General features: G+C 43.6%; 2 protein-coding genes and 1 long non-coding RNA gene across 3 annotated transcripts; all 3 read left to right on the top strand.

Annotated features, from left to right (window-relative positions):
• The first annotated feature begins 22,671 nt into the window (after window positions 1–22,671).
• On the top strand, window positions 22,672–24,632 carry LOC127395770 (uncharacterized). Its single transcript, XR_007891852.1, has 2 exons — window positions 22,672–22,748; window positions 24,119–24,632. It is a non-coding gene; the product is annotated as an uncharacterized LOC127395770 (long non-coding RNA).
• Window positions 24,633–30,423: 5,791 nt separating this feature from the next.
• LOC127395866 (urea transporter 2-like) lies at window positions 30,424–42,244 on the top strand. The gene is made up of 8 exons (XM_051643330.1): window positions 30,424–30,589; window positions 32,915–33,104; window positions 33,982–34,110; window positions 36,492–36,684; window positions 37,517–37,664; window positions 39,145–39,279; window positions 40,479–40,528; window positions 41,612–42,244. The coding sequence occupies exons 1-8, from the start codon at window positions 30,424–30,426 to the stop codon at window positions 41,879–41,881; spliced, it is 1,281 nt and encodes a 426-aa protein (XP_051499290.1). The 3' UTR covers window positions 41,882–42,244.
• Window positions 42,245–55,123: 12,879 nt separating this feature from the next.
• On the top strand, window positions 55,124–71,318 carry LOC127395867 (urea transporter 2-like). Its single transcript, XM_051643332.1, has 9 exons — window positions 55,124–55,175; window positions 61,453–61,615; window positions 62,337–62,526; window positions 63,152–63,280; window positions 64,386–64,578; window positions 66,081–66,228; window positions 66,825–66,959; window positions 67,871–67,920; window positions 68,544–71,318. Exons 2-9 carry the CDS (start codon window positions 61,468–61,470, stop codon window positions 68,718–68,720), a joined length of 1,170 nt encoding a protein of 389 aa, XP_051499292.1. The 5' UTR covers window positions 55,124–55,175; window positions 61,453–61,467; the 3' UTR covers window positions 68,721–71,318.
• Window positions 71,319–71,521: the final 203 nt, after the last annotated feature.

Raw genomic sequence — 71,521 nt, 5'->3', positions numbered from 1 at the left:
TTTCTCCAAAAAGCATTTTGAGCTAGCTTGAAATTTCCAGTCTCAGTAATAACTTTAATAATTATTCATGCTACTGCCTGAACAATTTTGGGTCTTTTTAAGAACACCTCATAAGAAATAAATGTTTTGGTAGATATTTTCAGTCCATTTTCAAACTCTTAGGGGAAATGTCCACAATGAAATTTTAATTTGGAAGGTCACCTTGGGACTTGAACTTCACAGCTGTTGAAGATGTCCTACTTTTTTCTCTTCATTACTTCCAGCGTAGCAGTACAGAGGCAATGCCTACAATATTTTTTAATAATTCTTAATTGCCCTGAAAATAATTTGATCAAAGGTCCTGATTTTTGTAATATGCTAGATACCTTTCTCCTGAAATTCATTTGAAAATTAGAAGTCCAGACTCTGAGGTGCATAAAAACGCCCAGTGTCTTTTGTATCACTGGTGGTTTTGAAGGGCAAAATCCACTAACTCTAGTGATAAAGCAGAGACAACCAAAGCAGGTGAATGCAGGTCTGCATGAGAATGCAGACTCACTCCCTCTGGAGAGAGAAGCAGCTTTTCCATTTCACTTCCCAGTAAGTATGAGAGCACTGCAGAGCTCTGTGGGCTTTTTTACAGATTCCACGCCATGTGCACTTATTAATTAAAACATATTCTTTACTGTTTTCAATACATTAAATTGAATGGTTCTAATGAATATCCAGCTGCACTATTCCTTCTTCATACATAATAATTTAGAATCATAAATTGCACTCATTCCAACCCAGGAACATTTTGCCCATTATATGGCTGCTGGTGATAATATATCAGACAGCAATAATGCTTGATTTTCATAAGCTGCACTAAATGGGAAGTGCTCAGAGCTACATGTTTTGATTAGCAGACTAAGAAAACCCTGACATAAGAATCCTTATTTACATGAAATACTAAGGCTTCTTTCACAAAGTGATTTATTTAGCCAGTGGGGCAGTTTAAATGTAGCTGACCTGCCTTAACTGAGCTCTAGATCATCTCAAGATGGACATCTCTGACACACAAAGCACTTGAATGATTGTCTAGTCTAGGCTAGATATAAAAATCATATGTTAAAATTAATTCTGCAGGTGATTTAACAAGAAAAGTGAAGTATTTTTTAACGTTGTATGTGTAGAAGTTGAATCAAATGCAGAATGTACTGTCAACAGGCCTATAAAAAGACAAAAGATATTTTGTCCTAAATTAAAATGTCTGTGCTAATCATTCCTTTTCTAACTCCCCTCTGTTTTTCTCTGCAGCAGTCTAGTGTCCTTCATGCCCTCCCTTCACTATACATCTGCACTTCTGTCCTTTCACAAGCACAATCCCCTTCATGATCTACCCAAAAAAAGCAAACAAGCCCCCACATTCACTTGTGTGCTCTGCATTGTTCCTTCAGCTCCACCTATTGACGGCCTAAAAAACGAGAGCTTTGGGGCAGCAAGTCTCTTCCATCTGTCTTGAGCACATTGTGTGGCCTTGAACATGCACACAGGTGACCCATTCCCCTGGCTCAGCTGCAGTTTAGCTGGTTGAGAGACATGACTAGTATCTGTGGTTTCTGGACTGCTGATCAGACAAATCTCTACTCTACCAGGTTTAAATGAGAATTTTTCTTCAGTTAGGGGCAGAAACCTGAGTTTAGCTAAGGAAAGTTGAATACATGCCTACCCAAAGAGAGAATGACCACTACTAACACCAGTACCAGAAGGCCTGGATTCAAGTCTGACATGAAGCCTACTGTGCTAATGAAGGGAATCAGGATAAACTATAGAGAAGTGAAGAAACTAAAATGAAATCAGAAGTAGCCAGTTATTTGTGTGGCTGGTGCGCAACGCTTCCGATTGACTATATGAGACTAAGTGAATGAAGAGTTCTAGGAAAACCTGACACAGTGAGCCATGAAAAAAGGATAGTAACAAGCAAGATGAGCAAAGCTAGGAAGGTGAGCAATGGACTCAATTTGTTTCTATCTCCTGGTATTTGAGGTTATGTTTTTCCCCCTCTCTTCATTGTGAAAGACCTCTGCAGGCCGAGGGACACTAAAATGTCCCCAGACAATGTCAAATTATGAAGTACTTTTTTTGTCACCCTTGCAAAGGTTTCAGTGGAGGTTCATTCACCTGTGGAAACACAGAGGTAAATAATGAGGGAGCTGCTGGCAGGTATCTAACAACCTGCCACAAGGTTCTCATCACCTCTGAGCCTGATCCTCATTCAAAGTGCAACTGTATTTCCACACTCTTCCCTAGGAAGGGTATGTTCATCACAACACACCTGATAGGTCCCACAGACCTTATGCGTCTGTGGTTGCCACTTCTAGAAGGTCAGGATTTCTGGCTCTGGAAGAGCTGGTCTAGGACACGAGATGGGAAGAAGTGCAGCCTGATGCAGGGCAGTCAGCATTGGGCCAGGCCACATGAAATCTGAGCTTTCTTTTGTCTCACACTCACTGCTAGTGTTGACCTGGGCTGAAAAGGCACTTTTTTGCTTGATATCTTTCCTACCATCTTTCACGTGTAGCTTCTCTAAGTTTCCATTTAAGGCCATATGTCAGACAGTGCCCATCCTACCTGGAGCTGCACTCACTCAAATAATTGCTAGCAAATAGAGATTCAACTTCCAGTGGTGTAACGTCACACCAGTCCATCCAGGGGAAGTCACCTAGGGCTCAGAGGTCAGCCAGAGGTGGGGTGGCAGCGGTGACTTCAGAGGGCTGTTCTGAAACACTGAAATTACTCATATTTTTAAAAAACTTCTTGATCTCTGGTTGGAAGGAACTTACAAAGTGTTAAAGATCATTATGAAACAAGGACTTGGAAACTTTTCTCCAGCAATGTTTTCAGTGTAAGGGTTAGTCAGTAAGTGGCCCAAACTACTGGATGTGCCTCTGTCAGTGTTACTGGAAATTACTTTGAGTGCTGATTACATTCAGAAATGCACTCACAGCTCTGCAGGTCTCCAGGCATTGTGTGAACCCTCCCAGCCTACAAATTTATCTTGACAGTCACAGAGAAATGGGCATTTCCATCAACTCTGGTAGAAATAAATATCTTGACAACAACCTCTCCATATCCTGGCGCTTCTGGTTCCAGAAACTAGAGATGGAAGTGCAGGGGGAGCATAGAGGTACTTTATTTCCATGACTTTAATGGAAGGCTTGGTTGGAGACAGCCAATACAGTCAGAGACTGAGCAACATATCCATCATGGGAACAGATGGGCAACATTACGGCTTTTATCTTCTCTCCTATGTAGCTGAGGTTCATAAAGTAACTTGGCAAACCTTCTTGGAGACAGCCTGTCATCTGGAAGCTTTACAGCCTTGCTTCTGCTCTGCAGCACCTGAAGAGGGAAAGGAGGTGTCCAAATCATCTACTTGTAAGTCAGCTGGGCTGAGAGGAGTTAGCAAAGGAGGTGAACCTGGCTTGCAGTTTGCTATAGGTGAAACAGGATGTGTGATCTGATAGGATGTGATGCAGCTGAAGGCTTTGCAGTAGCATAGACAAAAATTGCATATAGGCAGACCTGAGACAGAAAGTCTTGTGGGAAAACCCCTGGAGAACTGGATTTGCAGCTCCTCCTACTGCCCCAAGAACTGTCTGCTGTTCCTATAGGGGCTTGACATCTCCTGGGAGGACATACCACCCCAGATGCCCTGGTCTCACCCCAGCAGCAGTGGCAGCAGCCAGAGAGTCTGGCAAAAGCTAAACAGACAGGGACCAATGTCACACTCCCATCTGACCACATAGTGCCCTGGCCACAAACCATGCTGTTCCCAACCATCCCTTTGCTTTATATCTGGCCTTGTGGTGCAGCTTGAAACCGTTTTGCCTGTGCTCCCTGCTTCCCTGTTTTGAATTGTTCCATCAGCATGTAGCTGCAGGAGCCACGTTCTATATTGAGGCGCTGCAGCCAATATAGGAGACGAGTCCACACTCTAGGCTCTTTGAAGAAGATTTTTTGCTCATCCTTGCAGTGGTTTGGTTTGGGGTTGGTTTTTTATCAAGTATAAAAACAGTTCCAGCCAGAAGGCTTGTTTGAGTGGGAGAGGATGCTCAGGCTGCTGGAGGAAGTGTGGGCTGAGGACAGGCAACCTCTTCTGTCTAGGAAAGAAACCCCAGCAGAGAGAAGCACCCCTGCACCTTGAGCTCAGGCTAAGAGATGTGTCTGCATCTGCATGGAAAGCCTGCCTCTGAAGTCAAAAACACCAGATATGGCTTGTCACATTAAACAGGTAACAGGAGGGGTACCCAGGGCACTCTGCACAAAAAAAGCCATGCAGCCTGCACAGCTGGTTGAAGTCCAAAACCACACTGGCTTTTTACACAAGTCATGAGTCTGTGGCCTGGTTCCATGGCCCCACACTATTTCTGTATCATTTTGCACACATTTAGGAAACCAGTGCATAATCCTTACAGCTGTATATTTGCACTGTAAATTTACTGGCTGGCTCATTACCCCCCTCCTTAGACATACACACACATATGTATATTCATATATGGTTTATGACAAGGCTGCAAAAGCAATCCTCAAACAGTGCCTAAAATTAACATATAAAATCTTGTCTTCTGCCTTTAACTATCTGCAGCATGATAGACAGCTACCCCTTGGATCAGGTACAACACAGGGGCAGAAAGGGATTAGATATTAATGTAGAAAAGAGCTGTGATGTTTTTTCTGGGGGGAAGAGCACTGGACATATTTCAGAAATCTGCTATCAGAAACGATTTTCAGAATAACAGTCCTCCTACTAACCTCCAGTCCTTATTAATCCCCTTCCCCCATAGTTTCCAAGTTATTATCTGTTTACCACATTTTTAAAATATTACAAAGAAAACAGAATAAAATCAGTAGCCCTCTATGCAGCTAGGAGGTCAAAAATGTTGAGCTCCCCGGTGGGAAAATTGGTTTTTCTTTTCTTCCTTCCTTCCTTCCTTCCTTCCTTCCTTCCTTCCTTCCTTCCTTCCTTCCTTCCTTCCTTCCTTTCTTTCTTCCTTTCTTTCTTCCTTTCTTTCTTTCCTTTCTTTCTTCCTTTCTTTCTTTCTTTCTTTCTTTCTTTCTTTCTTTCTTTCTTTCTTTCTTTCTTTCTTTCTTTCTTTCTTTCTTTCTTTCTTTCTTTCTTTCTTTCTTTCTTTCTTTCTTTCTTTCTTTCTTTCTTTCTTTCTTTCTTTCTTTCTTTCTTTCTTTCTTTCTTTCTTTCTTTCTTATTTTAAACTTCACTTAAGGTTCAGTGATTGAACAAAAGCAGAAAAAAAAAATATTGCAGTTATCTGATGTACAGAAGTGTAACACAAAGTCTGCTCATTATAGATAATATTTATGGCAGATCATAACATTAAATTACAACTCAGCCGCCTCAGCCAGAAATTTGTAACACCACACATGTGCTTCTAATTAAGGGCTTTTGAAGTTGCCCTGGATATTTATTTTCAAGGGATTTAGTGCACAGAACGATTAAAGTTTGCTCTTGTTAGGAGATCTGCAGTACAGAAAAAAAAAAAAAAAAAAAAAAAAAAAAGGAGTTTGCAAATGGACCTCAAACTAATATATACATTCATTTTTGCATGAGTGTATACGTGCATGTGTGTTTATATATAACTATAAAAAAATAAAAATGTGTGTGTTAACATAGATAAAATAATATATTAAAAAGAGGGAGACAAAGGGCCCTTTGTTTCAAATGTGGTCCATGTCCAAAATTTGTGACCGTAATTTTGTTTATAGGAAATCCTTTATAATGCTAGTTTAGTGTTTCCATATGGAATTCTCATAGGACTTCCCCCCACCCCACCCCCCCCTCCCTTTTTTATTTGGATAAGGCAAGAGAAAAGTGAATATGCATTCCAAAGATGCATAGTCATTCCGGATCAAATTCAACAGATTCTGGCAAGAGTTGAAAAACACAGATGCAGTGTTTTAGGTCTCCTGCTGTGCAGCCTCCAGCCGTGAGTGTCTGGCTGAAGCACTTTGTAAAATCATGAAAACCCTATTAAATTCGTGAAATACGATACACTGCATTTTCAAGCTAGCTTTCCATTGAACTGTCCATGAAGATGGAATTTGGCTGGCTTGCTTACACAGGGAGTGTGCACACATATGCACCCCGGTGTGCACACCAACAGCTACAACCAGGAGCTGCTGCAATTGTTCAGAGGGGTGTTTTCCCTTCACTTCTACAGCTGAATCTTCCTCTCCAAACAACCAGAACCTGATCAAAGCTCAGCAGACAGTTCCAATCAATCCTGCTCTACCTTTTTCACTGCCCAGCTCACCAAGGACCTCCGCACTATTAAAGTGTTGAAGAGCTCCTGATGTTTAGGCAAAGGGAAGCTAGTCTCCAACACAGCTGCCCCTCTTCCCACTTAAAACAAAATCCCTTGCTAGGAAACGACCCAACTGAAAGCAGTCTGATATTCTTACTTCATTTCCTATTGGGTTTCACATAATAAAACCATCATATGTTTAGGCTTGGGTTTCTTTTCTCCTTTTTATAAATGAAAAAGTAAGAGCAGTCCCCTGAGGAGAATGGTCTTGCTGTTAAAATTGTCCTGGAGACACAAGCAATTGCAGCCCCTTGCATGCCTTTCAGCGTGAGAGAATTATGTATTTTAGTAAAACTAGTTGGCCCTTGCTTATTTATGTCTAGTCACACATATGGCTGAAAGTTGTATTAAATTTAATGAAATGTGCATGTACCTGAGCTCACTATACAACTGTGAGAGGTTTTCTTTACATCTGCATAAGGCAAATGGAGATGTCCCATAAAATATGTTGTACTTCCAAGTGTGTCTTTTATTCAAGGATCTACAGGTACTTTAGAAACACTGAAATCCATAAATGTTCAGACCAGAAGGGACATTTCAGCATTCAGCCCATGTAATACAGACTATAAATTTCATCCCTTAGCTGCTGTTTTGAGCACAGTAATGATGACTTTCAGTTTTGAGATGAAGACTTCAAGAGAAGAGGAATCCTCTGCTTTCCTGGTAGTTTGCTCTAACACCTAATCAGCCCTTCTGTTAGAAACATTACCAGCAATAAATAACCCACAAGTTTTAAGATAATGTTGCTAACAGGAAGATTTAAGTTGTATGTCTGTGATTAAAACTGTCCACAGAGTCTTAACTCGAACCTTTTTGAGCAAAAATTATGATAATATGCTTCCTTTTCACTCCATGATCTCTAACAAGTTCTGCTCCACCACATCCACAGATAATGTTTAAGTTTTCTGTAGGAATGCATGACAGTTGTACTTAAAAATTTCTTCATACTTTTGGTAAAATCTTTCCCATTTCTGTTGTGTAAGTTTTCTAACAGTGAAGGTTTGGTGCTTATTAAGTGGGTTCACATATTTGATGAAAGGTATTATTGCAAGCACTAAAGTAATTCAAAACTGGAAACTGCTTTGCAAGAGAAGTATCTAGAATTTTGTTCATTTACTTAAAAAATCCCAGATCCCTTTGGAATGGAAAGAAAGGCTTAAATTTTAGGGCCACAGTGCATTTTTGACAAATTCACTGGCCTCAAATATGCCAAAACAGAGACAATAGGCAGTCTGCTATTTCCCATTCAAAATAAGAAGGGCAAAGGAATGCCACAAGCCGCTTAAGTACTGACTTTTTTTGTATAAATAGAGTTTTGGACTTCAGTGTGTTGCAACGTTGTTTGCATAATGGTTGGATGTGAATTCTCTTAGGTTGTCATCAGATTAATTACCTTCTGGAGCTGCCTATCTATCTCTATTGACTGAAAAGAAAGATTAGTGTCTCTCATTCAGACCTCCATGTCTCTTTAGACATCTATTTTGGTTGAGAATCCCATTATTTTTTTCCTTAAGAAAACACATTGAAATGAAGGCAATTGCCCAAGTGTTACTACAGCTGTGATTGTCTGAGAACATAAGCCAACACGTAGATAGCAGAGACAAGACTTTATTTATGTTCATTAGAGGTGAAACCGAGAGATATATTCCTGTATCATGTGCCATGGTCTCAAGGAGTCAGCTAAGTAAATTTACATGTCTTTAAATGTTGTCAGTATTAAAATTAATAACATAATACTTTGTGCTCTTCAGTTTTCCTTTAAAACACTGAATTGTGTATTCCCAGATGCTAAAAGAAAGTCAATTAATGAGGTTTATGTTAACAAACACCTTGAGAGGATTGATGTGCAAAAATTAGATAACTAAGTGCCATTTAGGCTTAAAGACCAACTCCTGCTGTGTTCTGTGAAAATTTTATGCAGAAAAGCACCTGTATTCTCCACAGACCAACAAAATAATGGGGGACTTACTAGACTTTGATATACAAAGTGGCAGCTACAGGACATGTGCAACTACTGCTCTTTGTATCTTGGCAAGGAAGATTCAAAAGGAAAAAAAAATAAACACAAAATTGATCTGGGAATATTCTGCTGGATATGTAGTGAGCAAGATGAGAGAAATAAAATTAGGGATACCCTTGGCATTCCCCTAACCTTCCCATTCCCATCCTGGCCCTAGCTGGTTACACCCATCAATTCAGGGTGGATAATGATTTTGCCAGGGACACACCAGGGGTCACATCTTTTTCAGGGCTCCCTTTGATGATAGTGACCAACATGAATGCTTTTGGGTCCTTGTTCTTTCCAAGGCCTTCTGAGACAGGAGGGAACATGTCAAGCTTCTAATAATATTCATCACCACTTCTGACCGCGATGTCACATCCTTCTATAGTTTAATTGATCTCAAAATCCTCAGTCATGTGAGCATCCTCTGTCTCAGACCAGAGACTCATGAGAATGGATTTAGAGGTTTCTTCCAGAGACACCACAGAGGTCAGAAACACAATCTGTAGACCTTGCAAATGTCTCTAGCCCTAGTGCTCTTCACTTACACAACAAAATGTATACAACCTACCTGGACATGTTCCTGTGTGATGCGCTCTAGGTCATCCTGCTCTGGCAGGGGGGTTGGACTGGATGATCTTTCCAGGTCCCTTCCAACCCCTAAGATCCTGCGATTCTGTGATTCTGTGAAAATAAAAATAAAGCCCAGTTGTCACCAGCCGATGCCGACACGGAGGCTAGAGGCTACTGGCTGTCAGAATGCTTCTTCAAATTCTCCCCCAAAATGTGGAGGGCTTTTTGAATGAGACCAAGGGCTCACATGTGGTGTTTGACTCTCACAGAGGAATGGCAGCTGCAGGACCGTATTTTAGGGTGGATGTTAGAATACCCCTCCTCACCACGCTCACAAATTGCTACTGAGACCAATGTTTAGTTTAAGAATCAACCAGTTTATTAAGGGTCAACACAAACTGAGGGATGAGGTTTAGGTAAAAAATGTTTAAAAATGGCAAATGGCTACCAGGGATATATCAGGGAAGTAGTGCAAAAGTACGGTGCCCTTAAGATGTTCTCTCTGAGAGGGTTGTGGATCAAAGGAGAGGGAGGGAGGACACAGTCCTCCTTATAGAGTCGTGATGTGTGTGCAAGAACAAGGAGGGGGTTGTATGGAATCGTGACCCTCCCATGCTAAGGCAGTTCCCCTCCGGCACTGGCTTGTGTGGGGGTGCAGCCCCCTGTGCAGTCCCTGGCAGCAGCAGCTGTGGGTGCCCCCCCCTCTCAGCAGGCAGCCCCGGCAGGGTCCCCAAGTCCGTGGTTTCGGGGGGCAGTGGCAGCGGTTTGGCTTCCCCAGCAACCGGCAGCACAAGGGGGGGCTCCAGCCCCGAGGGCTGCGGGAAGAACTTGGCAGAGCAGGGTCAGAACCCCTGAGAGGGCTCTGGCTGGATCCCGGGGCAGGCAGGTCTGCAGGCCCAGCACAGTCCTGCCGCCAGGCTCCACAGCAGGGCAAAACTAGAATCCTATTCAGCTCTGAAAAGATGGCTGTTAGTTTCTTCTTCCCATCTCTGAAGTGGTTGGTGAGAGTTTTCCCTTCTATAGTCTCTTCCTTTCTGTTCAGTTACCCTCTGGTCAGGCCTATCAGATGATCACATTTCTCCTCAGTTACTCACCAATCCAGGATATTTCTTCTTGAGAAGATCTTACCTTTACTTGACTAGTATTTCCAAGTAGAGGATAACAAAGCTTTAACACGTGATACAATCTTCCCTGTGCTGCTTTTTCTTTTAATTTCAGAAGACTACAAAGGCAAAAAAACGGAGGAATGAACCACTCCCACATTCAGGACAGAGCTGAAAATTATATAATACACGCAGTTAGTAATTAAAAAAAATAAATTACAAAACCACTTTTCTTGGTTGAACTCCTCACTTATTTCACATGGACCACTGGGATGTCAACAGACCCTCCTTTTTTTTTTTGCCCCATTCTAGTTTTACATAGCCACATATAGTAACTGGCCTTATACTTTATCTATAAACTCTGTGGTGAAGGAAGGATGCTTTATTCTGCAGTTGTGCAGCATCTTCCAGTGCAGCCAGCTCCATGACCAGCACACAAAATTCTACCACTGTGCAAATAACAATACCTGGTAAAACACTTATCATTAGGATTGGCAGCAATACTCAATGGATCCATAAATCATCACTTGCAATAACCACAGTTATTCACTACTTCAAGTCACATTTAAGGGGTTTTGGGATCACAATGTCTCTTCTGCCTCTGCAGTAACAATAGGACTGTTAAAAAGGGAACATTGTGCTCATTGCTTAAATGTAATTAAATGCTTTGTCCCCCACAAAAGGAGCTACGTCTTAAAGCCCTCCCTCCTTCCTCAGGCAAAACTCCAGCAAGACAATTCAAAATGACCACATTGTTACTGGCATCCTGCTTAATGTGCATTGTAGGGGTTCACTACAGAGTAGCAGGGATAGGCATAGTTCAACAGTTATTTCCTAAAAATCTTTTTTAAAAAATGTGTAAGTGGAAATGCTAGTTTGTTGAAATACATTTACCCATCCAGTTGAAAATCCCAGTGATGAAGAAAAGATGATCAATCCATATTTTAAATTAATTTGAACTTCCCTCGTGCTTGTGGTGTTTTATTTTTAGATAGAGGATTTCTGTTATATTTTCTATGTCAAACTTGACTGTATTTTCTAGTGTTATTCATATTATTCTTATTGTGTTCCTTACGGAAGCCTTAATCATAAACCTCACCAGGCTAGATGTTGTACATACTCAGCCCAAAAAGATAGCCTTGACCCAAAACAATTTTGGATTGGTACATAAAAGATTGATAGAGACAAACAGATGGGAAAACTCGAGCACAATTCAAGGGAATACCGGTCAGCTAAGGAGGCAAGAGCTCAGCACACCAGAAGCCTCATCATTACTAAATGGTACATTCTCACTGTTCAAGCCACTGGGATAATTTCTTTCAGTTCACTTAATTCTGACATGGAAATTAATCTCACCACCACTATAACCCCATTTTCCCAGTGACCCTGGATTAAAGATTTCAAAACATTTAGATTAAAAATAATAGCTATTTTAATTTTTTTCTTGTTAGAGATATTTTTAAAGGAAGATGAGTTTTCTGCAGATCCTTGCAAAATCATAGAACCAGAGAGGGTTTGAGCTGGAAGGGACCTTAAAGGTCATCTGGTTCCACCATCCTGCATGAGCAGGGACACCTCCCACCAGACCAGGTTGCTCCAAGCCCCATCCAACCTGCCCTTCAACACTGCCAGGGATGGGGCTTCCACAGCTTCTCTGGGCAACCTCGGCCAGGGTCTCACCTCCCTCACAGCCAAGAATTTCTTCCTAATGTCTAACCTAAATCTCCCCACTTCAGGTTTTAATCCATTCCCACTTGTCCCCCGCTATAAGCCCTTGTAAAAGTCCCTCCCCAGCTTTCCTGTAGTCCCTTCAGGTACTGGAAGGCTGCTATGACTTCTCCTCAGAGCCTTTTCTTCTCCAGACTGAACAGCCCCACACTTGTAGATCTGCAAGTTAAATTTCTATTTCTGCAAATAGACACACCCTGAAACAAAAAGCTATCATATCCTCTTCCATCTCCCAGAAGGGTAACTTAACCTTTCCAGAATTCTGTAGTGTTGCAGATACAATTCTGTCCAAAGAGATTGCTCCTATGCTTAAAGTGAGAGCTTCAGATAAGGATGTCATATGCTGAACATACTGTAAGATTATATTGATTGTATTTTCTGTTCAGAACTTACTCTCTTACAAATAATATTTATACTGCTTAAAAAGTACCTAAGATTGGTGTTCCATACGGAAATGGAGCCTGCTCTAGAACCAAAACAAGACAGGAGATAGGCAGAACCCCTGCCCTTGCCCGGTAGGCATTCATTAATAGAGTCACAGAATCACAGAATCATTTTGATTGGCAAAGACCTTTAAGGTCATCAAGTCCAACCATTAACCCAGCACTGCCAAGACCACCACTAAACCATGGCCCTCAATACCACATCTACACAGCTTTTAAATCCTTCCAGGGATGGTCACTCCACCACTGCCCTGGGCAGCCTGGTCCTGGGCCTCACAACCCTTTCAGTGAAAAAATTGTTCCTAATGTCCAATCTAAATGTCCCCTGGCACAACTGGAGTCCCTTGCCTCTTGTCCCATCCCTTGTTCCTGGGGAGAAGAGTCCGACCCCCCTGGCTCCAACCTCCTCTCAGGCAGCTGCAGAGCCAGCAGGTCTCCCCTCAGCCTCCTTTGCTCCAGGCTGGACACCCCCAGCTCCCTCAGCTGCTCCTCCTCACACTTGTGCTCCAGCCCCTTCCCCAGCTCCCTTGCCCTTCTCTGGACACACTCCAGCCCCTCCATCTCCTTCTTGTCCTGAGGGGCCCAGACCTGAACACAGGATTCGAGGTGCCAGCTATCCAGGCCTTCACATGGAAAGGGAACTCAGATTTGAGTGTCTCTTAAGGACTCCAGAAAAGTCACCTGTTGCTGGTGAGACATCTCACAATTCCCAAAGCATTCAGCAGACTCCATAAATAAATAAAAATAATAGAATTAATATACCTGTGTTCTCAGACCTCACTGGCATTTATGAAACCATAAGGGAAAGAAAGTAATGTAGCCCAAATTCATATCTCCTGGGAAGGAGGTATTTGACTATCTTATTTTTGGTAATTATTCAAAACAGAAGAAATTTAATCCAATATTTGGCTGGGGAAGGAACCATAGGTCTTCATGAGTAAAAAGTGGAGGGACTGGAGATAAATTAAGAAAGTCAGTGACTGTCCCTCAGAGCTGAGTCACTCCTGTGTTCATTGCAGGCTGAGCTCCCACAGACCTTGTTTTGTGCCCTTCTTGTCCCAGTCTAGTCCCATTTGGATGTAGTGGTTGTCCAGGATCATGTAGACTCTGTATCATCATAAATCCTGAGGTTTAGATCAATTTTTTGCCTAGGGCAACATTTCAGCTCAGACAGAGTTTTAGGGCTTTTCCTACTCTGACTAACTCAAGCCCATTTCAGCTAGACATTGACAAGACTTTCTCTGCCAGTTAAAAAAATATAAACTCCTTCTTTAACTGTGGTACAACAGCTACCCAATCATGGAGTTGTTCGTAAGCATGTTTTCCTTACCCCATGTGTCCCTCTAGCCAGAGAATCTCATTGTGATAGGAGCAGTAAAAAGTGCCCATAGCTGTTTGACCAGGCACAACATTTTCCTAATCCTGGCACACCTGTGTTTGGACACGTGTTTGGACATGTTAGCCAAGGCATCTTTGCTTTTCTGTAGGTTGTGGCCCTCAGGTTGCCCAGTGACTCTGTTTTATCCTCACATCATTTCACCTTGCTCATTTTTATGAGGAGATTTCTCTTCCTCTGTGACAACACCTTCCACCCACAGGTCTCACAGCATGTTTGGGAACATGCATCAGTTGAGGTTCACTGTGGCAACCATTGGCTGAAAACTGCAAAGCTCCTGGAAAGGATCTGTGTTCCACTGTGACAAAGGCCTTCATCCAACACTCACTCAAGTCAAGAGAAAGACCTATACTTTAGTTGGGGTTACACCTAGCTTATGAAGTTTTGATTTCTAAGGCTGTTGATCTCTTGTGTTTTATGAGCACTGATTTTCCTAATGTGTTGTGTTTTTTTTCAAAGCTGTTCAGCTACTTCTTGGATAATTTCAAATCTGCCAAGGCAGATGGATGTGTTGCACACCGTGGTCCATAAAAACGAAAGGTCAGCTATTCATTAGCTTCAGTTTAAGCTTAGTGACTTCGGAAAAGCTCCTTTCACAGCCACAACGTTTAATTTATGAGTAGATATATTTGGATCTATTTATTTCAATAACAAAATTATCTGGTTTTCAGTCATTGATTTTATAAAAGAGATAATAAAAATGTAATTAGTATGGAGATGCATAAGTGGAAATGACAAGGAGAAAGTAATAATCATTAAAATAAAAATATAAACAAATCTATAAACCAAACCCTCAAGACATTTGCCATGTGTAATCTAACTTTTATAACTCTTACTTCATAATGCATGTCTTTCAAAGAAAATTAGTTTAATTCTTTTACTAACCCGATTGAACTCAAGTAATAGGTAGCAAGAAAGATAATTATATGCACACACAGTAAGCTTTCATTTAGTTCAAGTAGTGATTTAAGTATTTTGATAGCATAATAAAGACCTGAAACCCGTTTTACCAATAGCAACAGTGAAGTCCCAGAAACTCTGAATTTTACATGAGGCTGCTTAGATACTTAGGCCCACTTAAGCTTCTACAACAGTGCTTTTGTGGGCACTTACCTGTGCCAGCCTCTCCAAATTTCATCAGGTACTTTAGACATAATTCAGAAATAGACCATAAATAGGTGAGCAGTCCCACAGGAGGGACAGGACTTATGGCCAAAGAACACTGCCAGAGAGAAGGGCCTCTGGGTCCCAGTCTGAGCAGGCAGGGAGGAAAGAACTGACCCCCACCAGCCCACCCCAGGTAGGACCACTGGTGGCAGAGGGTTTAGCTGACTCTGACTATACAGCTCAATGTGACAATGCTCATCCCCTGGTTGGGATGCCCAACAGGCACCTCAACATCCACGTGATGCTAGGAAGGAGAAACCTCCCAGGGAGCTACAAGGGGCTTGCCAGTACAAAGGCAAAGGGTTGAAAAGCCCTTTAATTCCCTCACCCCATCCCTGATTGCTGCATGATTGCTGCTTCAGTGCAGAGAAGAGGGCTGAATTGTGGAGATACTGAAGTGAGAAAGTTGGAATTGAGGTGTTTGGTCCTTACATCTACCCAGAACTGTATGGCTTGATTTTTCCTGTTGTGAAGCCTTCCTGCCTCCTGCTGCCTTCAACAAACCTCAGACTGCACACACAGAGATCAGAAAATCACACTGATTGTTGGGATGTGTGATTACAAGTATTTCCATAATTACAAGCAAATATGTCAGCCTTAAATGGTCCTACTCTCAGATTCCTCACCTGTGAAGCGGAAAACAAGCCACTTTACACACCTTTCCAAGGGTAGGACTGGGGCTATTTCTGGAGTCAACTCAAGTTTTAAGCTATGGAAGGAGAACTGTGATCAAGAATTCCAGAGATAAAAGAATGTATAAGCTGCAGAAAATATTATTAAGAGATTTTCAGAAGCAGGGAAAGTTGCTCTGTACTAATAAATCCCTGATGGTTTTGCTGCCCTTGAGTTCAGTGCCATGGCTGAGATATCTGTAGTAACATCAAAACTGCAGTTCTGTAAACAGCTTTGTTGATTGCCAAAGGCAAGATCTACAAACCAATCATTATCAGGATTCATATCAATTAGCTTTTAAAACTGATGAAAAGCCAAAAGCTTCAGCTCAGTAGGTGGCCTGCTCCAGTGGCTGAGCCACAGAGCACCACAGAGCAATCCATATGTCCTCAGACTTCACCAAGTCTTCAACAGGGACTTAATGTCTTTGAGTCACAAGCAAACCCTGGGGTTTTGGACAGGTCCTGAGCTCCAACAAGCTCCAGAGTCCTCTGGCACCCACATTCCTGCAGGAAATCATGAATTGAATGCAGGTGTGATAACATCATTCTTTCCTTCCTTCTTCCACATTTTCAGCTCATCTAAAAAACAAGTTCTTCCACCTTTGGTTGGAAAGCCATACAGAAGTATTTTCTGACTAGGTCTCAACCCAGAACAACATCAGCGAGGAGCCAGTTGACAGCAGAGCTGGAGCAGCTCATCCAGCTGCAGCTCGTTGCCTGTGCCCCAGGACAGGAGCTGGGGAGAGGCAGCTGCCAGGTTGGATAAGCATTTTGGCAGGGTGGATGCAACCCACAGGACAAACCTTTCTGGCTGGGCTGGACTCTCACTTGCCCTCTGCCTTGTGCACATCCATTCTTTGGCAAGTCAAAGGTCTCTTACCCCAAGTCATGACCTGGGTGCATGTCTCAGAGCAGTAAGACAGAGTGTGAGACAAGGTACTTACAAGGCGGGAACAGCAGTTCCCAAGGTCCCCTCACACCATCCCATCTGTCTGGCTAAAAATGACTGCTAAACTTCAAATCTAATTCCCCTTTCCAGATTCTCAGCTTCTTAAGCATTCACAACTTAAAATACTTATCTCTCCCATTACCTCAACCAACTTGTTGATATGTCAAATGAGGAACATGTTGGCAAATTGGCTGCAAATGTTTCTTCTACTTCCCCTACCATGTCCAAAATATACAGATTACGCCATCCTGAACTCACATAAACTCCCAACTGTGTTTATTTCAGAGCTGTAAAGCTGATTTGAGTGTTCAAATTGATACAAGGAAATAGAAACAAATCACTTTACAGCCTCCAAGTTGGCTTCTGCTGCCCAAACATCTTTCTTTGTGCCTCAGGCTTCAACAATTCTCCACCAAATGGCTCTGAGCACAAGCCATGCAGTTGAGTTAGTTCTCACACATGTCTTTTAGAGCTTTTTCACACTCAGATTATTTTTTTTTTCTCCTTTTAATTTCCAAATATCTTTTTTATTTAATCATTCACATGTTTATTAAGGACCTTGCCAATGTCCATTTAAAGTGAATGATGTCTTCTTGAATGGTACTGGGTCAGGCCATACAGAAAGCTACCTTACAACTTTTTTCTCCACTATAATCTATAATGAGAATTGTGTGAATAGCTGATTTTTTGTTTGGTTTGGTTTTTTTTTAAAGCTTGAACTGAAAAACTCAGAGAAAAAAAAGTATTGGATGAGTCTTAAACTGTTTATTTTTTCTCAAAGGAATGAAAACAAGCACGAAAACACAATAAATGTTTTATTGCGATATTTTTCTGCTTTGAAAAATTATCGCTGAATTTAGCTAAACTAGGTTTTAAAACATGCAGACCGTAACTCTTTGATTTTTCCCCCCTGCATTTGATCTTTTTTATTTTCTTCTGACAAAGTACTCCGCTAAATACAGCTGTTATTGCTAGATGTGGAGTGACCTAACACTGCTTTTTCTCAATAAAATGCATCTTTCTCTCAAAAAACTTTTCTTCTGGATCCAGAGAGAGACAGAGAGAGATAGAGATCTAACATTTTTTTCTCTTATAGCAAAAAACTAAGAGATATGTTACTCTTTGATTTTTATTTTTTTATTATTTTTTCTGCTAGGGTGCTCTAAAATGATGACTAAAAGCTGTCTGGTATCCTCCAAGTTAGCTTCTGCTTCATTATCCCTAATGGCAAAAGAGGAAGTGATGAGGATAGAAGCTCAGAGCATCCTGTCTAGAAAGCAGCATTTACTCATGTTGGTGCATGGGGAGATGCCATGGGATTTTGCTCAAAATGTAGACATGGAAAACAAAAACCATGGCCCAGACATGACAGATCTGATGTCAAGGGGAACATTATTTATGGTGTGTTTCTTTCATTGGCTGTGTCACTATAGCATCTCAGCTCTTCCTAGAAACACAGGAAATCCCAAAGCAGCCTCGTGCAGAGGTATTTTGGTCCATAACAAGGACTCCTGTGTACATCTTGACACCAAGTTTAACCCTGACTTTGGCTCCAGATGAGGTGTTCAGACTAAGGGATTCAAACAAAGTGGAAGCAGTTCTCTGCTCAGCTCTTTTCCTTGCAGCTGGTAAACTTGAGCCGAACCCCGGGCTTTCCAATTCAACTTTTCATGACCCTCCAAACTAATCCCAGTCCTCACACTGGACTCAGTACAACTGGCAAATTTATATTATAAGCCTTGTTATGCATCCTTTAGTCTCATAAACCCTATATTACCCAAGCACTGGCCATGGACAAGGCACTTAAGGCCATATAAGCCTAAGAGTATGAGGTTTAAATAAGCTGACACTAGTTAGATGTTTCCTCCACATAACTGGAAGCCTTCATTGAAAAAAAAAGTTACATTTTGAGCACAGCAAGAGAATCTAGCACTGTACCTAACCTTGGCTACAGATAAGGTATGTTCTGTGTGAAAATTCACCATGAGTAAAACAAGCTGATGTAAACTCTGTATTTTCCTTTACTGTTGTGCCAAAGTTCAGCTGTAAGCTTAGGTCTACAAAGTGTCTTTCAAATCCTGTACAAGTAACTTGAGCAATAATACATGGAATGAGAAAGGCATAAAGCACCACAAGAAATTTCAGCTTAAGGTATTCCAATAAAGTGATATCAATAATCTCCATCTCAGAACTTGCAAATTTGAAAATAAGTGTAGCTCTGTAGTCACCAGTTTCATAGAGACTATCCCTAGTCTAAGCCCAGCCTGCGCCAGGAACACATATTGAGCAAAAATTCAGACTAAGGCAACATAATCAAGTGAGAGCAACACTCAGCACAGGACAAACATTCATGATGGTGTCCAGGGCAGGTCACTTGGTTTTCCATTTTGAAGCCACACTCTGTTTTATCTGTAACTTGATATTGCAGATATAAAATATTGTATTTTTTTAAGATTAAAGCAAAATTAAATATTTCAAAACATTTCGATTAAAAATAATAGCTATTTTAAATTTTTCTTGTTAGGGATATTTTTAAAGGAAGGTGAGTCTTCTGCAAATCCTTTCAAAATCATAGAACCATAGATGGTTTGAGTTGGAAGGGACCTTAAAGATCATCCAGTTCTACCATCCTGCATGGGCAGGGACACCTCCCACCAGACCAGGTTGCTCCAAGCCCCATCCAACCTGCCCTTCAACAGTTCCAGGGGTGGGGCTTCCACAGCTTCTCTGGGCAACCTAGGCCAGTGTCTCTCTACCCTCACACTAAGGAATTTCTTCCTCATGTCTAACCTACATCTCCTCACTTCAAGTTTTAATCCATTACCCCTTGTCTTCTCACTGCAAGCCCTTGTAAAAGCCCCTTCCCAGCTTTTCTGGAGCCCTTTCAGGCACTGGAAGGTGCTCTAAGGTCTCCCTGGAGCCTTCTCTTCTCCAGGCTGAACACGCCAACTGTCTCAGCCTGTCTTCATAGCAAGGGTGCTCCAGCCCTCTGATCATCTTCGTGGCCCTCCTCTGGACTCACTGCAGGACTTCCATGTCCTCAAGCTCTCAGGCTTTAAATTGATATAGTTTATAAAACAGATATAAAGTACTGATATACTCACCAGTGGAAGATGGGGCAGAGGTGCCCTCAGATACACCCCAGTACCATAGCACACAAAAACCACTTGCAAAGAGTGCCAGAAACAGCTTTTTTGTACAACAGCATGCACCCAGATGAGCCCCACTGAGGCTGGTGGGTATCTCTTGCTCATATTACTGTTACTCTATTACCTACAGAGGAATAAAACCTGTGATGAAAACCAGACTCCATCAAGTAAACTCTGGGCTTGAGCTGGTGCAAGAAAAGGAAGTCTAGGGCTGTGGAGTGGTGCCAGTGTCTGCCAGGAGCCTTGGCAGCAGCCACAAAGTTATCCGCCACTCCTCTTCACATCTTCCTTATCAGGGTCTGATGAAAAGGTCATCAACCTTGAGGGAATCCTTCTGTGGCATTTCCAAAAGGCCTAAGGCCACTTCTGCAGTGTGCAAGTGCCATTCACCTGGCACACAACCAACGAGATTGCTACCTGGGAGTGGGTACAAAAACCTACATCCTGCAATCTGCATTAGTTTTTCATTTTATTCTAGTCCCTGGTAAGTCCCAGGGATATCAACAGCTTTGGAAATTTGGCCTGTTGTCTGAAACCTTTGAAGTGCAAACTTCAGGCTCATGCAGAACAGCAAGAAGAAATGATGTCTGTGTTTTCAGGTGAGCAAAGCTGCAGACTTCAAAGGTTCGATATTAGTCTGTGAAGCTTCTTAAAGATTGTCACCTGAGTTTCTCAGAAGCTGGCTGAAAATGCAGCCATACATCTAGATAAATGTGTTCTTTGATCTGGGTGTTATAAACAACTGTTTTTCTACATGTAAACTCCTTTTTTGTAAATGTTTATGAACTGTGGGAAATTATGTCTCTGCCGGAATTTAAAATAAAATTATTCAGTGGGTTTCCTTTACATTTACCATTTATTATACTCAGTAACATTGTAAGAATCCCAACAGTTTTCAAGGAAGGTTCACGGTGTTGTAGTTACCAGGGAAACACACGATGAATTACTGTTATCTAAAAAAGAAAATCCCCATTAACTTTCTATTAAAGAGCAAGTAATGTGAACTAAATGAAAAAATGCCTTTATGGTTACCCTATTAAAATTCTGTATGTTTTTTTTTTTCAAGATTCAACCAAATATCAGCCATGTTCTGATTTTTTTATTCATTGCAAACAGCTCCTAGCACTTTACAGTGCATGGCTTGCCATGCATTGTTAAAGACAGTATTCAACTGGGTCAGCCCAGGAATATCAGACATCATGTGGTTGTTGATGCAGTTTTAAAACACTTAAAGGCAAAGCTTTGCTGGAGAGACGTTTGATTCTTTCATGCTAAGCTAGTAAAACTGGCAGCATATTTCACACTAAAATGAAGGGGTTTTTGCCAGTGCCCCATGGCTTGTACAAGGTATTCAATCCCAGAAGAAGAGCTTACAGGTTAAGCAACCAAATAAGTCTGCATACTGTAGGCAAAATTTCTTGGTGTATGTCTAAATTAGTTTTTCAGACTTGGAGCATAATCATGTGCACACGAGTTGCAGGTGACAGATCATCTTGGCCCTACATATCAGGGTGGATACATGGATGCTCCAGCCCTACCTTATCCTTGGTGCTCCAGGGAGGAACAACCAACCCCACATGGCATCACCTAACAGCCTTTTGCAGATAAGATGGGCAGTTTAAAAAGTAATCATCACCTTCAATTTCTCAGAAGAAGTGGAAGTCCCCACTGTCTTTTGGTCAGTCCCCAGCCTTTGGGACTGACCACAAGAGCCACTCCAACCTGACTGCAATACAAATACTCTGCCTGAAAGCACTTTCAGCAGAAGCTAAATTAAAACTGGCTTCTTCCAATCTAAAACATCCTAAAAGCACATTTCCTTCCCCATCCTCTCTTTCACACCCATCAGTTACAGTATCTGAGCCAGACAGAAGGTGGCTTCCAACAACGAACAGTATTTTCTCTAGCTGCTCCATCCTGATTCACATTTGGCTGCGAATGTCTGTCATGCCCAAGTCTTACAAAGTGAGTCCCTGAATCACTATAGTGAGTAAAAAGGATTATTTTCATTTAAGAAGTCACCTCTCAAATGATGAGAGACATTTGGTAGCTGACTTGCCCAAGTTTCCTCTGTGAGTTAACAAGAAAACAGAGATATCTTCCGGTTTCTTGCTGTATTATTCCTACCTTGCTGCTCTCTGAATTAAAGAAGGAATTAATTTCATTGGAGCTTCTATTATGACACTTAAGATTTGTACCACAGGAGAGGATCTTGAGAAATATTTGTGACAAATAGAGGCAGCATTATGGGTCAGGTGAGTGTAGATATTAATTTTTAACTCATGATGAGACAGAGCAATGACTGGCTCTGAAACTATGACACGCAGCTCATGGTAAATGTGAAGGAGAAAGACAGAGGATCACATCAAAGTGAAAGTAGGGCAGAATGCAGGAATGATTGTCCAGACCAGAAATGTGCTATAGGATGCTGTGATATAGGAGAAGTGGTAAGACAAGAGCTTAGGTGAGAGCTTCAGCTTTTTGGATGAACAAGAAAATCAGCTTTCAAACAACAGCACGCAGAAATAATCTGCAAGATTTAGACACGTCCTGGACTGAGGCTCTAGGCTGAACTCAAAGAGCAGTGAGAGATGCAAGCAGGGTGAGGTAATGACAGCAGCAGGAAAGAAGGTGGGAAAGGGAAGACATAGTGAGCCCAAGAGCACTGGTGACAGGGGTTTTTGGCACCCAAGAACCTATTCCTGCTGCAGGTGAGACAGGGTGGCCGTCTGAAGAAGTCTCACCCTGCCCCTGTCCCTTCTTTTGCAAGAAAAAGCTGGTCCTGCTGATGGTCACATCTCTAAGACCATAACACTTTAGGGAAGGCAAGGCACAGGTCCCACCTCCCTTCTTGGCTCATAGGTCATCTTGCTGGTTCCTCTGAACACCCAACACCCAGTGCATTTTAGTGCAGATGAGGCACCACTTCAGTTAACTGTTTGATATCATACAGTTTCACACTGTGTATTTAGCCTTAGCTTTAAGTCAGTGTCACCAAGATGTAAAATGATGGAACAGAACTCTCATTTTAGTCAGCTGGACTATGAAGTTGACCTGTTTTCTTTTTCCTCTCCTGGTATATTTCTTAAAACCATGCCTAAAACAAGCAAACCTTTTTTGTTTCCATTTGCAAAGGATTTAAAAAAAAAAGAAAGAAAAAAAAGAAGTGAGGGAGAGAGACACACAAAGACAAAAAGGAACAGAGAATCCAAGCAGAGAGGTATGTGTTATTGGACAAGTGTTTAATTTATGGAACTTGGCCGGCAGAACAAGAGTTTGAATTGTACTTCAATAAGTGGAGCTCTTAGAATAAATGTGGCTTGTAAACTTGTTTAAAGTCTGCTTTGCCAAGCAGCCAACACCTCATGGAAACCTTTGAAAAACATTCTGTTTAGAAGCAACGGTTTTTATATTTCATATTTTCTCTATTTGTTTTCCCCTCTGGTTTTATAACTGAAACCATATGCAGGAAAATAGGATTTTTGTGTCTTAAAATATCTACCTGGTCTGACTACTTTTATTATTTAACAAACAGCATTTTGAAAATTCTTCATGTATTAGGCACTTGGTTCAAACATTAACGTGTCCTTGTTTGATACCCAAGTCAGTTACAGATTTCTCAAATGACCTTAGGAGAGTCACTTAGCTGAGATTCATCACCCCTCTCCCTATGTGTATGAAGTGCAGCGGTGTGCATCTGAGCTGTCTTTTTTCTCTTTATAGACAGCAAAAGCAACAGAGTTTAGGACGTGATTCATCTGTGTAGTATGGAGGGAATGACTCATGCTCTAGATCCATATACTGACCAGCTTTTCCCTGGAAATCAGGGCAAGCTGCTGAGATATAGATACTCATGTTGGAGATACCCATGGTTATCCTCATAAGCCACATTTTACCCTCTCTGTGCCACTAAAGGGATGAGACAAACTCATCAGGAAGGAAATACATCCCATCCCAAGAACTGTGTCAGACATACTCACAGAGATACAGGGTGGTCAAGGTTGGAAGTTCAACCTCTGAAGTTCACCCAGTTCAACCCCCCTGCTAGAGCAGGATCACCTACAGCAGATCACACAGGAACACACCCAGGCAAATTAGGAATTACTCCAGAGGAGACTCCACAACCTCTCTGGACAGCCTGTTCCAGTGCTCTGTCACCCTCACAGTAAAGAAGTTTTTCCTTGTGTTTAACCTAAACTTCCTGTGCTCCAGCTTGTGCCCAGTACCCCTTATCCTGTCACTGCACACTGTGGAAAAGAGAGTGGACCCATAGTCCTGACACCCTCTTTAGATATTTATAAACATTTGAGATTCCCCTAGAGGTGATACTGACTGCTCTATGTTGACTGTAGGGGGTGGCAAAACTACAAACCTTTAAGTGGTTACAGGGAATCAGGAGGAATCCCTCCCTACAAACATCATTCAGGATACCCATGGTAACAGAGTCAAACCCTCTTTCTCCAGTTAGATACATGCACATGTAGGTATGTATGTATGTATGTATGTACAATCCACATACAGTATTAGCAGAACTTATATCCAAGTCACTAGGAAAATCCACTAAATAAACTATGTGCTTCCATTTGACAGATTGGAAGATCCTGCTGCAACAGAGAGGAGGAAGCAGTAAAGAATAACATCTCCTTGGGGCAAAGCAGAGTATTTCCTTACACACCATACAGGCTGCGGAAGCAAGACACAGAAAGACTCCAAGACCTTATCAAAAAAGCCAAGTATCTAAATAAGGATGTAAGCATCATATTTAGCCCCATAAGCTGAACTATCCTGATTGTTAACTATTGTGTTGTAGCTTAGTTTGTACAGATTTGGCAGAGCTGCTCTGGAAGGAAGATTTAATGCCTGTGATAGGAAACAAGCATACATCAGCATTTTTTTTTTTTCCTTTTGTGTGGATTTTTTTTTTTAGTACTATTATTACTTTTTACTTTAAAGGTCTGTGGCTAAGTGTTTCATACCTACTCTCTGCAATTGTGTTGCATTCAGCCTGAGCAACTGTTCTGAAGTGCCCTGCTTTATTCATTTGTTTTCGGTGTCATGGCTTGATCCCTGGTAGAGCTTTTCTTGGTAAAGTCGTTAAGATCCAGCCAAGCGTTCTGTCATCATCCAAAAGTTTTGCCCTCTATCTGTGCACCATATTTCTTTTCTATTTCTTCATTGTTTCTTATGAGAGCAATGTGCTTTTACAGGCTGTTTCTTTTCAAGGCCCTTGTGAGGCCACATCCCTTGAAGTCAACGCTTTTCTGATCACCTCTGTGCTGAAAGCTTTCAGCACAGAGGAAAGAGCAATTGCCCAGTCTTGGCTTCAGGTATCTTGGCATGAGGTTCCTGAACTCCCTGCATAAAGAGCAGCCCTGTGGAAACGCTGGGTCAAATGTTATACATCACCCATCACCCTGGTCATGCACCATCCCACTGTTCACAGCCCACTTATTTTGTGGGTTTTATTTTCTGTCAGAGGGCAACCAGATCACTGCAGGCTGTGTGAGGGTGCTATGCTGTGAACATTTTCTCCTGTAGCACAAGCCAAACAAGAAACTCAGTGCTTACTCTGTGAGGCTTAAAAATCATGTAATCACAGACTGGTTTGGGTTGGAAAGGACCTTAAAGATCACCTAGGTCCAACCCACCTCCCACTGGACGACGTTGCTCCAAGCCCCATCCAGCCTGGCCTTCAGCACTTCCATGGAAGAAGCCAGGCAAATCTCTGTGCTTTGAGTAGCCTACACTACCCTGTACTCTTATAAATGTTCATAAGCAGCATGACAGCTCAATACCCCACTGATGAATCACAGTTTGCTGACAAAGGCCCTTTTCTCAAGGAATTCCCCATCAGCTCTAGGTGTGCCACAAGTGATTCAGGCTCTCATTAGCCCTAATTAGCAAATTGCTCAAATGATTTCTCTATTATTCCTGGAGCCTGTACCACTGAGCACAAACCTATTCACTAAGAAGTGCTTGCTGTAAAAACCCTGTGTTTTTCCAGGGTAATGCTCCCACAGGGATCAATGTGTCCATCACAACCCTCCAAGATCTTCTGTAGCTGTTGAAGCCCCTTGGGATCCTCTGCTGTAAAGCCCCATGGTTCAACACTGTGGCTGCATACAGGATTTCAGTATTCCCGTATTGCTTTCTTGCACTACTACCCCCAAAACTGGTAACTTTTCAGCCATCTCCTCCAGTCGAGCCCCAGGTTGCCTTCCCACCTGAGGTGGTGAGTGTGCTCCCTCCAAAACAGAGATTTATCTTCCTTCTGATCCACAAGGAGACAGCAAACAGGAATTAGAGGGATAGACTGCAATTGTTTTTCTTTGCTACAGAGTTTGGTCTCCTTCTTGGTGCAGACTACAGAAGGTTCAGTGATTTAAATCACTATCCTGGGACTCCAGATCCCGCTTCCACAAACTTCAGGGTTGACCTTGGCAAAATCTCTTAGGCTGGAATTTCTCTTGCCAGAAAATAGCCCTCTAAAAGCTCAACAGCCAGACTCCCTCTGCAGCTAGTGGAAAGTGAGGGACAGACACTCTTTTTTTCACATCTCAGACAGGCATGTAAGAACAGGGACATGAAACACTCTCTGGAGTTGCCAGCACATACCTTTCTGTATTGGCTGCAAAGAGTTCTCACTGACTACTTTGCATTTAACCCCTGACCATTAAATTATGTGAGCAAGGACAAGAACTTTAAAAATATGTGAGTCACATGTCTCAATTTCAGAAGGAACTGGGAAGTTCAGCCTTGCAAATACAGGCTTTAGAGACTCTGAAATGATGTTTCTGCTTTGTAAAACCCAACAGTAATTTTCCTCATGAGTTTTAAAATGAGCATGAGATGTTCAGGTGCTATGAAGATGTAGACACAAGCACTCAGCATTTACTTTCCCTACCGGTAAGCTGCACTCTGTTGGTGGATGGTTATGATTGCTGGTGGATATGATGCACAGCAAAGGGACTACCTTTACCGATGCATCCCCAAGACTTCAGAATCCTAAGAAATGCTCCAGTCTCCTTTATGTGGATCCATTGCAGCTGTCTGAGCCCACCTCAACTCTTGAAACTCTTTGGAGAAGTCTCCTGGAAGCAGTATGAGCAAATAGACAAAATGGGCAACATTGAATATCTCTATTATCAGCCACACCTTCTAAATATTAATATTAAGCTCTGGAGGAAATGTAACCTCTATGACAGCCATGTGCTACCCTGGCATTGCTCTAGAGTCTCTTCCCTTGTCTTGTTGACCTTAGCCCCTGTGTCCCTCCACGGGAGAAATCCGGTGTTTGACTGAAGCACCCAGGTTGAGCCATCAAAGAGAAGAACAGGAATTTTTGGAGGACAATTCTGAGCTGAAATGGATTTATTTCCATCTGAAGGTGCCCAGGGCTGCATTGACGACAAGGAAGCCCAGGGCAACAATGCATCTTGCAGAGCCAAGTGTTTATGGGATTAATTCAGACGCAAATACCTGGTTTTCCAGTAGGACTTGGCCTCTTTCTAACTCAGAGGGATGCAAGTTCACAATATCTGACCACAGCACATTCCCTCAGCCTAGAGGGCACACAGGAGGAGAAAGGGACTCCTGCTTAGTGTTTCCCACACCAGTGTCCTCCTGGCTAGTCACAAGGAACTAGCCAAAAGTGAGAGTCACCGAGGCCGCCTTAACTGAAACAAGGGACAGGATTCAGCAAGAAAAGGAAGACAGACAATAAACACTTTCCTTCTTCTGTAGAATCACAGAATCATATAATCGGTTTGGTTGGGTAAGACTTTTAAGGAAATCAAATCCAACCATTAACCCAGCACTGTCAAGGCCACCACTAACCCATGGCCCTCAGCACCACATCTACAAGACTTCTAAATCCTTCCAAGGAATGTCACTCCACCACTGCCCTGGGCAGCCTGGGCCTGGGCCTCACAACCCTTTCAGTGAAGAAATCATTCCTCCTCTCCAATCTAAGACTCCTCTGGCACAAATTCAGCCCATTTCCTCTTGTCCCATCACTTGTTCCTGGGGAGCAGAGCCCGACCCCCCTGGCTCCAACCTCCTCTCAGGCAGCTGCAGAGCCAGCAGGTCTCCCCTCAGCCTCCTTTGCTCCAGGCTGGGCACCCCCAGCTCCCTCAGCTGCTCCTCCTCACACTTGTGCTCCAGCCCCTTCCCCAGCTCCCTTGCCCTTCTCTGGACACGCTCCAGCCCCTCCATCTCCTTCTTGTCATGGGGGGTCCAGAACTGACCCCAGGATTCCAGATGCCCCCTCCCCAGGGCCCAGCACAGGGGGAGCATCCCTGCCCTGCTCCTGCTGACCACAGGAGTGCTGACACAAGCCAGGATGCTGGTGGCCTTCTGGGCCACCTGGGCACATACTGGCTCATGTTCAGTTGTTCTCAACTAGCACCCCCCAGGTCCTTTTCCTCTGGGCACTTTCCAGCCACTCTTCCCCAAGCCTGGAGCGTTGCCTGGGGTTGTTGTGACCCAAGGGCAGGACCACTTGGCCATATTGAACCTCAGATAACTGGCCTTGGCCCACTGATCCAGAGCAGATCCTTTCTACTCTCAAGCAGATCACCACTCTTGTCGCACTTGGTGTCAGTCACTTAGCCTTTCCTTGCTATTGCACTGTGTGCAGCTGGGCAGAATCTGAGTTCCTCCTTGTTCAGGACCCAATGGGACACTTATGAGCAAAATGTTCAGGGTGCCTACTCCTTGCACAGCCTTATTTGCTGTTTTACTCCACCCAATACCTTCTATAGTCTTCCTCCCCCACAGGACACCGTGCAGTTCTACAGGCTTGGGGAAGAGTGGCCAGAAAGCTGTCCAGCAGAAAGAGACCTGGGGATTTCTGATTGATAGATGGCTGAATATGAGCCAGAAGTGTGCCCAAGTGGCCAAGAAGGCCAATGGCAACCTGGCTTGTGTTAGAACTGAGAGGTGACCATCCCTCTGTACTTGGCAGTGGTAAGGTCACTCAAATACTGTGGGCACCTCAATACAAGAAAGAAGTGAGGAAAAACTTCTTTACTGTGAGAGTGACAGAGCCCTGGGACAGGCTGCCCAGAGAGGCTGTGGAGTCTCCTTGGCTGGAGACTTTCCAAACGCACCTGGACACATTCCTGTGTGATGTGCTCTGGATGACCCTGCTCTGGCAGGGGGGTTGGACTGGATGGTCTTTCCAGGTCTCTTCCAACCCCTAGGATTCTGTGATTCTGTGTGAAGATTCTGGGAAAGACAATGAGGTGCTGGAGTGTGTTCAAAGAAGAGCAATGAAGCTGGTGAAGGGTCTTGAGAACAAGTCTTACTAGGAGTGGCTGAGGGGGCTGTTTAGTCTGAAGCAAAGGAAGCTGAGGGGAGACCTCATGACCGTCTACAACTACCTGAAAGGTTGTAAAGAGGTCAGCACTGGTCTCTCCTCACAAGTAACTGGTGATAGAATAAGAGCAAATGGCCTCAAGCTGCACCAGAGGAGGTTTAGACTAGACATTAGGAAGAGTTTTTTCACTGAAAGGGCTGTCAGACATTGGAACCTGCTGGGAGGTGTCTGTGTCACCATCCCTGGATGTCTAGCTGTGGCACTTTGGGATGCGGGTCAGTGCTGGACTTGGTGAGGGCAGGGTTAATGGTTGGACTCGAGCATCTTGAAGGTCTTTTCCAACCTAAGCGCTTCTATGATGCTGTGATTCTATGACCAAGCCAACTGAGGGCTGGTTGTAGCGAGTTTTCACAGCCACCCATGACACCAGCGCTTGCGGCGGGACCAGCCGCCGGCAGGGAGAGCCCAAGCACCAGCAGCCAGGGTTTGCTTTAGCATTGACAGCCCGCCTGTTTGAGCCACCGAAAAAAAAACAACCCCGAAAAGACCAACAGGCTCCCACCAGAAGGTGGTGCCCATATTCCACGAAACAGGTGGCTAGCACTTCACAGCACAGCCTGCTTGCCAGCAGCGCCCAGAAACACAGCCAGGCTTCCAGAGATCACTAGGGCGAAACCACGGAGCAGCCAATGTCAGGCTCCCTCGGGAAGCAGAGTGCCATTTTTGCAGATGTCACCTGCCGTGTAGCTCACTAGGGTGCGGTGCAGTGTCTTTCCTCTTAAGGGTTTATATCTTAATGAACTTTTTATGAACAGAGCCCTGCAACTGTAACAAGGAGTTTGTCAGATCCATAAGCCTGCCTGGATACTCACCTGTTGCCTGAAGAGCACAAAGCCCTGAACCAAGGTGCTTGTCTTTGTTTAAAGCCACATGAGAATGCTGATTTCTTTGCAATATTTTGGTGCTACTCCAGTTTGCTCTTGACCATGTATCAAAGGCAGATGTGGGATGAGGAGTATGGAAGAGCTGTAGATTTCCTGTGGTATACAAATACATCAGCTCAAAACACCCAAAGGGATGAGGCTGCAGCCTCTCCTTCAGTATTTTCTTGTCTCCTCCTCTTTGGTACTATCCAACTGGCTGCTAAGCTCTACACCAGCAGGGTGTTAGATGCATGCAGGTACTGCTTGGTGACTTGGTAAAGGTTGTGTCCCCTGACCATCCAGAAGCTTGCAACATGCTGCATCAGGAGCTGGAGTGAGGGTGGGATGCTGCAGGGCACCTCTGTCACCCACTCTTTCCCCCTGCAGCTCTGGGCCACAGCTGCATGACAGCAGTGGGTCATTTCCTGGTCCTCATCCCCAAAAGGAGACACATCCAGCCCAGGCAGCAGCACCCACCACTCTCAGCAGTGGTGCAGGGAGGTCCCTTCTCCATTAAACCTCCTATCTTTGAACAAGGATAACACCACGGGGCTCTAAAGTACAAGAGAAAGTTGCTTGGGCACGACCCGGTAAGTTTTTTTAACACACTGGTTTTGTGATTCACAGTTACGTCTTGGCACCAGCCAAAAGAGATGGATCTTGGAGAGATTGTTGTGGCTGAACATCCTGGTGAGAGGGAGTTGTACACAGACCAGGCACCAAAAGCCCGGAACCTGCTGTGGAAAAGTGGAAGTCGGATCCACCGCGTTTTGGGGTATCTCACAGGAGAAATGAAGGAATATGGAGAGTGGATGAAAAGTAAGCAGAGGGACATGTCAGAGGCTTTCTGACTAGGAAGAGCTAGCTGGAGACATCTATATTGTCAGCCCGACTTCCAGTGCTGGGACAGGAGACTGGGGGCCATTTCACCCCCCTGAGACTTGCAGAGGTGTTGTGGTCTGACCTCTCTGCAAACTTCTGACCTTTTAACCCAAAACATTTTATTCTCAGGAGGGGGGATCGCCCTGCATCCTCTTTTCATTAGCCTCACTACAGGCGTAATTCAGCACAGGCAAAAGACATCTTTTACACTTAATCAGTTATGTGTCATTAACATCATATTCCTACAGCAGTGCCCAGAATCACACGTCAGGGCTGGGGATTTAGTCTTGTGTGTAAGTGCTTTGGATCAGTGACCATCTCATCTGCGTGTGGGCTGACAAAGGGGACTTGACTCCTGGCTGTGCGGGCAAAGGCTCTTGTGTTACCAGCCCTTGGGGGGTGATAAGCACTGTGGCTGTTATGTTGCTGTGAAATACAAAGCAAGTACTGATCTCAAGGTTTTAGTGTCTGGGCAGGAACAATAGAAGAGCAGATGGTCTGTGTTACCCAGAATTACTATGGATTTGGGACTTTGAAAGGCTGTGCAAGGCTGTGGGGTCCTCTGTCAAGGCTAGGTTCATGAGCAGTACAACTCCAGCAACTGGAGAGAAATAAGAGACAGACATGTGCAGTCAGGCTGTGTAGAAGCTTTCAGTAGTGGAGAGCAGGGGCTGAGATGCCTCCAAGCAGGGAGCTCAGCAGGCTGCCAGTGTGGTCCCCAGACACAGGGGATCATCTTCTGCTGCTTTGTCTTTAGTGATTCATGCTTGGTAGGCAGCTTTTCTTACTCAACATCCTGAAAATCTTTGGCCACTGTCGACTGGTTACATTTTAATTCTTACAATTAATACTTGTGTACAAAACCAAAGGCATCACTGATATATTTCATAGCTCAAGACCAAATATTAATAACAACTATTCCAGAAAAGCATGATTATTTTCCTCTAAGGGCCTTTCTCCTCCCTTGTATAACTGCCTGGATCCTCAACAATGCACAACCTGAAGGATGCCTGTGAAGCCATCCCTCAACTTGCACTCTGGCCTCTTGGGAGGCCTCTCCCAGGGACGCTGAAGAGCTGCAGAGTGTTATCCAGAGGGTTCAAAAACCCTCTATTTAAGCTCATCCCGTCAGAAAGCAAAACGAGCATTGGCTGTAGATACAACACAGTGAAGTGGGAAAGAAGAAAGTGAGGAAGAGAGGAGCTTTTAGGAATAAGTCATTGCCCAGATTCAGAAAGTAGCCTGGCACTTTCTGCTGTGTCTAACAAACAATCTAAATTAATTGAATTTTTTGTGTGTGTGTTTAAGAAAATAAAAGCTGCATGTACATATTACATTAATATATTGTACATGTTAGCAGCCCTTCTTTCTCATTTGTTCTCCTGGAATCATGTTAATGGCACACAGCAGTACAGAAATGGTTACACCTATCCCGGAAAAGTGACAGAAAAAAACCTTAAATCAACTAGTAGTGGAAGAGCCAGCAGCAAAATGTTACTGCAGTTTTACAAGACCCTCCTGTGCCCATGGAGAACCTCTGCCCACGGAGGTCATTAGGAACACTGTACACAGATATCCTCAGACAGACTGTCCTCAGGTCTTCAGTCCCACACCCCTGCACTCACCTGAAGTACCTGAGCTTGATGCCCATTTGCTTTGCCAGAGTTCAATAGTCTTCTCTGAAGAGCAAAGGCTCTTTTTCCTTTGGAATTGCTTCTTTCCCCAAGTATGGTCCAAGTTATAATAACTGTTCCCTTAATTTAAGTTCTCTGGTTCCCAAGTGCTTTTTTGGCAGTTGGACCCCATCTCCTATAAACAGTGTAACTCCATGTTCTAGGTCCCTAAAACAGCAAAAGTGTTACTTTTTTGTGTTTTCCTATTCACTTAAAAGCTACTTTTAGTCATTGCCTATGTCTTTCTCTCTGCATCTGAATCATACACAAAAAAAGGGACTATATCCTCATTAAAGTTATAGCAGAATATTTAGCAGTCTACCATGCAAAAAGACTGTTCTTTGACTACCATAAGTAGACCACCTTTTTTATTAATCCCTCCATGAACATTATTGCAATACCCACTTCATCCCTATTAGCTTTTCAATTGCCAGATGCAAAATATGCTCAGACAGCAATAAATCAGAGACCAGTTTTACAAGCTTGGTGGTATTTCACCTCTGCTCCATGACTAGAAAGTGACTGTAGAGATGAGAGTGTTCTAAGTTAGTCCTGCTGAAATGGTACCTTTTTATTTTATCTCCTCCAGATAAGCCCTTAATGGTTCAGCTAGTGGATTGGGTCTTGAGAGGGACCTCTCAGGTGATGTTTGTCAACAACCCCCTCAGTGGGCTGATCATTTTAGTGGGGATCTTCATCCAGAGCCCATGGTGGATGTTAACAGGCTGTACTGGAACGACTGTATCAACATTAACTGCCCTGGCTCTCAGTCAGGAGAGGTAGGTGGCATCTCACATCCAGACACTTAATAGAAACTGATTCTTATGGCATCAAGAACCCAATGATGGGTCATAGGCCCATATTTCAGCATGTTGGAGGCAGTGGGCCAGATTTACTTATTGATGACTTGGAAGCAGTCAGGTGAGGTCAGAGCTGTGGTCCAGAAGAGCTGACCTGTCCCAATAGTGGCTGTTGTGTGAGCAAGCAATTATGTCTCTGATAGTCACTGTCACCACCATGCAGGTCCTTCGGATCACAAGGAGGCCCCTAGATGTTCATCATTCAGCATTCTTCAAACTCTCTTCCATACACCTATGCAACAGGGCCTGGAGCACAAGTCTGAGGAGAAGTAGCTGAGGGAGCTGGGGGTGTTCAGCCTGGAGCAAAGGAGGCTGAGGGGAGACCTGCTGGCTCTGCAGCTGCCTGAGAGGAGGTTGGAGCCAGGGGGGTTGGGCTCTGCTCCCCAGGAACAAGGGATGGGACAAGAGGAGATGGGCTCCAGTGGTGCCAGGGGAGGCTGAGATGGGATCTTGGGCAGCATTTCTTGCTGGCAAGGGTTGTCAGGCCCTGGCCCAGGCTGCCCAGGGCAGGGCTGGAGTCCCCATCCCTGGAGGGGTTTCCAAGCCGTGTAGATGTGGTGCTGAGGGAAATGGGGCAGTGGTGGCCTTGGCAGAGCTGGGGAAATGGTTGGGCTTGATGATCTTAAAGGTCTTTTCTTACCAAAACGATTCTGCAGCAACCTCACTGCTTTTTCATCCCTCCCCTACCCTTCCTTCAGCAGGAACAGGACACTTACAAATTGCATTTCAGTGGATCTCCATGACAGGTCACCTTCAGCCCAGCTTGCCATGCTGAAAACATTTCTTTCCATCACAGGTCAGTCATTGAAGCTGGACTGCATGGCTACAATGGGCTCTTGGTAGGACTTCTCATGGCTGTCTTCTCTGACAAAGGGGATTACTACTGGTGGCTTCTTCTTCCTGTGGCAGTTATATCGATGGCCTGGTAAGTGTCAGTTCTCCTCCTAGGGACAATTCTCCAAGAATGAGGAGTCCTGCTATACACAGCTTAAACACATTGGAAGTCCTCTCTGCCCATTCCCCTACACCAGCAGCTCCAGCCACGGTGGAGCTGGAAATTGACATCCACTGATGCACAGAGCTGGGCAGGCACATTGGTGGGAGGTTGAGTGCACAGTGGTCGCAGAACACAGACAAAGCAACCCCACTTCTCTGCAGATAGTCCCCCTCACCAAAGGTCATTTTGTAATACCCTCTCCAAGCCCAGAATGTGTTGCAAGAATGTTTAGTTTGTCATATCTGCCAGAATTCCTTGAGGTCTTTTGTTCAAACTTTTCTTCATTCTCTTAGTTCACAAGATTTGAGGGCAGAGCAGAAAGATTTGAAAATAGGCATTTCAACAATTTTTTTCAACCAGTACTTTGAATTTCGTCTTTAGAAGTCAGCTTTCCTCTAATCATTTATTTTTTTCTAATTTTTTCTAACAAGATGTATAACTAGTAGAAGATTTGTATTTCAGCACAGAAATTAGGACACCATTTTCACTGAAGTGCTGATTTTTTTTCCTACAACTACAAGCAAGGAAATCTGTAAACTGCTCTGGGAATTGAATTTGTCATAAAAGACTAGACATCATCTGAGACTAAACAAGGAGAACAAAGCGTTTTTTCCACTGATAATATCTGTACAACAGGACACAAGATGCTGCTTTTGAAATTACAAATAGTTGTTTTTTGTTGTTGTTGGGCTTTTTATTATTATTATTATTATTAGAACCAGCTCAATGACCTTCTAGGACTCAAATGCAGCTTCCTGAAATATTCCAGTCTTTAAATTGAGTTTTTATAAACTGTGGTGTTCACTGCAGGTTGGAAGGTGACCATAATTGATATTCAGCTTACTTATCTCAGAAAAGCTCAGCTGGAAGCAGCAGAACACAGGCCATTTCTATCTAGGACAGGACCTGGCCATTCACTCTCTTCCACAAGCTTTCTGGGCCATAAAAACAAGATAGTATTTTGGCAGTATGATTCCACAAAGTAACTCTTGCAGAACACCCACTTCAAGAGGAAATAAGGGAATCTGGGAATATCCTGAGGAGAGCAGATTTGGTGAAGTACATATAACAGTTCTACAACAAGAACTTTGGGAAAAGTCACACTATCTAAATGTTTGTATGCTTTTTAGTGTTCAGTCTCTAAATATTTTGAGTCTCGCCTCAAATACTTTGCATGCTAAATACACAGAACCATGTTTCTTTAGAAGGAAGGTCAGTTTTCAGAAAATGCCATATGATTTTGAGTCGTACTTGGGCAGCACACAGGACATCAGCCTCATTGATACATGCAGAAACATCAACCAGGGCCTGGGTTGTGCCTGTCACACCTTTCACAGCTCTGTTACAGTGGTGTCTGGGTCTTACACTCTGTTAGTCTTTGTATTTTGGACTTTTTACAATGGCTTCTAGTGAGAGGACAAGGGAAAATGGATTAAAGGTGAGACATTAGGAGCAAATCCTTTAGTGTGAGGGTGGTGAGACACTGGAACAGGTTGCCCAGAGAAGCTGTGGCTGCCCCATCCCTGGAAGTGTTGAAGGGCAGGTTGGATGGGGCTTGGAGCAACCTGGTCTAAGGTGTCACTGCCCATGGCAACGGTGTTGGAACTGGATGATCTTTAAGGTTCCTTCCAACCCAAACCATTCTAGGATTCTGTGATTCTATGATACGTTCTAAGGACTCCTCATTCCCGCAAAACAGTGTTTAGCATAGTAAATACTTCACATATTTCTTAATGGAAGCTTTTCCATCCTCTTTGATCACTTATTCTGCTTCATTTCTCTTCCAGAACCACCTTGTGATATCTTTAAAAAAAAAAAAAAAAAAGAGTAAATTTGGTAATTTTCAACTCCCTCTTGCCCCCTCAAGATGTCAGCTTTTTCAGACCACAGTTCTCCACAGTTGTTCACATGGCATTCCCAAAACTTGCTCTTCTGTTTCTTGTTCAATTTTCTGCTGAGTAAGAAGCCAGATTTCTCCATCCATGCCTAAATGCTGAGCTGGATACATTTCTTCACAGCCTCCCTGAGCATAAGCAGCAGAATGCTTGCTCATTATCCAGCTGTCCTGAAGGAAGGGTGTGGAATTTACCCCACCCATGTACGGACGTGACAGTTGCTGCAAAAAAATGAGCAGCATTCTGCAACCATTTGTCAGATGCAGGCTAGTATTTTAAAGGTATTCACTACCTGATGTTTCTAAAAGGAATGGTGTTGGTTTGTATTTACCAGAGCTTATGACCAAAGCGTTAAGTTGCTTCACCACCATAATCATTATGAACAAGTTGCTTCTCCTCTCCTTCTGCCCTCAGTCCAATCCTGTCCAGTGCTTTGGGATCCGTCTTCAGTAAATGGGACCTTCCTGTTTTGACTCTGCCCTTCAATATTGCAGTGACTTTGTACTTGGCAGCCACAGGACACTACAACCCCTTCTTCCCTACAACCCTCATCAAGCCTGTGGCATCAGTGCCCAATATCACCTGGTCTGCAATCAATGTGCCACTGGTAAGTTCCAATCCAACAAAGTCATGCTATTTCATTAGAAAGGTGGGCATGAAGGCATTCAAATTCACACTCATCAGAATGGCTATGTGAAGTGTATATCCAGTAGCAATTCACAGGAATACATGGCTCAGTTCAGCCTGTAGAGGACATAAAAGTCCTAGGAACAGAGATCTTGGCTGATCCAGCAGAAAAGCTGATGGAGCCTGAGGGAACAGAGATTCTGAAACTCTCACTCCACCTAAAACTGGACCACCCCAAAACAAATCTTGAGTGCTGTCAATGCAGAAGCACATCTGGATATGCACTCCTGCTGTCCAGATGGAGCTAAAAGGACATCAGCAACACAGTCAGTAACAGTATGAAAAGACAGAAGAAGTATCAGGATACTGAGGGGACAGAAACTCATTTATACCCAGTCCTCTAATTTCTAGACCTAGCTCTAGAGGATCATCTTCCCAAAGCAGCACAAGGATATCTGACATGCTTTGTACAGTACATAATAAATTAAAGTCAACCAGGCCCACTGCAGTATTATTGGTTATCGTTCTTCTCTCTCACTAAAGTCATCTAAAAAATCTCAAAACAATGCCACCACCCACCATCCACCGTATTACCAGCCCAGAAGAACTGGTGAAGTTGGGCTGATGAAGCTCAAACCAAACAGTGAACTAATTCTGGTTCGAAGGGCATGAGTGCCCACATTTATCCCTCGGGCCCGCTCAGACCCAGGGCTGCTTCCTTCCTTTGTAATCAATAACTTGGACAAAATAACTGCTGTGTCCTTCTGAGTACATAGAAACAATAACATGACCTTTTCTACTGGATGCTGCAGCTCTTGCAATCCATCCCAGCTGGTGTGGGTCAAGTGTTTGGTTGTGAAAACCCTTGGACTGGAGGCATCTTCCTTGTTGCTTTACTTATCTCCTCCCCACTTATTTGTTTACATGCTGCAATTGGATCAACAGTGGGAATGTTTGCAGGTAAGAAACATTTACCCAAATACTTTTTAGATAGAGTATCTTGACACTATATGTGACTCTCTCCAGACTTTAGTGTTGCATTGGGCTTGGACAACAGTTCCGTTTTTGAAAATCTCTGCATTTGGAAGGTCTCTCTGAAGGTCACAAAATGGTGAAGGCAAGAGCAGAATCAGATTTTCTTTAGGCTTTGAACATGTTACTAGATTTGTAACTCAGGCAGGTTGTTCACTTCACCTTGCTTAACCCTCCTGCCAGTGGATACGATGAAACCCACAGAGATGATGACAAAGAAACCAAGAGAAGCATTTTCAGAACTGATCTCTTGCCACCACAAGTGTTTTAAATTACCACCAGACTTTTTTTGGGTGCAATTCATTCTATCCTGATGCAGATTTGCAAATAATACTTAAATGTATGCCACTCACAATGCCCTGTCTCTCCCCTAACCAGAGAAACAATCTTAAGAGAGATGAACTTGACCCTTGAAGTTAGACAGGACTCATGGCATTTATTTGACCAATTGTAATAAAATAATAAGATGTGTTAAGTGTGGTCTGAGACAACAGCCTTGAAAAAGGGACAGCCATCCAACAATAAGTTTTTTGAAGCACTTTGCACAAAGTGTGATCTTCCTTATATTTGTGTTTTTAAACAAATATGCCCATAATTTGCATGGTTAGAAGTATTTTGCGCATTTTGTAGAAGTCTGACATTCAATCTAAAAGAAAAAGTTCAGGGGAAAGTATCTGGGGATAAGTATGGCCGTAAAAACAGAAGACAAATGAGGACACTGTAGCAGGAAATGTATTAATCTTACATTAATTATTAATCTTAGAAGTGGCATGAAGGAGGCCTGTGCACTACGTATTGTGCTCTCCTTTTACTGGTACCCCTCAAGTCTCTGAGAAATCCTGCAGAAGTACCTGTGAGGTCAATTTTGGAGCAGGTCCTCAGCTTCCAGCCCAGTGGAGAATTTCCACAGCAACGATGGAGTGACTATGTCTAGTATCTAGACCACATCTAGCAAAGGTCACTAGGAAGAGATGTAAAACCCTGCTTACTCCTACAAAAGACAGTCACCTGTGCCTCTGATATTCAAGATCTGAATATGTATGAGGGTTAAACAGTACATGTGAGCATAGCCTTCTGCAGGAAGGACACCCAGGTGAGAAGGTCCTCCTAGATTCTGGATAGTCCATCTGGTCATCTGGGGTACTACCTTCAACACACACAGAAAGTTTTGCCAGGAATGAACCTTTGAGACTGGGACAAATTCCACCCTTGGAGATATTATCAGAGCTCCAAAAAAATGAAATTTGATTTAATCTTTTTTCTGCACATGCATGTGTTGTACGTGTGAGTGCATGGTTAAATTCATTGAGAGGTCAAAGGGAAGAGGTGATGGATTCCCAGCGAGTGACAGATCTTCCTGCAGGTACATCTCCCTCCTGACCTCACAGCCTTGGCTTTTGTCTTGCAGCACTGAGCATTGCATCACCATTTGACAGCATCTACCTTGGCTTACACAATTACAACTGCGCACTCGCCTGCATTGCCACCGGGGGCATGTTCTATGCCCTGACCTGGCAGACTCATTTGCTGGCACTTGCCTGTGGTATGTATCTTCAAGTGGTATCAAGTACCACTACCAAGTCGTATCTTTTACATAAAGGGAAGATAAAAATATACAGAGCCAGGCAGTCTATCAGTAGCACAGGTTTAGAGTCAGCTGTGATTTACCGCTCTGCTGCAAAAGTAGGTGACATGCAAGAGCTATTTCTGTGATGGCATCAGAGTTGTGCTTGAATGTGCAAGCTGCAAGGGCAGAGAGAAGGCCCTTTAGATCCTGACCTAAAAACATCGAGAAGTACTCTTGTGAAAGGACCACAAGCTATGCCACAAGCAGAAATCTAACAAAGTAGCAACTCAACAGACTCACAGAAGCAGCTTGCCTTAACTGTGACCCTAGAGGAGGTGTGTCATAAGAAGAGAGCTGTTGCACAAGGTCAAAGTCCATCTATCCAAAGACCCCATCTTCAAAAACAGACTCTACGTGAATAATCCAATTTTTGAACTTGTCTCTACATTTGAAAGGTCCTTCTGAAGGTCACAAAATGGTGAAGGCAAGAACAGAATCAGGTTTTCTTTAGGCTTTGAATGTGTTACTAGATTTGTAACTCAGGCAGGTGGTTCGTTTCACCTTGCTTAACCCTCCAGCCAGTGGATATGATGAAACCCACAGAGATGATGATAAAGAAACCTAGAGATACAGTTTCAGAACTGATCTCCTGCCACCAAAAGTGTTTTAAATTACTGCATGTCAGTAGTTTTCTGTCCTGAGCACAGGACAGTTTCTGGATAGCTCAGTAACTTTCCCTTTCTTGACCTTGTCTTTGGGTGCTTTATCTCCTACTTGGCCTCCTCAGACATCCTGGGGCCAGGAGGCCAACTGCCAGTTGTTGGTGGTTTGAAGTTATAGGACAGACACTGGTAGAGAATTTCTGTAATCCTTCACTGCACACAGGTAAAGTCGTGCCAACTGATAAAAGGAATACCAGCATTACCCACTCTTGGCAAAACCACATTCCTCATTCACCAGCTATCTCTGCAGAGCAGGTAGGAGAAAATGTTGCCCACATGACCAGAGGCAGCATGGAGGTATTTTTAAAAAGCGTTTATTCTAACACTAATCCTCACATCAGAAAGCTGTAAGGATACTTCACTGTATATTTGGACAATATTACTATTTCTGATAAATATTTTCAAGACATGAGCAAGACTTTCCTCACATTGAAATTTATTCTCTTTTCTCAGCATTATTTTGTGCCTACTCTGGAGCAGCTCTTGCCAATTCCCTGTCTGTGGTAAGTTTGGGTGGGTTTTGGTGGGATTTTTTTTTTTTTGTTAGTTTGTTTTAAATGTGGTTTTATTTGTTATGATATAATGCTATGGAAGTGCCCCAAAATTCTCCCTGCCAGTTTTGACAGCATTGAAGAGCAAATGCTGTAGGCAGTGGCAGGTCTTATAAAAATTCTGTGTCAGCTGAATTTGTGCATTTGCATACTCTATAACTGATAATAATATTTCAAACACCTTTAAAGCCTGCTACCCACAGTGGGACTTAGCATGCATACGTGAAGTCCAGCAACAACATATGGCTTGAGATGCAATATTATTTGCAGGCAATATTTTTTAACAATTTCCAATGTTTACATTTTTACTTGCTTCTTCCAAAGTCTTTCTACCACCTTACCCACAGATATTATTTAAGTTTGATCTGGATTTGAGAACTGAAATAAGAAGGAGACTGTTATTTTCAATACAAAATTGTCATATCTGAACAGAGAAGAGAGAAATGAAGCCAGAAATGCCAAGTTTTGTTTTTTTCTTTAAGTTCTGAGAGATCAAACAAAACTATATTTTAATAAAATTTATTTAGTGGCTCAAAAGAAAAAAAAAAAATTAGAACTAGCAGTTTCATGCATTCAGTGTACTCATCTGGCACCCACTCAGTATCGTGCAGGTCTCTGCAGAAAGTTGCTTTGTTAAGCACACCGGCTTTTGTGATGTACCAGAAAAAAAATGGACATCTACGTTTTCTCCAGAGACCAGCAGGAATCTAGCTCACATGTAGGCCCCACCATATAGCCACCTGCATCTGGGCATCCTCCTCTGGATCCATATGCAGGACCCAGTACAGGAGTTTCAGGAAAACATGTCCAATGTCACGGTGTCCACAGGGAAAGCCCAGGCTCTCTCAGTTTCTCAAATGCAAGAATTCAGCAATAGGCAAAAATAAGTATTGAATCATAGACTCAGAGAGTATTTTTGGTTGGAAAAGCCCTTTAAGATCATCAAGACCAGCTGTTCCTTCAGAAGTAAGCAATGGCAACATTGAAAAAGAGGTATCAAAATGCACCTAATCTGTCTGTCCTTTTTCCTGTCAGCTTGGGCTGCCACTCTGCACCTGGCCTTTTTGCTTGTCCACACTTCTCTTTCTGCTGATAAGTTCAGAAAACCCAGCCATCTACAGAATCCCCCTCTGCAAAGTCACCTACCCAGAAGCCAACCGGATTTTCTACCTGAGAATGAAGAGAAGAGCATCAGAGAGCAGGAGAGAAGACCTGAAAAGAAAGGAGCAGAAGATCTCCATCGACTCAAAAATAAGCACAGGAGGCACCCCCCTGTGCACCCCCAAAATCCGCCACGCTTACTGATTTCAGATACCCACCACTGCACATTTTTAGGGGCACTTTTTCAAGGGCTAGCCAAGTACACCAACTTTGGCAGAAGCCTGCAGACTGAGGATTCAGCATCCCACACTCTGGAGAAAACATGATTTGACCTTGAGCTAAGCTTTCCAAAAAGCCCTCAGATAACATAACGGCTGCCTTATCAATCCATATGCTGTTAACTTGAAAGTCACCTCTCATCAATAATAATTATAAAAATGGGCAGAAGAATGTTGACAAGAGGCTGTACTTAAATTCAGATGTGTAATTTAACAAAATAAATATGCTGAGGACTTGGTATGTAAGAATAATAAATAATGAAAGAACTATGTCAAGAGCTGCACTTCAAACTAGGAACATATATATATTTGAAAGTGGAATAAACAGACTGATCTATTCCTTTCTTGTGTGCCATCAATGTCTAACCCACTAAATCCTTCTTGACAGCTACAACACACACAGGCAAATAGTCTTACAGAGTGCATATTACTTTTGGTTCTATCTCCTGTCTCCTCATTAAGAGCAAAGACAATGGGGATGTAAATATAAATGCTTTAATCAGACTAGAAAAGTGACTAGCTAGCAATAATTAAACATTTTTTTTTTATCATGCATAATTTTCTGTCTTACAAATGGAATATTTCTCTCCTACAGAATGCAGGATAGCAGGTCCGAATCCCTACATTAATCCAGTGGGAAACAGCACTTCATGTAAAGAATGAGATAAACATTTACTGCTGGTGGCAGTTACTGCAGTTCTTTCTGTCCCCTTCCCAAAGGAACAGTTCCCTTGCATTAAGCCACAAGCAATGAACAAGTCAAATGAACAAACCCTTGATGTTGGGTGTCCGATTGGGATCTTCGCATGAGTCTTCAGTGTCCCCACCTGGAGAAACCTCATGAGGCATTATCAGAGTTAATAATGGGAAATCTGATGTTCCTCTCCCCAGGGAGTTGTTTTATAACAAGGTGCAAGAAGGACATGGTCACTTTATGCTTCCTCCAAGTCCTTGTAACAGGAGAGTCCAATTGCCCTAGAGAGGACTTTCCTTGGGAACCTTTTCCAAAACCTCTGCAAAAACAAACCTAACAGAAAGATGGTCTCATTCTGAAGTTGTTTCACATAATCAGTTTAAAATCACCAACCTGAAGGACTTAAAGATTTAAAACACAAAGAGACTGCATAAATACAAACATTCAGGTTAGCTACTATATTTTCTGTCTCTTGATGCAAGGCTGTTTTACAGATTTATTTGAAGGTCTTTGAGCAGGTAGGAGCCCAGCTCTCACCCAGAGCATGGACCCTTTTAAAAGAGAAGAGCCTGAGTGTTGGTCTTGTGACCATTTGTGCCTTTATAAGCACCAGAAATTGTCAGCTCCTCTGAACATCCCCTTGAAGGAGCATTCAAAATTAAAGTCAGTCAACATGACAAAAATCAGGTGCCATATAAGTATGTTTAAATGCTTTTTAACAGGTTCTGTGATTCCAGGAACTCTGGCAAAATCGGTCTTCTACTTCCTTCTCTATCAGGATTATGATAGATTTGAGATTCCAGCTGGCAGGACAGCCTCATACATGCAGGTAAGTTCCAACTTCACTAGCCAAGATAACTCTGTCTTTGAAAATTCAGGGTTCTAGTGGGATATATAGCCATTATAACCTGGCCCACCTTCAGACTTGAGCACCTGTGTTACATCTTTTTCCCCTTTCACACCTCAGGCTGACCTCTGAGCCTGACCTTAAAAACACCCTCCAGGAAAGCACTGAGGGAGTGAGCTGACATTTCCACATGCCACAAGTCTTCTGAGATATTAATAAATATCCCAACAGTCTGCCTGACATGTTAACCATGAGACTTTGGTTGGCCCAGGGAAAACTAAGAAGGATGGGACTAAACACACCTCAGTAGCTGACTGCTCTCTACTAGAGGGAGGAAGATCTGGCAGATGCACAACTGCAGCAACCAGGAAAGCAAACACACAGTGGTTGAAACTTTCTGTGCAAATCCCAGCAGCCTCCTGGAGATCCTGAGCTCTAACAAGCAGCAGGAGCCCAGAGGCAAAGGTATATTTCTGTAATACAGAAAAACACAGGTATATTTCCCCGTAACAAGGAATTAAAAGTGCTTATTCAGGAGAAACAGGCTGTTTGCAAAAAGAAACCCATGACCCAGGCACTGGACAGGGGCAGCTGACCCTTTAAGGTATGAAAGAGTTCTGCTACAAATGGATCAACCACCATTAAAGGGCATTTGTAGGCTGCAGTTGCAGCTGCTTATTCCAGACAAAGCAACAGGGGACAAAGACATCATCAAAGGTGCCAGCAGTCAGGAAAGAATGTGCAGAGCCATAGGAGAAGGGGCTGCCAAGCTGCCCTTGGAGCTATTAGGTCAGCAAACCCATGCTAATAAAAAAGCAGTCTGGTATAGTCAGTACAGACCACAGGATCAGGGACATCCTAATGTTACTGCTGCTTTAGAGAAACACAGATAGGCAGAGTAACCCATTAGCTGATAGAAAGCTGATAGGAAGAATACCTTCCTTCTGTAGCAGTCAATGAAATATTAAGCACATGCAAACTAGAAAGATCCATTCATCTGCTCTGCACAATTTAATTTAGCTCATACACAATCCAGCATTAGAGAAAGATTTAAATTGTAGCAATGCAAAGTTACAAAAACACTATCATAGGGTCAGCTAAAATAATGACAGAACCATATTTTTGAAGAAAAACCTCAACTATGGTTAGTTATGCCAAGCATATTTTTTGCTTTGGTTTGGTTTTTAAATAGAAGTGAATTCCAAGTGCAATATGGCTATGGGAAAGTTTGACATACAACATCCATTGCAGACATTAATTCCTCAGCCACAAGGAAATCCATCCTGAAATCAATTAGTAAAGCAATTTCTAGAGTTGAAGCCATCCATAAAACGTAGGGTATAAACAGCTTTATTAAGTCTCTAGCTAATCAAAAGACTCGAGTAACTGTAGCCACCACATTCTTGAAAACAGCCAAGACAAATCAAGTGTCTCCAGGAAGGGTGCATTAGACACTAAAAGCACAAACTGAAGACATCAATGGTATCCCCAACAGCTTGCTGTCTATTGAGTTATATAGAAAAAAATCATTAAAAGAAATAAGAAATACAGTTTTCACAGAATCACAGAATCATCCTAGTTGGAAAGGACCTTGGAAATCAACAAGTCCAACCATAACCTAAATCCCCCAACCATAACCTAATTTATCTGTTCAGTGTTTAAATCATGTCTCTAAGCTCTATATCTACATTTCTTTTAAACACTTCCGGGGATGGTGACTCCACCATCTCCTGGGCAGCCTATTTCAGTGTACAACCACTCTTTTGGTAAAGAAATTCTTTCTAATATCCAGTCTAAACCTCCCCTGGTGCAGCTTCAGGCCATTTCCTCTCATCCTGTCATTACACACTTGAGAGAAAAGGCCAACTTCCACCTCCCTATCACGTCCTTTCAGGTAGTTGTAGAGAGCAATGAGGTCTCCCCTCAGCCTCTTCTTCTTCAAACTAAACGATCCCAGTTCCCTCAGACTTTCCTCATTGAGCTTATTCTCCAGGCCTCTCACCAGCTTTGTTGTTCTCCTCTTGACCTGCTCCAGCACCTCAGTGTCCAGAACTGCATACAGGACCTGAAGTGAGGCCTCACCAGTGCTGAGTACAGGGGCACAATCACCTTCTTTCTCCTGCTGGCCACACTATTTCTGATGCAGGCCAGGATGTCATTGGCCTTCTTGGCCACCTGGGCACACTGCTGGCTCATGTTAAGTCGTCTGTCAACCAGCACCCTCAGGTCCTTCTCCACCATGGAGCTTTCCAACCACTCATCCCCAAGCCTGCTGCTTTGCATGGACTGGGAATTTCAATGGGACTAATAATTTTTAGACAGTTCCCAGAGATCTAACTTTAAAAAAAAGTGCTGATTAAAAAAAATAATAATAAATAATTAAAAAAACCAAACCACACACACCAAACATCTGCGCTCTCTGAGATGATGTTCCCTGTTCTTCTCACATAGAACTAGTTACTTCTGTCAGCCACGGAACCTCTCACAGGAAAAGCTGAGGCACAGGCTTTATGTGTCCTGGCTTAGGTATCTATGACTCCAGAATGACTTACTGTTTAATTACTCTTCATGACCAATTATCAAATCTGTGATGATGGAATGTGAAGGGGAGGGACTGGCCTTCTCAGTGAACATTAGAATAGAAGTACAGGACAGATAGAAAATACCTTTAAGACCATCCAGTCCAGCCCTTCCCCCAGCCCTGCCAAGGCCACCCCTGCCCCATGTCCCTCAGCACCACATCTACATGGCTTGGAAACCCCTCCAGGGATGGGGACTCCAGCCCTGCCCTGGGCAGCCTGGGCCAGGGACTGACAACCCTTGCCAGCAAGAAATGCTGCCCAAGATCCCATCTCAGCCTCCCCTGGCACCACTGCAGCCCATCTCCTCTTGTCCCATCCCTTGTTCCTGGGGAGCAGAGCCCGACCCCCCTGGCTCCAACCTCCTCTCAGGCAGCTGCAGAGCCAGCAGGTCTCCCCTCAGCCTCCTTTGCTCCAGGCTGGACACCCCCAGCTCCCTCAGCTGCTCCTCCTCACACTTGTGCTCCAGCCCCTTCCCCAGCTCCCTTGCCCTTCTCTGGACACGCTCCAGCCCCTCCATGTCCTTCTTGTCCTGAGGGGCCCAGACCTGACCCCAGGATTCAGATTAGTCATAGCAGAGGTCAGAGCCCTGCTGCCTTCCGAACTGGAGCACCCTAGTAGCTGCAGCATGATGTTTACCACTTTATTCCTTCATCAGATGACCAAACAACCCCTTCATGCAGTACTGGGGTCCAGAACAGATGGAAGCAGCATTACAGAGGGAGACCACTATAAGAGATGCTGACACCTCTCAGCCCAGGGAGGGACCCACAAAGCTGGAGGGTAGAAAGCCTGCTGCTATCCTCTTAAACACTGATGTGGAGAAGCAGCTGCAACACTGTGTGGAAAGCAAGAGCCAGGCAAAGCAGAATAGTCAAAGTCTCCACCGAGCAGGTCTTCTTGTTGGCCTCCAATCTTAAGCTGAGCCTCATAGCAAGCTGAAAAAGCCAAAACTTTACAACATATCCAAATAAGGGCCACAAATAAGGTTTCACACAAAGGTGGAACACCTTTCTATGAGGACAAAATGAAAGAGCTGAGGTTGAGACTGTTCAGCCTTGAGAAGAGAAAGTTCCAGAAGACCTTATTGTGGTCTTTCAATACTTAAGAGAGGCTTAAAAGAAAGATGTGCACAGACTTTTTAACAAGGTCTGTAGTCATAGTACAAGGGGTGATGGTTTCAAACTGAAAGAGAAGAGATTTAGCCTAGATGTTAGGAAGAAATTTTCTACAATGAGGGTGGTGAGACCCTGTCCCAGGTTGCCCAGAGAGGTGGGAGATGCCCCATCCCTAAAAATATTCCAGGTCAGATTGGACAGGGCTCTGAACAACTGGATCTAGTCCTTGCTCACTGCAGGGGGTTGCACTGGATGATGTTGCAAGGTCTATGCCAACCCAAACCATACCATTATTCCATGATTCTGTTATAAGTCCCTAAGATTTCTATGTGCTGGGAAGTGGTTCTGTGTTTTGACCATGCCAGATATCTCCAGTATGTAATGATAGCAGCAGCACTGGGGGCTGGTTTATGATTTTGTAGATCACTTTTACTAGGGTTACAGGAAATCCACCACTCTGAGAGCAAGATATATTTGCCAAACACTGTTCCCTCTCTCCCTCTCCAACAGAAGGGTGTGTTTTAATTTAGAAGATAGAAAGAGTTCAAACAGGAACCCTTGGTTGCAGCTGATTTTGCAGTTCTCAGGGGGTCTTTTACAAACTCCTGCAGCTGTTGCCACAGCTGGAATTCACTCATCCCGTAGCTCTATGGGAAGCAAAGGTTTCTTCCACCACATTTTCCCTGTGAATGAGTAGAGAGCTTAGGGATCTCCAAATACAGCTCATCAGCTCCTGAACACACTCAATTACCTCAGTACTTTTAGTAGCTTGAGCTGTCTTGGAGCTGCATCCACATATCCTTCTCCAGGGACATCCCTTTGCCTAGAGATTTGATTCAGACCCAAATCCATGCTCTCACAATGTGCCACTTCCCTCAGGACAACAGGGATGAAGCACCAAGTACATGCAGATCCCTTCCAAAAAAATCCAGCTGCCTCATCCACTCAAAATCCACAGGAGTGCAGCCTGCGTAGCACCTCTCAGCAGCTGCAAATCAAATTGTGCTGTGTCTTGAATTGCAAAACACAGCCAGAGACAGACCTGACCTGTGCAACTTAGGATGATCTCAAACCGTTTTTTCCCTCCCTCCAGGGCATCCCAGCCTATACCTGACCCCACTTCTCCACACTTTCCCCAGCTCAGCTCAGTGCTGACAGCTCCGTCAGTCCGTCATCCACAAATCTCTGCTCTGCAAAACCACTCAGCCAGAAACCAGGCAATGATTCCCTGGCTGTGAAGAAAACCAGGGAGGCAAAGATGATGATAAACTATCAGCCAGCAATGGTTTCTTGCTGTAGCTGAGTGAGTTTATTTCACTTGTGTAAATTAAATCCTGTTTAGGGAATTTTCCCTTCCCAGAAATTGAGTTACCTCACAGAGATGACTTTTTTTTCCTTTTGTCTGCTACTAAATGTGCATCTCTGTTGTGAATAGATTTATGTCTGCTGGTGTGTCCATGCATAAATTTGCTGCTCTATAGTGCTCTTTACAAAACCCCATCAGCATCTACAGCCAGTGTAACTCTACCCCTACCCATTGCACTGATCAGTAGTTTTCAGTTGTTCCTACTGGCTGCTGGTTTGTTGCTGGATGCCACCAGTCCTCATTCTCTTGTTGATGAGAGCTGCAACCCACGCTATGTACATCAACTTCTACTTCTGTGAAGAACTTATTGGTAAGAAAAGAACAATCATCGCAATTTAGAAGCTGAAAAGGTCTCTTGCTGGAATGACTGTAGCATCTGCTCTTTGCTAAGGCCCAACACATTCATCTCCTACCACATGGAGGTTTGTGGGAATGGATTATTTCCTTTAAAGCAGGCATGCCCTTGGCATTTGATTTCCATGACAGTGGAGAGCTTCTTTACACTTTACTCTACACTCTTCACAAATCCCTGCCCCATTCCTATCCCCGTGGGTTTCCAGATAGCAGTTTTTCACTCTTTCAGCTGCATGAAATGAGAAGATGGGTCATGGGAGCAGGTCAGGCTGAACAGAAAGGACAGTGTGTCTCCAGAGCAGGTGGGCAGGGGAGGAAATTCATGTGAGTGCATCAGGGGAACCATTTGTTTTGGGATCATACAGCAGCAGAATTACCCAGACTCTTAAAGCGCAGACCATGGGGAGCCTTGATTGTGCCAGGGCTAGGGAAGTGGTGTTTATGAGCCCTCTAAAAACTGGCATCTGAGTACTTGTTCTGATTTCCCGAACTGTGCGTGTGGGCTGTGCCGGACACACACCACGAGAGGGAGCCGGACACCAGACCGGATGGGTCTCCTCTCCAGCCATCCCCAAAGCCACCAGCTGGAAGAAATGCCATCCCCTTGTCACTCAGAGGAAGGCCAAACAGTACCTTTCTCTAGGGAATTTTTACAGGCCAAAATGAAGGGGTGGAAGCTGCCCACACCACCCTGGCTATCGGTTCACTCCATATAAACCCAAAACTATTTCCCTCAGCAAACAAGTCCAAGACTGTGACAGACCCCTTGGTGCTCTGTGCTGAAACGTATTTTTCCACTCTGCATTTGCTCTTAAAAACAAGATGATGAAAAGCAAAGTGGCCACAGATGCCAACAGGCACAGACTTGCAGATGTAGCTCCTCCAGGCACCCTGACTCCAAGATGCCCCAACCTTTGCCTGGACAGAGGACCTGCCTCCTCAGCCAGCCCATGGGCTGAGCATCACCCCCCTCAATACACCATGTGCTTATCTCTGCCTCCTGTCATACCTTCTTTTCCCTTGCCACCCCTCCAGAGAAACCAAAAATTGGGAAAAATTCTGAAAGTGAGATGGTGGACTCAGCCCTAGTCAGTCACAGTTTAGCGTCCTCTAACAAGAGGCTAAACCAGGTGAGTTGCAGATGTCCCTTATCCTATGGTCCTAAGTCACTGAGCAGTTTTGGAGCATCACATGCTTTTGACAGTTTCCTATAATGTCCCTACAGACAAGTTAATAAAACACAGGCTAGATAAATTATCAGCAAGGTGGATTAAAAACTGACTGAATTGAAGAGCCCTGGAGGTTGTAATCAGTGGCACAAAGTCCAACTAGAAGCCAGTCACTAGTGGTATGACCCAGGAGTAATATATCCTGGGGCCAAAATTATTGAATATCTTAATTAACTACTTGGGAGATGGGGTAGTGTGCACCCTCAGCAAATTAGGGAAGATACAAAAATTGTAGGAGTGGTTGCAATGCTAGAAGGTCATGCTGCTACCTATAGGGTCCTTAACAGGCTGGAAAAATGGGATGACAAGAACTTCATGAAATTCAACAAATGTTAAGACCTGCATCTGAGGAGGAACAATTTCATGCACCAGTAAATGCTGGGGGCCATCGAGCTGGAAAACAGATTGGCAGAAAAGGCAACAGGGATTCTGGTGGACACCAAGTGGACCATGATTCAGCCACATGCCCTTGCATCAAGGAAGACCAGCAGCTTCCTGGGCTGCATTAGGAGGAGCTTTGCCAGCAGGTGGAGACAGGTGATCCTTCCCCTTTACTCAACACTGGTGAGAAGTACCTGAGGTACTGTGACCAGTTTTGGGCTCCCCAGCATAGGAGAGACAGGGACATATTAAGCAAGGACCTCTAAGATGGTTAAGGGATTAGAGCATCTATCATGCAAGCAGAGACCAAGAGAACTGGGACTGTTCAGCCTGGAGAAGTGAAGGCTCAGGGGCATCTTAGCCATGTGTACCAATCTGATGGGAAGAGTAATGAAGGCAGAGCCAGATTCTTCTCAGTGGTGACCAGCAACAGGAGCTCAGCTCCTGGGAGTGATTTCCCCACCAAGGAGGGATGACAAGGACACCACAAGCACTGACTATGTTTCACATCTCCACTGCACAACCTGCAAACCAGGCAGACCAGAACTTGAGTTTTAGTAACCTGCAGAGCTCCATACATGGATTTACATAATTTTAAAGTATCTGTTGGAGTGCAAGAGCTGATTCAGGTCTCTGTGCAAACCTGATCCCTGCAGTGCAACCTGAGCCAAGGAGCACAGCCAAACCCACCAGGATCATGACTATCTGCTACCAAGCAGTTTTCATTGCCCATCTTGAAGGCTATTGAGCCTTGAGAGAGGCATGGAGATAGAGTGTGTGAAGCTGGATATGGGCCATAAGAGTCTTTCCTGGCAGAGCTGGCAAGTTCAAGCCCTGTACCCAGCTAAACACAGCCAGACAGCTCCTGCTTGGCAAGCCAGCATAGTCAAGGATCATTCAGGCTTTTTTCTGGGACAGACCAGGTGCTAAGTCTGGTTGTGTTCCAACCACTAACCTCTCTTCTGACCAAGTCTGCCATTGGGCCTGGTCCAAGGAGCATTATGAAAGCCACCTTCCCACAGAGCACAGCAGGCAGAAGAAATGCATCAACCAGTTTCACCAACAGAGAGCTGGTGAGTTAAGTCATGGATTCAGCTCCTCTAAACAATGTAGGACTTAGGTGTCAGACACCAAATCCAGCTGCCCTGTCCCCAGCATCAAGTGGTTTTCACATGTTCCTAAAATCAAGAGGCAATTCTCTAATCACCTGTAAATGTTGCCTACATGCTCAGGTTGTACATTGTTTTATGGTTACCCAGACCTCACCCTGAGCTGGTGACCCACTCCCAGGCAGATGGTACCTGACAGCTACATAACAGGTACATGACAAATCTCAGTCCTCTCAACAAGGAATGGCTTCTGCTGTTTCAGTCCCCTTCACTTTGAATCACAAAGCCTAGAAGGTGGGAGTAGACACCTACACCCTTGAGTGACCAGTACCGGAGGTTAGTGGTGGGCACCCAACCTGGACTGAATTACACCTGGGAGGTTTTCAACTGTTCCTCCCTTCTGCACCCATACTATAGGGAATGTCAGTCCTCAGGCAACCAGGAATGTGTTGGCTGGCTAAGGCACACAGCCACAGGCAGGTGTTCCTGCACTTGACTCCAACACCCAATCTGGGATGTGGCCCAGACCTTTGGGAAGGCAATTCTTGGAAATCCAGGGATTCCCTAGGGCAATTGCTGCTGCAGTGAAACCCTCCCCGCAGCTGGCTGCACCTGTGATCCAGTGAAACTGTCACATGGCAGTGAAGATCACTCCTCTGACCAGTTCAGAGAGCAGGCTGCTGCCAAGGACCTCACTCCCACGTAGGCATCAGCAAACTAGGATCCTGTTACTTATTAACCAGCTCTTTGACAAACTAAACAAAGCATCACTCCAAGACATCCATCACAGGCCTGAAGTGCAGTGGCTTTTTTGTGAATCTCCTCCAACATGTCAACAACTTCTTTAAAGCACCAGAATCAGGTAGAGTTATCCTGAATCTGGTCAGCTAGTCATGCTGAATCTGGTTCCCTGGAGGAAAGAGCTGCCCCACTGCTCTGCAGGTGGAGGCAGCACAGCCTGACAGCAAATCCTGCCTGTGCCCTGCACTGCATTCCTTCCACAGAGAGCAGAAAAGACTCTCTTTTCCATTAGTTGAGGCCAGGCCTGAGACACCCTAAAACATGAGACATGTGAACTCAAAAGCTCAACCCCATCAGATTGCCTGAGACGATCTCCCACCCAAACGACCCAACCCATTTCCCTTCTTTTGACATGCAAGGATTCTTTTCACCAGCCCTAGGAGAAATCAACAGTAAAGGGAAAAAATTAACTGCACTAGAGTGAAGCCTCTTCCTCTTAAAAAATTCGAAGAATCATAGAATGTTTAGAGTTGGAAGTGACCTTAATTCATGTCAGGTGTGCACCTGGGTGCAAAGTCAGTGGACAGCAGTGTCTGCCTCACTCACAGTGGCTGGTGCCTGCTTAATTAGAGGGATCCTTGCTCATTCAGCAATGCTGACAACTGCCATCAGAAATGAGTTCCCATCCCTGGAGGGATTTCAAAGCCATGTAGATGTGGTGCTGAGGGTCATGGGTTAGTGGTGGTGCTGGAAGTGCTGGGATAATGGTTGGGCTGGATAATCTTAAAGGTCTTTGCCTACCAAAATGATTCTGCAGCAACCTCACTGCTTTTTCATCCCCACCCCTACACTTCCTTCACCAGCAGTAGGATGCTTAGAAATTGCATTTCAGTGGATCTCCATGACAGGTCACCTTCAGCCCAGCTTTTCCAACTCTAATGATTCTTTCATTCTTGGGGACAGGGAAAAGGAAATCCAGTCTGCTGTTAAAAACATCTCCATCAAAAGAGAGACATCCTCTGGGAAGGAATACAGAGAGAATAACATCACCCCAGATCATGTAGGTGCTGAAATTTTTCCATATGGGTTGGAAGCCATAAAGCTGGATGGGTTCTGGTTCACCAGTGAAGCATTCATTTCAGCAGGTGAAGTTGCAAGGTTACTTCTGTAAAACATCACTATAAAGGGGTCCTAAAGTGAATGAGGTTGTTTTATTTAAATTAGCACAACAAGGTCCCTTAATTTCACTGGTTTTTTTCTCTGCTCTTTCTCCTATAATTCACGTTTCTCCAGACTTCCCTCTCCAGCTTTTTGCCTTTCACAGCCATTTCACAGCCTTATAATCCTCTCAAATATGCCACACTTCTGATATTTCAGATTCCTGCAGCAAGCTATGGAGACTGGGTAAAAAAAAAAAAACAAAAAAAAAACAACAAAAAAAACCAGCTAACTGGTGAAAAGCAATTGAACAACAGAAATTTATCAGGTCCTTCACACCAGTGTGTTAACAGAAGAGTGCCTCCAAAAACTACCCAAAGTCAGGAAAAACTCAACAGGCAGTGGAACACAACAGAGTGATGCACACTCGCATGTCAGTGTTCTGAGAGGGAAGGATGCTGAGCTGTCTTGGATAAGGAGAACACTGGACAGATGGAGTTCATTTTGAAGCCTTGAGTCCTTTTCAGTGAGTGTGCTAGTTCTGACTGGGATGGATATAGCAGCTAGCACAGGGCTATGTTTTGCATTTGTGCTGAAAATGATGTTTTAGTTATCACTGAGCACTGCTTTCAGAGAGGCAGAGCCTGTTCTGCTCCTCACAACACCCCACCACCAAGTAGGCTAGGGGTGGACAAGAAGCTCAAAGGGGACACAGTTGGGACAGCTGACCCTAACTGAACAAAGGGAAAGAGAGACTTAGATTAGATATCAGGAAGAAATTCTTTACTGTGAGGGTGGTAAGACCCTGGAACAGGTTGCCCAGAGAAGCTGTGGTGGCTGCTGTGGAAGGAATCCCCACCTATGGCAGGGTGTTGGAACTGGATGATCTTCCAGCCCAAGCCATTCTGTGATTCTATGGTTCTATGATAATCCATACCATATGATGTCATGCTCAGTTGTCACCTGGGGTTAAACCACAACAGTCCTTCTTTGGCACCCACTGTGGGGCACAGAGAGTTCAAGATAACAACAGGTTTGATTGGAACGTGCTCAATCGAATTTGTAGTTATTACTGCTGTTCAGTTATTAACTGACAGGTTCCTGTGCTTGCCATGGGGCTTTGTTTGCCTCACTGTATATTAGAGTCTAGTGGCTGCTTTTTTACTTTTGCTTCTTGCTGTACTGCTTTTCATCTGCCTTGGCTGGGAACATTTTGATAAGAGCCATGGCGATGCGCCTGGGCTGGCAGAGGGCCAGGGCATCGCTGCTGTTCTGGAGAGGCTGGAACTCGAGTGGAAGGGGCTGTGACCTGTGGATGAGTCCACATGAGAACAGGACACCCTGAAGGAGAGTTTGTTAAAAGAACAAAAAACAATAGCAGGGAAGAGGACATTTGGAGAGGCTGTTGGCAAGAGAACAAGGACAGAGCAAGAGGAAAGGTGGAGAATTCAAGAGGGAAGCTTCTTGACATTTGCTTTGAGCTCAACAAGTGGGAGGAGAAACAAACAAATTAGTAATGTCAGGACAGGAGCCACGCTAGCCTATATAAGCTGCTGAGACGTTTTCTTCTTCCCACTTTTTTAGCCCTCCTTTCCTTCTGTCCTAGCCAGCAAAGCAACAGCTACCCCCCAACTCATCAGAGAGGTAAGAGCATTTTCTTTGCTCCTTTTTGTGGACAGCAATAAATGTGCACCCTCTTACTGACTTACCTGGATCTTTCTCCTCCCCTGAAAAACCTAACAAAAAGCATTCGAACCATTCTTCTGAGTGAGAGCCATGCAGGCTCAAGAGGAGCACAAAGGTTGAGGAATGTCACAAGAATTTCAATCATTGAGAATTTTCTAGCAGGCTGAGGATTTATTAGTAATGCTTAGCCCATCTGGCTCAACCGTTGAGAAAAAAAGCCTGAAACTCTTTAATATTTCCTTTTACTGCCTTTCCATTCTGTAAAATGAAAAATGTCCAGTTAGTAATAATATGCAGTTAATGTGACAGTTTCTCTGGATTTCTCTCTCCTCAAGACACAGATCTCTGAAAACTAAACTGTGAATGGGCTTAATGAACATTTGAATCTGAAGGACAAGCTTTCTTTTGAACTTGTGCTTTGAAACTTGTCTTCTATGGGAAAAGGTGAACTTTTTTCCAGTGAGGGTCAAGTGCATTATAATCTCTCTGCTTTGAGGAGTGTGCTCCTGCATGTGTGTATGTTTCTGTACATAAGACTATGCTTATCCAGCTTGACTGAAACCCTGGCAATGTTACACAGGCTAAGCTTGGAATTAGAGTTGCTGAGAATCTGGCTCTTTCCTCCTATTGTACTTGGACGCAGGAATTCCTCTAAAAACATGCTGCACACAGCTCTGGCTGCCTGCAACTTCACAGCAACAATTCAGAGAATGCAAGGTACAATTATTGCAATTGTGCAGTAGCAGTTCCTTGGACAAATAAATACCACAAAGTAATTTAAATCCTCTTGATTTACAGAGTAACTTGAATCTTGTCAGGGAGGGAGGAAAATTCCAGAAAGAAGAGAAAATACTATGTAACTTTGCTCCATTTTCAGACAGAAAAGCCCAACACGTAGCAACACAGGCACTAGCTTGGAAATAACTATTATCTGAGACTGTTAAAACAATTAGCCAAATAAAAGCCTCTGCTCCTTTCCCAGCTGCACGCACAGCATCACTCTTACCGTACGTAACACATAATGAGTGTGTGACTGGGCTTGTCTCCATTTCTGCACGTGAATTTAAAAAAAAAAAAAAAAAAAAAAAAAAGACGTTTGCAAGCCAGATGCTGCAGGAGAGCAGGGCCAGCAGGGAGGCTGCTTGGCTGCAGCTTTAAAGAGGCATTACTGAGATGCCGCAGGTACGGCGTGACATGGAAGCAGTGTACACAAGCAGGGGAGAAATTGATTCAGGCAGACATGAGATTGCATAACATCAGTGCTCTGCTACAGGACATTCAGTAACTCGGAAAAGATTGTTTAAAAAAACAATAGATTAGCTTCTTGGATCTGTGATGATTTCATTTTAACACAAGAGAAACATTTTAATTCTTTTTTTCTATTCTCACAGGTTCCACTTCATAGCTGATGCAAAAGCATTTTGATGCAAAGTATTTAGATGCTTTTAGCTGCAAAACTGCTTACATGAACATTCTTAGCAAGGATGGCAGAGAGATGTTATCCAACTAGCCAGGGAGAGAGATCAAACATCTGGAATCACCTAGGAAAAGCAGCAGTGGGAAATTAGTTTTAAATAGTTCGTCTCCACTTGCAGCAGAGCACAAATCATTCTTCACACCACAGAGATGAGAATTACATTCAGACTTGCTCTGCCTGGGTCCTGCTGCTGCTCCTGTATCCCACCAGTTACACACCAGCACTGGGAGCCCCCATTGTATTTCCTTCCAAACTCTTGCCCAGAGCACCTCTCCAGGGCACACATGAGATCAAGCTGTGCTCTTTGAGCTGTGTGTCTGACAGCAGGACTTGTGGTCTTTAGTCAAGAATTTGAGATCAAAAAAAAAACCTTCCCCAGACTAATAGAAATCAGGAATGAAAAACCAGAAAATAAAACCTGCCTTCCTGCAGAAGCCAAGCAGTCTGCTTCAACAGAATAATCCTTTCACAAGAACATTTCTATTTCCTTCCTTTGTGCACTAAGAAAAAAAGCCCACCTTGACTGAAAACAACATGCTAACTTAACTTTAATGTACAATACTAGAATCATAGAATGCCAGGTCTTCAAAAGACCTGCAATGGACTGGTCTTTATGCAATCCCCATCAGAACACACACACTTCAGCTTGAATTAAAATTCAGATATTACTGTCCCAAAATTCTCTGAGCATCTGCATTATTCTGGGGTGACAGTTTGTCTTCTGTGTCCTCTTAAATAGCTGCTATCACTTACTCCCTAAAACAAGGTATGCGTTAGCAGGTCATTAACCTGATGCTGCCATACATGGCAGCTGCTGCTCCTCACAACGTCAAAGATTATTTTAAATGCCAAAATTCCATGCTGGTGCTGGTTTTGAACCATTTCTACTGTTTGAACTATTTATTTTTGCTTTCTTTGAACAACTATGTAGTCGTGCAAGTTCTCCATGCTCTGCTTTTCTGGACAGATGGGACAGGCCTCAGGGCTGTGGTGACAGCTGAACCACCACACACAGGAGGCCACCCTCTGACAGCCCCTGGGATGTGATTTGGGGTTGACAGTGAAGCCAGTGGGGCTGGATCTGGGTCTTCACCATGTCATGAAGACCCCTATCTGAAACCAAGGACGCTCTTAGCCTACCCATTACGTCCCAGGCTGCTCTTCTGTTGACATTGGTATTTCATAATTATTTCCTTCTCCTTATGTGGATATAAGCTGATTAAAAGGTGAAGTAAAGTTCATGTGACCCCACTCTAGAGAGACGTCACTTGATAGGCAGGGACATAATGAACATGAGTTTGACCAGGGCTGTGGCCAGGAGGTGCCCATGATCACCTCCCAGTCACCATGATTTTTAATATTCTGGAAAAACAGGTATGCAGGACACTGATGCAGCCTTCACTGGGGCTGGAGTTCAAGCTAGGTTAGTGAAAGGGACTCACCTGGTGATGTGGTCTTTTTGCCATGCCAGGTGCATTGAGCTGACTTCATCTCTGCCCAAGAAAGCCCAGAGCAAAGGGGTTCTCCAGCCTCAGGCTCGCACAGAGCTGCTGTGCCAGCAGCACTGCCAAACAGCCTCACCAGCAGATAAAGGGCTTCACATCTCTCAGTGGTTTACAGCTTACAATTACTCTGTATCCCACGGTAAATATTAGCTTGCACAAAAAAGAAATGAAACTCCACTCAGGTACTCATCACTGAAGAAGTCCTTTCCCATTTATTCTGATTCAGCGAAGTACTGAATTCCCATTGCTTCACTGGGAAGTTAAGTATGCACTGAAGTGCTTTCCTTTGGCAAAACAACTTGAAGTTTTGATGAATCAGGGCTTCCAACTTGACTATTTTTCTTCTCCACCACATCAGTAGGCCAGAAAGTGACTCTGATACTTCACAGCCAGGTTACATCCCACTCTGCAGAATAGCTCCAGACTCCTGTGGTGCAACCAGCTCCTCACTCAGCATTCAGGGAAACACACGTGGGCATGCAAGCACAAGATGCACAACATCACTCTACAATTTCAAATGCAAGAGCCCTTGATTATATGGATTAGCAACAGAGAAAGCCTAAGTTATTAAAAGAGGAAGATCCTTTAAATTGAAAATGTAAATGCACTTTCACCAAATGAAGAGCATTTATCTCAGCTGGAAATTTTGTCTTAGCTGAAAGTGCATCCAATTCACTTACTCCATTATTTCAGAATAAAAAATAAGAAAAGTGAAGGTTAATGAATCAAGGTAATGAATTATAACTGAGCCAGGAAAAAGCCCTCCAGCACTGAGACACCATGTCTACCAAGGCTCTCATCCTTCTCTTTCCTTTCTCCTCTAATTATGGTCCTTGTCTTTGTGTGTCACACAAAGTCAGATTCAATGCTGTTCTATGTACTGGTCCTGTCTTCAGACTCTTTAATATGGAACCTTTTCTTGCATTAGCTGGGCCCTTCCAGTATACAGAAAATGTCTATTTATTATTTGTGCAAATATTTACTGCTTCCTGAAAGAACCTGGCCAGGATGTACACTAACTTGCCATTCCCCTACACAGACTCAGAGCTGCTTCACCCCATGTCTGGGTCTGCAAGAGGTGAGGATACTTTAGCTTAAGTTCTCAGCACCTGGAGTTCTGAATCAAGGAATCTCCTCCCCAGCTGCTAGGCAGGCTTTTACTGAAGTTGCAAGTGAGTCAAGGACTAACTCCTATACTGGTGGATTTCTATCATCCTGTTAAGATCTAGTAGAACTTACTACCAAGAACTTGTTCTACTTTTCAGAAAACTGAGTACATTCCAGGTAAAGGTTTGGCTGATTTTAATTTGCTGGCTTCGTATTAAGAACTGGCCCTTAGACAAGTAACAAGTTGTCTATAGGACAGTTTGAAAATCCAGTGTTTACAGTTAAAAGTCTCTGATCCCTGTGCCTGAATTAATTTGTCTAGAGCTGTAGGAGCTGCTAAGGGGTGTTCCAGCAGCTCTTAATCCACAGGGGACCCCATCTCTGCCAGCCCTAGTTAGATACCCCAAACACCTTATTTGGCCCTAAATTGTTGTTAGGCCTGCAACATTCCCCTACCTCATTTAAGTCTTGATACAGTGCTTGCTAAATTTAATAAGTCCCTGAGGGTTTCTTACTACACATTCCAGCATGTGGTCATCTGCCTTGCCTTATGGTGGGGGGCAACGGCCAGTGTAGATCACCTAACAACCTACTAGGCAGCTGGCAGAGAGAAGAAGGCAACAAGACTAAGGCAGAATGGAAAGCAAGACCTCTGAATTCAGCCTTTAATCTCTTAAATCAGTGCTGGGCAGTTCTAAAGATGGGGCAGCCAGAAGGCCAACTCAACAGAGTTAAAAAAAAGAACATATGTATGCATGTGAGTGACAGAGAAAATCACCATGAGCAACCCTCAAGCTCAGCCCATGCTCATGAGAAAAGCTGAGCTGATCCAAATGGGTGACAGTATAGAGACCTATAAACCTAACTTTAGGTGTCTATTTTTGATGGCTGATGGATAAATTCAAACTGGAAACAACGGTTAAGCAGCAGAGAAAACTTAATTATTGAAGCAGCTTTCTAGATGTGAAGGACCTCACAGAATCACCAAGGCTGGAAAAGACCTCTGAGATCATCAAGTCCAGCCTGTGACCAACACCACCACAGCAGCCAGACCATGGCACCAAGTGCCACATCCAGCCTCTCCTTGAACACCTCCAGGGATGGTGCCTCCACCACTTCCCTGGGCAGTCCCTCTCAATGTCTAATGACCCTCTCCATGAGGAAATACTTCCTAATATCCAAGCTAAACCTCCCCTGGAGCACCTTCAGGCCATGTCCTCTTGTCTTGTTGCTGGTTACCTGGAAAAAGAGCCCAGCCCCCACCTGACTCCAACCTCCCCTCAGGGAGTTGTAGAGAATGTGAAGGTCTCCCCTGAGTCTCCTCCAAGCTGAACAGCCCCAGCTCCCTCAGCCTCTCCCTATAAGACTTTCCCTCTATGTCCTTTCACCAGCCTTATTGATCTCCTCTGGACCTGCTCCAGCACCTCCAGATCCTTCTTGCAGTGAGGGGCCCAGAACTGCACACAGTACTCCAGGTGAGGCCTCACCAGTGTTGGGTACAGGGGGAGAATCACATCCCTAATCCTGCAGGCCACACTATTCCTGATACAAGCCAGGATGCCATTGGCCTTCCGGGCCAACTGGGCACACTGCTGGCTCATGTTCAACCAGTTGTCAACCAGTATTCCCAGGTCCCTCTCCATCAAGTTGAATCTTGAGGTAGGCTTCCACTTCTGTGAAGCCAGCATTCTCTAAAGCTGTCTTGTTCTTCTTGAATGCACCCTTTAAATCTAAAGCTGCTTTATTTCTACAAAACATGGCATAGCTGAGCAGAGTGTTAAAATCAGGTAGAATACTATGAAAATACTATGGCACAAGGCTCAGTAGTTCCTTCTGTTCAACTCTGTGACTTGGACTTGATGATCTTCAAAGTCTTTTCCAATCAAAATGATTCTATGGTTCTATGAACTGATGGAAGTCTGGAACAACAGCACAGAGTCTCAAGAGCACATGAAGAGACAATGTGCTCATGGACATGAGAATATCAGGTGTTCAAAGTAAGGATTCTCCTTTTTCTTGGTCCAAAATAACATATGGTGAACAATAATATGTAGTAGAGAGAATAAACAGTGACCAGTAAGAGGCATTCTAATTAACTGTCTCTTTTTTTACTTTTTTTTTCCTACCCCTTGAATTTTTCCCAAAGAGTCAGAACATAAAGATGGATAACATTGCTGATGCCAGGATAGAAAACAAGGGGGAAAGGAAGCCAATAAAGCAGAACACACTGAGCAAAGCTGGGAAGAGAGTCTGCAGAGCTGTTGGGTACATCAGTGGAGATATGAAGGAATTTGGAGCCTGGCTAAAAGGTAAAGATACTTCATCATGACTAATTGGGTGATTCTAAAGAAGAATTGTATCAAAAGTGTAATAACTAACTTCTCAGTAATGTGATTGAATTTAGAGTAGTACACAAACTACTTCTGCCTTGATTTATTTCTGGGTTTGGGGGGGGAAGCAGTTTTGTGCAGCAACCCACATACCGCTTAAATCTTGGGTATGACTGAGATGACAGTTACCTCCCAACACACCATGTACAAAGTGAATTTAATCCCACAGAACATGGCCCAGGATGGTTATTCTGTGCTCTGCCATTCTTCATAACACTGCCTGTACTTTCAGCTGAACAGTTTATGTCAAGCCTAATGCCACTGTGAAGTTAAATTATACATAGGAAGGTGTGTTTTGTGCCCATAATAAATCAGCAGTGGGATACACATACATTTTGCCATCAGAGGCACAGACATCATAAATTAGTCAGTTCATATGAAAACAGTCCAGGACACTTCATAATAGGGGACTCTGGCAACCACACTGTTAATCTCAGCTTTCCAGATGTATGACTTTAGTACAGGCCGTAATAAATCCCAGTCAGGTTTTGCAGTCTTGTTAATTCATTGCTTCAGTTGTGCTGCCAAGTTCCACTGCCAAAACAATTCCTGAATTTTTAAAAAAGCAACATCCCAAGTCAGTATCACCTGCGTATTCTGATGTGGGGTTTTTCTTATTGTTTAATTTGATCTCTCCCAGATAAACCTCTCATGATCCAGTTTATTGACTGGGTGCTGCGTGGGATATCCCAGGTGATGTTTGTCAACAATCCCCTCAGTGGGCTTATAGTAGTTGCTGGTTTCCTGGTGCAGAACCCATGGTGGACACTCACAGGCTGTTTAGGAACAGTTGTCTCAACTTTAACAGCACTTATCCTGGGTCAGGACAGGTAAGTCCTTTATCCTTTCAAAACCAGACTGTCCCTTCAATGCTGACTTATTTGTTAAAGTATTTAAATTTCATTGGCTGTGAAGCTGGTCTGGTAGGTCTCGACAGATCTTTCCCTGCTTCTGGTGGAAAGGGACACTAGTGAGGTGTGGATTGGTGTCTTCTCCCTAGTAAAAAGCAACAGGAGAAGAGGAAGTAGCCTCAAGTTGCAGCAAGGGAGGTTTAGATTAGATATTAGAAGAAAATTCTTCATTGAAGGGGTAATTAAATACTGGAATAGGCTGCCCAGGGAGATGGTCGAATCACCATTCCTGGAGGTGTTTAAAAGATGTGCAGATGTGGTACTGAGAGACATGGTCTAGCAGTGTACTCTATAGACTTAGGTTATGGTTGGACTTCATGATCTTAAAGATCTTTTCCAACCAGAACTGTTCTGTGATTCTATGGATGTATCTCCAGAAGGGATAGCTGCTGAGAGGCCTCAGTCGTGTGAAACTGAAGGTTGATGCATGAGCCTTGGCAGGTCGTCATCACACAGAGTCATAATTACATGGGGAGGGAAAGGTTGATGTGAGCAACACACCCATGGGGGAGAAGATTTCAAGGTAGTTACTTTCTTCAAACAGATCAGCCATAGCAGCAGGCCTGCATGGCTACAACGGGGTCTTGGTGGGATTGCTCATGGCCATCTTCTCTGCTAAGGGAGACTACCACTGGTGGCTGCTACTGCCAGTAGCACTGGTGTCCATGGTGTGGTAAGTTGGATGGCTCCTCTGCTTCTTATTCCAGCCCCAGTTTCCCCACGCTGAGACTGAGCCATTAAATTTTTATGCACTGTACACACTGCCATGGAACAGAAACACAAATGGCACATATGTGCTACTAAATCTGTCATTATATGTTCAGACTTAACTGTAATCCTACTACAAATAAATACCCATAATAACACAAATGAATGCAATGGGGAAAACGAAAACTCAGGGTTGATCATATGGCATTCAATGCCCTGTTAGCCATATTGCTATGATGTATCAATTATTTTTTGTCTCTAGAGGAATATTATTTTCACCATTCCCTACCATCATCAACCACAAGTGTTTCATCTGTTTAAGCCATCATGTAAAAATGTCAAGAAAATTTACCTCTGCAAACACAGAAGCTGTTCAGTGGTCCCAAGAGATGATGGTTGATGCTAATGAGAAGAAACAACAATACTTATATTTATGACACCATAATCCACTAGGTATTTGGAGAGCAAAAATTTTGAAAGCTGGGCTTTGACCCCAAAATTTCTCGTTGGAGATTTCTCCACACGTATCATCTGTCTGTCTGAAGTTCATGTGGTGTTATACTCACTTTAAAAAGCACAACTTTGATGTCAGCCTTTATTTCTGATCCATAAGCTTGAACGAGGACACAACATCCCCCATCCCAGTTCACCCAAACCTGGCATGGGTGTCATAAACTCAGTTCACTGAATCACTCAAAAAAAAACCAAAAACAACACAACAAAAACAAAAACACGGAGTCTGAGCAGGGGAATAACTTAATAAAATCCCTGGAGTGGCTCCTTCATGGTCACCAAATTTATCACGTATCTTATTGCATAACACAACAGGAACCTGCACGTTCCTAACTGCCCTGGGAAGAGTAGGAAACTTACCATGTGGCCATGGCACATCTCTGATTTTATCAGAAAGACAAAAGAAATTTAACAGTCTCTAAAAAAAAAAATAAAATTCCAAATAGAGTGAGTTTCCTGCAGTTGATGTTGTTTGTTGTTGTTGTTGTTTTGTTGTTGGGTTTTTTCCTTTGACTGGGTGACAAGTTCCTAGTGAGAACATTTTGTTCTTCTTCCAGCCCTCTTTTCACCAGCGCTGTAGGCTCGGTTTTCTGTAAGTGGGATCTGCCTGTTTTGACCTTGCCTTTCAACTTGGCCTTGACCCTCTATCTGGCTGCATCAGGACCACATAACCTCTTCTTCCCTACAACTGCCATTCAGCCAGCAACAGCAACACCAAACATCACCTGGGCGGATGCTGAAATTCCAATGGTATGGTGCCCTGAAGATAACAACCTTATCAATTTACAAAGAAAATCACCATAGAATCATCTTTTCTTCATTTATGTTACTGCATTATGTCCTAGCAATACAACCTTGCATTTATAAGATAGCTGTTATCCAAAATATAAAGGTTTACTCTAACAATTGACAGTTTTGATAGCTTGCAAATGAAAATCTCTTTGGTAAGTTTCATTTGCTGTTGGATTGAAATACATATATTAAAACATTCAAGGAGTCTCTAGAATCTAATTACCCGTTACTGCTCATACACTGACCAGGACTCCATAGCTAAGATTGTGCTGACACTACCAGTTAACTCACAGGTTAATTTTAGTTTCCCATGTAGTGAGGGATGTGCTTTTAAAATTGCACCTTCCTGATTAGAAATGAGCACACAGGAATTACTGTAGAAGAATGGTTACCACCTTGGGTGCAGCCACATGCTGTCATGTTTTTAACTTATATTCAGCTGGGACCTTTCCAAAGAAGCATTTTATCCTCTTGTATAGCAGCATAAACAATACAGGTACTACAGTAGTAGCTTTCCCCTAAGGCTCAGCAGACTATTTGGAGGGGTTCCCAGGGAGTGATTAAGAAAAGGAAGTTCATTGACACTAAAGAGCAATTCACACAAGTGACATTTCTCAAAGGATGTTTACTGTGGTGTATAATTTTATGTAACCATAAATCATAGAATCATAGAATGGTTTGAGTTGGAAGGGACCTTAAAGATCATCTAGATCCAAACCGCCTGCATGGGCAGGGACACCTCCCAGCAGCCCAGGTTGCTCCAAGCCCCATCCAACCTGCCCTTCAACACTGCCAGGGATGGGGCAGCCACAGCTTCCTTGGGCAACCTGTGTTGGTGTCCCATCACCCTCACAGCAAAGAATTTCAGGTCTCAAAACTATGTTTAAGCTGTGACCAAGTTAGGCTCTCTCCCATCAAGTCAGCAACTTCCATTCACATTCCTAGTGAATCCCAAGGGAGGTTCAGGTATGTAAGTAGATCAGGATTTTAGCTTCACCTGAGTAAAATCTTGTCCTTCTGGCAAGGCTGTTATTGGTCATCTCACCCTTGGATCAGTGTGTTCAGAGGCATATGTCCTCTCAAAGTTATCATCTACCTGAGCACTTCCATTTTCTGGTTCCTAACAGCATATAAAAGTGGCCAAGACAGCAGCACATGTAAAGATGATGAGCAAACCCTTTCACAAGACATTTGCCTTTGATACTAATGCTAAAAACCTGGCAGAGGAGCTCATAGCTAGGGAAGAAGGCATGACTCATTTTCACTGAAGGGGAAGCCCTGTGGAAATGCCCTGCTGCATCTTGAGAAGTGTTCAAACTTCCCACTTACATTCCAGAAAGAGAGACTGCATCCAGCAAACGCCAAACATGAACCTAACCAAGAAAAGTACAGTCTTTTAAGAAATAAATTTAATTACAAAACCGATAACACATTGTCTTCTTTTTTTAATATTCCTCCAGCTCCTGCAATCCATTCCAGTTGGAGTGGGTCAAATTTATGGATGTGACAACCCCTGCACTGGGGGAATCATCTTGATTGCTTTATTTATCTCTTCTCCACTCATTTGTCTGCATGCAGCACTTGGATCAGCAGTGGGGATGCTGGCAGGTAAGGATCTGACTTGTGTCACGGATTTATGTAAGAGCATGAAGAATAAAAGTGGAACCACAATGAGAGGAGCACTTAGAGTCACAAATGTTTCTTCCGTTGGAGAACTGACTTCTTAAAGGAAAAAATATACATACACTTCTGTTTCAAGAATTCCTCTGATTGACCTCCCCATTCTCATACCTCATTTTGCAATTATGGAAGTCTTCAGAAGAAAGAAGTGTATTTTTGGCTGAAATGCATCTTCGTTATTTCTGGGTATATTCTGATGCTTTTCAGGGCCAGCTTAATAAAAGCCACACCCAGCAGCCTGAACGTGCAGGTCTCAGGGATGCACTTAGAGTTCATATGTATACTCATTCTCTCATGCATCCTCTGCTGAAATGGCCTGGCCAAATCCAGCTCAGCAGCAGCAGGGGAATTTCGCTGCAGTTATCAAAATGTCTTGTGTCTCAGACTGCAGCAACATGACCACAAAATAGGAACTCCATGCACGTATGCAGGGGAGGAACCCTTAAAAAGCTGGATTCAGAAAATTTCTGGGCTGCTTTGATCTCTATGGATGAGTAATGACACAACTCTGACTTCTTTCCCAGCGCTGAGCTTAGCAACACCTTTCAGCACAATCTACTCTGGCTTGTGGGGCTACAACAGCTCCCTCGCGTGCGCGGCCATCGGGGGCATGTTCTACGCCTTCACCTGGCAGACACATTTGCTGGCCATCGCCTGTGGTAGGTACCCTGCAGATTTCCACTTGTTGCCACACTTCCTTTTGAAGTGAGGTGTGAGGACGTTTGCACTCGAGGTGGGCTGAAGCCAGATGGCCACCCCTGGGCAGGGAGATGGACTCAGGCGAGGCTGATGAATGATGGAGGTGGATGTTGGAGCCATTGGTTTGACCCACCCTGGCAAGGTGAAAACCAAGAGTTGTGTCCAAAACAAGAGATGTGATCAGTGGGCATTGTCTAACTAAGGTCTTCAAAATTAGATACTTAATTTTGAGGCATTAATTGTGCTTGTTCAACATTTCCAGGTGAATCTCATTGTTTTTTTCTGATCATAGATAACACCTCAGACTCCTTCTTTGGAGAAGGATACATCTAAACTTTGAGAAAACTGGAGCTCAAGATCAGTCCATGCCTGTAGTTAGACAGTTCCCAGTCTATTGAAATGGATACCAAAGGCATGAGCTAGGCAACACAGAATGATGGAAGAATTATTTATAAGGCAATTCCATATAAAATTTCAGTATCACAGTGAGCTGGGAGTGAAACTACTGCTCATTCAGTGTTCATATAAAAAAGATTTAGCTTTGTATCTCATTGACCCATCTTCTAGCCCTAGAGGCAAGAGAGATTGGGGTGGAAGGGTTATTTTCCTACTTAACCCCATCCATCATGCTACATACTTTCCATGCCAGTGCATTTTTCAAAAACCTTTATTTCCATAGTCCCATTCTTCATCATTCCAGTTCTTCTTTTTGTATTGCCCTCTGCCCTTTCTTGTCTCCTTTAAGAGGGGCTATGCAGGCATGGTCGTAAGCATTGGTTGAACTACCTAAGGCAGTGTGAAGGATGTTTGTCCTTGCTGGTCTCCTCCATGAACAACTGAACTCACAAGGAACTGCTTTTCTTTTACACAGCATTCTTCAGTGCCTACCTGGGAGCAGCACTGACTAACATGTTGTCTGTGGTAAGTAGTTACCTAAGGTCTTTTTTTCCAAAGAAAGATGTGAAAACCACATATTTTCCTGGCTTTTGAGGCAAAACACTAAGACTCAGATATAATTCAGCCAAAGGCAGAGCTAGTCTGGAAGAGGGGATGCACTCTGCCCCAGGGTTGCTGCTGTTCCCACTGAAGTAGCCCACTTGCAATCATTTACTTGCATGAACTTCCACAGCTCAGCCCTCAACACTTCTGAGATAATTATATGCCTGCATTTTGTGTCTGAAGCAACTGAGAACACATGTAAAGAAGCCTTAAATTTGGTTAATTAATTTGCCCAAGTGCCAAAATGCAGCCAATACAGCAGCCCAGGGAAAAGCTGAATGTTTCTCGTGCCCACTACTGTCTCCTCTCCACCCAAGCCTAGTGCAGATGCACAAAGAGAAGGCAGATGTTGCAAGCTAATGCATAATGTCCAGATTTCATAATGAAATCCTGTCTCACTAAGGAGGGATTCCATGCAAAATGAAGTCAAGACTTTCTTGAGAAAGCTTATTCCATGCTGCCTCGCTCTGAGTGTTTTTCAAGGGCTGGGGGATCAAATAAAGTAAGGCACACCTTAAGTAAGTGGTCTGTATCTTTCTTTGCAGTTTGGGGTGCCGTCAGGAACATGGTCTTTTTGTTTGTCTGCATTGACCTTCCTGTTAATAACCACTAACAACGCTGCCATCTACAAGCTGCCACTCTCCAAAGTGACCTATCCAGAAGCCAACCGAGCTTACTACCTGAGGATAAAGAAAAATCAGAGGTCTTGTTGTGAGGTATAAAGACCCAAGAAGAGAGCTACTTTGAAGATTTTAAGGCAAGAGCACAAAGTGTTTCCCAAAAGAAAAAAAAAAAACAAAGCCAAAAGACAAAAAAAAAAAAAAAATCACCATCTTCTGAATGGAGAGACTTTTTCCATGGCACTTGTTTTGTCCTGATTAGATAGGACTGTGTTGTGTTGTGTTGTGCTGCGCTGGAAAGACTTTTCCCAAGACCAGTATGTACTGATTTAAAAGCATATATTCTTTAAAAGACACTTGAATTTCAAGCAAGGGGAAATCACTTGGAAGTTGAAAAGAAAAATGTGTTGGTGAACTCTGAGTCACAGCAATTGGATGCAAAGCGACAAGGAGCAGAGCATCCCTCATCATCTGATAAGACTCCAAATTAATGGCTAAATCCAACTTAAACTATCAATAGGATACATCTTAGAGAGATTCAGTGTAGCAGAGAAGTGGAACAAAGCATATCCTTTGCTAACTAGAAGTTAGGTGGTGAAGAATTCTACTGAAGATCTCTCAAGCTGAGTGGAGAGTGATGTGTGCTACCAATCATCACACACGAGATGAACACAGATAAATTGCAGACAACGTTGCTAATGCTTGCAAGACTTGTGATTTGTGGTAAAAGTCACAAAAAGGGCAGTGAGGGAGTGTCTGTCAGCTCCAGCTTTTGTACTTTTAATTCGCCCTTGGCTCCAAACCTTTGTGGAAAAAAATGTTTCAGGCCTACCTAGTTGCATAATAATAATAATAATAATCTATAAACCCAAGGCCAGGAAAAGAAATGCCAGTCTCTGTTTTTCTTAATACTTGAATTTAGGCATGGGGTTGCAGTGGAGGGGAGAGCAGCAGTGTCATTGCCGCCCCTTTCCTAGTTCAGCCTGTGCACAAGTGGAACTCATTCGAGCTGAATTTCATGACCAACCCCCCTACACCAGCCCCCTCAGCACGTAAATACCAAGCAGCAAAATGCTGCATGGTCCCAGCCTGCTGCTGAAGTTGCTGCTCTGCCATTTCTCTCCACCTCACTATGGGACTGGCAGGTCTGGTGGGCTGATGTATGAAGCAGAGCTCTGCAGAGCCTTGCACCACCTCTGCACAGGCTGTGGGGTCTGCAGACAGGGAAGGAGGAAGCTGGCCTTGACCCCAACAGGTTGGTCACCTCAGTAGGTTTTATCTCAGCCACCTTTCTGTCTGGCTCATCAAGGCCCTTTATCCCATGATGAAGCTGACATCCCCACCATAAATAGTCTGTATGCTCAGGTCCTTCCGCTGGCATTAGCCACATTAGCCACATTAGTCACAGAATCACACAATGGTTTGGAAAGGACCTTTACAGATGATCTAGTCCAACCCCCCTGCCATGAGCAGGGACATCTGCAACTAAATCAGGTGCTGTTTCTGCTGGGAAAGTAGATCAAAACCTGTTCATCTTGTGGCAGACGAAATAAACAGTAGCCTGTGAATAGTGTTACTGCTGATTTTTTGAGGGTAGGGAAAAAAAACATGTCTTTTTACTATCACCAAAAGGTCTGAGTGAAAAATATTTGAGATTAACTGCTGGCAGTATTTTCTCATGAAGTGCTAGGTTTTCAGATGTTTGACAGTATTTCTGTATGACTGACACTCCAGAGATTACTTGTAAAATGTACCATTTGCTGTGTATTTCTTGGTAAATATCTTCATAATATTGTGTGGAGCTGAGTTTTCAAACAAATAATATCATAGAATCATAGAATGGTAAATATTCATGGTTTTTAGAGTTTGGTATGCATTTTTCTCCATTTATCATCACTAAGCTCTCCCAAAGACTTGTCATCTTGTAAATAAGTAGTCTAGAAAACACTGGAAAATAAAATTGTGAACTGAGTGTATGGGGGATATCTGGGAAACTTTTAGCTTCTGCTCTTTGTACATATGGTGTTTTGCTGCATCAATAACTTATTAAATGTGCAAGTGCAAAGTCTGTTTCTGTACAGGGGGCAAGATGATCTGAAGGCACAGTGTTGTGCCTGCAGAGCTACAGCTGGGGCTGGAAACCTCCTGGAGACCATATGATGACTTTTTCCAAGAGGAGATGCTGGAGGGGGCCCCAAGATTGGGGTTAGATAGGGTCATATTCTGTCCAGAGGATGCACTTCTCCACCATGTGTATCCCAGATGGGCAAACCTACCAGGGTTAGCTTTCACTGTCATGTCAAAATCTTCACTCAGGTATGGGCACACACTTTATGACCAGTGCAAATCAGCAGATCTTCTCTGACTGCTGCTATTTCAGCTTGCTTTTGCTGAGCAACAGCGACATTTTGGCAGTGCTGTAAAGAAACCATATGCACAGAACCAGAAGACAACAAAAGATTAACAGCCATGTCTCAGCCATTAGAAAGACTTTCCATGTCATTCAGAATTAATTCTACATTTTACACTATGCAGAAAATTCATTCTTCCCATCACCCCATGCTAAATAACAGTTATTGGGTAATTTGACGTGCATGCAGAATATGCATAGCATTTTTTTTTCCCATTATTGTTCATAATGCAGATTTTGCTAACAGGATTGATTTATCTTCTTACTGAAACTGTACTCTTTTATTTTCTTTTTCCCCTCCCTTTGTATCAAATAAATGTTATTCAAGTCATACATTTTTTCCAGCAGTTTTTTCCATTCTTGTTTTTGGCACCCGAGTGATAGCAGAATCCTAAGAAACATTTATGCAGGGCAGGAGTTCTGGGGCTCTTTCTTGGGCTACTTTCTTCCCAGTACCATAGCAAAAGGGATGGTACTGCGTTTAACATTTATA

The sequence above is a fragment of the Apus apus genome, chromosome Z, assembly GCF_020740795.1.
Source record: "Apus apus isolate bApuApu2 chromosome Z, bApuApu2.pri.cur, whole genome shotgun sequence".
NCBI lineage: Eukaryota > Metazoa > Chordata > Aves > Apodiformes > Apodidae > Apus > Apus apus.
The sequence above is the reverse complement of the archived record's forward strand: the minus strand, read 5'-3'. Positions and strand labels throughout refer to the sequence as shown.

Bases quoted from the DNA above. Each gene is read 5' to 3' on its own strand.
- LOC127395866 (XM_051643330.1), top strand. From the start codon at position 30,424: ATGGATCTTGGAGAGATTGTTGTGGCTGAACATCCTGGTGAGAGGGAG. The intron at 30,590-32,914 runs GTAAGCAGAGGG...TATCTCCTCCAG, and splicing joins ATATGGAGAGTGGATGAAAA to ATAAGCCCTTAATGGTTCAG. The intron at 36,685-37,516 runs GTAAGTTCCAAT...TGGATGCTGCAG, and splicing joins CTGCAATCAATGTGCCACTG to CTCTTGCAATCCATCCCAGC.
- LOC127395867 (XM_051643332.1), top strand. From the start codon at position 61,468: ATGGATAACATTGCTGATGCCAGGATAGAAAACAAGGGGGAAAGGAAG. The intron at 62,527-63,151 runs GTAAGTCCTTTA...TTCTTCAAACAG, and splicing joins CTTATCCTGGGTCAGGACAG to ATCAGCCATAGCAGCAGGCC. The intron at 64,579-66,080 runs GTATGGTGCCCT...ATATTCCTCCAG, and splicing joins CGGATGCTGAAATTCCAATG to CTCCTGCAATCCATTCCAGT.